General features: G+C 40.8%; 2 protein-coding genes and 1 long non-coding RNA gene across 5 annotated transcripts; 2 read left to right on the top strand and 1 right to left on the bottom strand.

Annotated features, from left to right (window-relative positions):
• Window positions 1–35852: 35852 nt before the first annotated feature.
• LOC145459278 (uncharacterized) lies at window positions 35853–43012 on the top strand. Of its 3 annotated transcripts, none has more exons than XM_080337930.1 (5): window positions 35853–36979; window positions 37043–37081; window positions 37148–37183; window positions 37248–37284; window positions 37349–41959. In XM_080337930.1, exon 1 carries the CDS (start codon window positions 35853–35855, stop codon window positions 36741–36743), a length of 891 nt encoding a protein of 296 aa, XP_080194056.1. In that variant the 3' UTR covers window positions 36744–36979; window positions 37043–37081; window positions 37148–37183; window positions 37248–37284; window positions 37349–41959. The 3 variants fall into 3 exon arrangements, 1 of the variants encoding a protein (XP_080194056.1); XR_013921330.1 differs by adding an exon at window positions 42238–43012 and having other exon boundaries at window positions 36771–36979; window positions 37248–42146; XR_013921329.1 differs by adding an exon at window positions 42238–43012 and having other exon boundaries at window positions 36771–37081; window positions 37349–42146.
• Window positions 43013–50590: 7578 nt separating this feature from the next.
• LOC145459279 (uncharacterized) lies at window positions 50591–51046 on the bottom strand. The gene is made up of 2 exons (XR_013921331.1): window positions 50869–51046; window positions 50591–50745 (listed from the first exon to the last, which is right to left on the bottom strand). It is a non-coding gene; the product is annotated as an uncharacterized LOC145459279 (long non-coding RNA).
• Window positions 51047–51114: 68 nt separating this feature from the next.
• Window positions 51115–56012, top strand: LOC145459276 (uncharacterized). Its single transcript, XM_080337929.1, has 5 exons — window positions 51115–51407; window positions 52095–52150; window positions 53355–53514; window positions 54221–54466; window positions 54990–56012. Exons 1-5 carry the CDS (start codon window positions 51173–51175, stop codon window positions 55955–55957), a joined length of 1665 nt encoding a protein of 554 aa, XP_080194055.1. The 5' UTR covers window positions 51115–51172; the 3' UTR covers window positions 55958–56012.
• The last annotated feature ends 7874 nt before the right edge of the window (window positions 56013–63886 follow it).

Raw genomic sequence — 63886 nt, 5'->3', positions numbered from 1 at the left:
AGATAATATTGAAAATAGAATAATAATATAGTACAATATCAGAGTTCTGCTCTTTCAGATTAGGAGATAATATTGAAAACAGAATAATAATATAGTAAAATATATGAGTTCTGCTCTTTTGCCGCCCTCCCTTGTTACTCCCTTGATACTCGCAGACCGATATCTCACTCTTATAATAGGCCTAGGCCTTGGATATTGTTTCACCAACCTTACTTTTACTTTCGGTCAACAAGGAAAGCAGTTGGAAAGCACCGTTATCGCGAAGCTTTTGGATTTTACTCCGTGTCAAGCTTGTTTCATCGTTACTTATCATCACACCTATGTGAAACCGGAGTCTCATGAGACGAGATGATTTTATGCTTGCAACCCATTATACACGGATATCAACGTAGCTTAACGAAATTCTACGCTGATTAGCAAAGCAAATTAGAAAATCATTTGACCACTTTGCCCGCGGTATGCAATTTCTGAGATATGCCACCAAGAAACACGCGCTTGCTACGCGAGAATTAGTTTACATTACACTCGTAAAGACGCAGCAATTATACGTTCAACTCAAACTCAGGAACGGTATTTTATAACTCACTGAAGCAGTTACATTATATTAACTAGGGATGGTGTGAACCTCTTAAAGGTTCAGGTTCGTGTGAACGCGAACCTTTTTGAAAGGTTCTGTGTGAACACGAACGTGAACCTCATGACGTCACGTGACGTCATATTGCTAATTTCAACCCTATCTTTCAATGAAGTGATAGCCTACTAATGTACACGATACCTAGTGACGACTCGGGCCACATAATGCCACAATGCCGAAGTACAAATTGGTGTTTTAAACGTCGCTGAGGCCGGAGATAATTAAGTGTGCTGATCCGGGAGAATGCTAATCGTGTGATTAAATACTGCTAATCGCGACGCATGAAGGTGAAGAGGGTTACGCGCGATGGTTAGTCGCGGTGTCCCGAGTTTTCAATCAATTGGCGTCATCTGTTGCATCATAATGCGAAAATGCGTTATATATTGGCTGCTAGTTGGTGAATAAAACTAGAGATCCCACAATCTCCATAATGAAACAGCAGCCTGCTGACGACGATACTGCCACTGTAATAGGTAGAATTATCATCATCGCGAAATGAAAGTCGTGTCCAATTCGTACGGTACCGCTAAGAAACGGATATCGCTTTGCAATGGTGGGTAGTCCTACATAATTCGGTGATTGTTGTTTAGTGAAGCCATAACCTAGGGGACAATCGGCACGGTAATTATCGGGAATAATTAGACGTAGGAATGGTACGCAGTTTCTATACATAACTAGAAATCTATAGTTATTCCAGTTTGTTAAATCATGAGATTAACACTAACTTTATGCGCCGCGATCAACCGGTTTCCTTAATCCTGGGTTGATAAATCCTGACGAACGCGCTAATTGACTTTATTGCTAATCCGACTTTATTATCTTCGACCTAAATGTATCAACTGAGGCAATTAAAGGATATAATACTCCCATAAAATCAATATTTTCCGTCGCTTTGCCAACAATTTCGACGAGGACTTACCAGGGAACATAAACTTACGCCTTGACGGTCGAGACCAGACCGGACAATGTATTCGGCGCCTGAGTATCGCTACATTGATATTGAGCTGAGTGTAAAATAGGTTTCTATACTTGCAACAAATATTACCCCATTAAGAAGTTATACACTATACAGCAGTGGCCAACACTTCAATCGCACGGATTTGGTTTTAATGATGCAGTAAAGATACGAAGTCAAGATTGACCCCGTACGCCTGCTAGATTTTTTTCATCAGAAAACGATATCAATTTCATTGATTGGTTGAATAAGCATCATTCGCTGACTACGTATTTTGGTCGTGATGTTTTTGATTGCGGGTAAAACTCACAACAGAGAGTCACAGACGGAAACCTGGATATTTCGAGCAAACTTTTGTAACAAAGCAAGTAAAACATTTGAGATGGTCAAGGTGCATGCTCGTTTAGTGTTGATTTTTAATGCTGCCAGCGCCATGCATGGAGTGGCCCGCAGTTGAAATGCAATAAATATGAACCAAAGATGATGTAATGAAGTGAAAATTGTAATATATGAAAAGGGTTCACAGTGTAGAACCTACCAAGGTTCTGTTGTGAACGCGAACCTCTAAATTTCCGAGGTTCACACACAGAACGCGAACGTGAACCTCGCGTTCACACCATCCCTAATATTAACCATTACACATTACTCAATTAACCCCACTTGACCCAATAGGAAACGGAATCGGGTGAGTCACATAACTTTCCAATAATTATTCCGATATGCTTCTGTGACTTTTGTGCTTTCAATCATTTAAAAATAAATATATGGATAAATAGAGCTTGTGTGCCTGTCCTGTAAATATTGTTATTGAAACTGCGCTCTAGTGCAAAATAACTCTAATCGTGGAATGATAGCATCGAGGGGGTGGAAATGATACGCTTTTGCTAATCGTGTTACTATCAATCGTCTGATAACTATTAAATAATGAAAACCATTAACGTTTTAAAACGGACAACCGGTATACTCGCTTCGGCCGTTCCGGTGGAACAAAAAAGTCCATGGGAAACTATTAATTTCAAATTATCGTTGTAAATCATATTGTCGATAGGTAGAGTATAGGTGAGCGTTTTGCTAAGAATACACCTTGCAAATATAGGGCAGCTTAAGTGCGAAGGGAAGATTATAGTTTATTGAACGGGTTTTAGGGCTGTTCAACAGTCTGTCGGACGTACTATTTGTGTATTTCGTGGCGATGGGATGAGATCGGCGTCCATTGTTGCCCGCAGAATGTACATAACGCAAATCTACGAGCCCCTAGAGAAACTTTCACTTCCCTATACCGCCTCTGCAATCATGAAGAGATACAAAAGTGTGAAAAACGAACTAAATATTATACCACTATGCGATGGTTATATTACAGTACTGAAGGCTGCAATTTACTTAACGGAATATAGTACAGGGGTCGGCAAACCCCGGCACGCGTGCCATTTGTTGCACGCGAGATGATTTTTCATGGCACGCCAAATGATTTGACGCAAACTATTATAACCATGTTTTTGCAAAAAATGAAACAGAGGACTTCAATATCTACAAAGCTCGTAGGCGATCCAAAATTATTTTGTAAACAACATAAATTGGATTTTTTGGGTAGATTTTACTGATCTTGAATTTTTTCCGCGCTTTCCGCGATTTAGTGGGCTTGGTGTTTTGATTATAATGTGGAAACCCCCAATAAATAATTATGTATATAGAAAATGTTTTTAAAAGCTATGCATAATGTACAGAAATGAGTCGACCGTATTAGCAGTTATGAAAGAACGACTGGTGGCAAGCGGCTGGAGTAACGACAATCTTTACCTTATAGGGTTACCTCATTTTGGGAAACTGAAGAGAGGATACTTTTCAAAAATTTCCAGTTTTATATGACCGTTTATGATTCACAGTGAGCCGACAACGGGCCATCTATTACGATAAGCCTATAAATTAGGATACAAGCTGTATAATGCTAAATGATAAGCTCACCGACAGTGCAAACATCTATACAATAAAACGAAATCCAGGTGGCAATTTTGACAATTTTTTTTATCTAACGCTCAAAATTTTGACTTATTTTTAGGGATGGTGTGAACCTCTGAAAGGTTCAGGTTCGTGTGAACGCGAACCGTTTTGAAAGGTTCTGTGTGAACGCGAACGTGAACCTCATGACGTCATGTGACGTCATATTGCTAATTCCAACCCTTCATGTCAGTGAAGTGACAGCCTATGCCCTATATTAATGTACATTGTACAAACACGATACCTAGATACGTTCTAAACATCACCAAATCTATCAACTGGGGCAATGGAATGATACAATAATCTCATAAAATCAATAACTTCCGTCACTTCGCCAACAATTTCGACGAGGACTTGCCTAGGAATATAAGCTTACGCGATAACGGTCTAGGCCGGACCGGACAATGTATTCAGAGTCTGAGTATAATTGCTACGTTAATATTGAGCAGAGTGTAAAACGGGTTTCTGTACTTGCTACCGATATTATTACACTTTAACAAGTTATACAGCAGGAGCCAACACCCTAATCGCACGGATTCGATTTGCATTATACAATAAACATATGACCCATTAAGACTGCTAGATTTTTTACATCAGACAACGATATCAATTCTATTGATTGGTTGAACAAGCATCATTCGCTGACTGCCTAGTGCCTACATGTAGTGTATTTCGCTTTTAATGTTGTGTGATTGCGGTTCAAGCTCACATCAGAGAGTCACTAAATATTCTCAAACAGAAAGCTGGATATTTCGAGCAAACTTTTGTAACAAAGCAAGCGAAATGTTTGAGATTGTCAAGGTGCATGCACGTTTGATGTTGATTTTTTTATGCTGTCAGCGCCTTGCATAGAGTGTCCCGCAGTTGAAATGCAATAAATTTCAACCAAAGATGATATATTGAAGTGAAAATTGTAATACATGAAAAAGGTTCACAGTGCAGAACCTACCAAGGTTCGTTTGTGAACGTGAACCTCTAAATTTCCGAGGTTCACACACAGAACGCGAACGTGAACCTCGCGTTCACACCATCCCTACTTATTTTGACATCTCAAATAAAAAATCGCCCTACTCGTAAGGCTATAAGCTATAACCACTGTTGTATCTTATAAAAAAAATGACTAGCTACGTATTGGTCCGGCGCGTGTGTCTATAATGATTCAATATGATATCGGACAAATTATTCCGAGGTCAATAATATTATTGAATACCAAATGGGCGTCGCGAAGACGGGTAATTACGACTTATTTTCTATTTACGTATGTCAATGGTGGATTAGAAATCACCTAAAATTTCTTAGGTGGCCTCGCCTTAATATAACGAAAAAATCACTGTGTATCCAAGGCTTCATTCAGTGACATCGATCATCCAAAAAATATTCTAATTACGCAAATCACATCCATGAATTGAAGTCTCGAGACGCGGACTCTTGACATGCATAAGAGAACTACGATGTTTCAATGTCATTGGTACCGCATGTTTTTTTTGTATTCATGGTGTTTGTCGACCACTATGGTCATTTACTTTTTTGTAAGACACCGCTTACGCGGATGAGGTGGCGAGGAGGATCCGAGATAAACCTCCAACAGTTAGGTATGGAATTCTGAAGTCCACATCGGTCGGACTCGAACCCGCACCCATTGGTGTTGCAGCCACGGATTATATACACCACTGCGCTATCTCGCAACCACTGCATGTTATTAATGTATAACGTGAATCCAGTCATTTGTGATTGAAGATTCTTCCATTGAGATTTTGACGCAAGAAGTATAACCACAGGCGCCAAAACCCGAAAAAATATCAGAAAAAGGAAATATACTCCGTGTGTCGTGCTGTCTGTTTTGTTGAATACAAACAACCTCCTATCTGTCTGTCACACCGCATTGTGTATCGCATTGTACGTCGTGTGCGTCGCAGATGAAGATATGCCTATGATTTTTGCGAAAACCACATTTCAAACATTCCATACCATGCACTCGCGGTATGAAAGCGGTACTGTATTGTAATTTCAGATGTCATTTTTCGTGTGTGGTAAATCGTGGCTAAAAAAAACAACAAACGCATGTTTTAAACAAGGACATGGTTAACTGGCAACGATCTTGCATGCTGCAGTTGATTGCGACCCCGCACGACTTTAAATAATTCGTGATGAGCATGAGGAGCCTCCGGAGGAACATAATTAAACACCTTTGACGAGTTCCAGTTCGAACGCACTGGCTCGTTCGATTGTTTCTTCTAGACATAAACGTTCTCCTTCGATGCAAACGTATTTGGACGACTTCGTATCGCGCAATATTCTCGATTCACGTTTCTTGTCTTCGACCACTTCGAACAAAATAGCGTCACGGTATTTCGGCGTGAGTCGTAATCTTTTACGTCCGCTTTGCTCTTCAGTGATGAAACGAAATGTCCCTTGTTTTTCTACTGCCAACATGAAATTGTTTCTGTTGCCATTCACGTTTTCCTTTATCCAAACGGCTTGGTCGATTTTCATCTCCATTTTGATTCTCCTGTGCCCCGTGCTTGGCTCGGCGGATAGCGCCGGATTTAGTGCACAGCGAATCTTTAATCCGTCACGTTTGCACTGTTGCAGCGGCTCAGGGGCACCAAAATCACGGCTGACCATCTCGTATTCACAAACGATATAAAAAGTCTACGTCTGATGTAAGGATATGCTGGAGGGTAACACATTGCACGTATATAAGATCTTTTACAGGAGCGAAACTATTTTTGAATTGCTGTGCAATGCAGTGCTTCCCAACCAGTGGGACGCGACCCCTTGGTGGGTGGCGAAGCATTTCTCAGTGTTACATTTCTCTATTCGATATGTCATAGAGATCGCCACCAAGTTTATCTTGCCATTCACCCGCCACTATATACCGTTGTGAGTCCGACTTCTAAACTTAAGCTGTAACTAAAGACAAAGCTCGGAACTGTCTGAAAACGGACACTCCTTATGTTATACGGTGCATTTTATCTACATATTGTTTATTGCAGATCTGCATATTTATACCAAATTGCCCTGGCAATGACGTGCAATGTGAAATAAAACGGTCATCGGTTATCTCTCAACGGGCAAGTACAAACACTCCACTGGCGTATCGGCTACCAACATATCGATATGTCCCGCGGTCTCTGTTGGTTCGGAGAGAACTTCGTTGAATCATAGCCAATCCGTTTCTGACAATATGATGACTAGGAGGCTTGAACAAAATGAGATCTCTTTATTTAAATAACACGTTTGGTCGCAGCCTTTCCGGTCGGCCTTTTTCATTTTTGGCTGGAGCCGGATCAGTACTTTTTCTTGACACGGCCGGAGCCGGATCGGAGCCGGACCAGAGAATTGAAAAACCGGATCGGGGTCGGACCAGAGAATTTGTCGATCCGCTCGGCACCATTGTATATAGGCCCATTCCCCGGAGTACATATGGCTTGCATTTTCATTGCGGGACAAGGCAACACTTACCTTATATAGTTGAAATCTTCACAATTCCTGCCTAATTTCTGATAAATTTCCAAAACGCCAATTACATTTGACGATAAATGTTTAAAACGGGGCGTGTAAGCTATATGTTTGGACAGCCCTTGCACCCGATAGGATAGAGTCTCCTGCACCCATGCGGTGTCAGGAAGTTGACAGGGAAATACAAACATTTAACTTGTACGCATGATATTGGTTGAAGAGAAATTTATCGTTTTGAATCCAGTGCCTTTGTGACGGTGGGGTGGCGAGAGATTTAAACAAAATGACATGGAAGAGGTCTATGGGATTATAGTGGCGATCATTCTGCAGTACCGGTATGACGTGGAATTGGAATTCGAGCGACACATATCTGGAGTAATCCCTTGCAGCACCGTAACTGCCGCACCCCAAACCCCCCAATTGGGGGGGAGGCGAGCTCGAAGGGGGCCCAAAATTATTTCGTGAGTTAGCATAAATCATAGAGTATTTTTCAAAACGTTATGCAATTTTTTCAAAATTTTTTCGCGCTGCGCGCGAATTCAAGTAGCCATTTGTCTTAAATATTGGGTATAGGGCCCTTACCGCGCCACGACCCACCAAGACATACAATCAAGTTTTAGGCCATATAACATGCGACTCCAAGAAGTGTGCCAGAACGATCGGCAGCGAGAAAACCTTGGCCGAAAAGGTCTATGCCCTTATGCTGACCGAAGACTTCGTTATATATACAAAATACATATAGGTTTAATTGTCCATAGGCGCCTAAATGACTGGCGCCGAATGTTTCTGTCTTTGCAATCTGAACCTCCCAAGACAAATACCATCCCGCTGAAAAAAAAATTCATGCCAGTGAAGAAATACCAATTTGAAATCGTGTGCGTCTCTTAGTTTAGAAGCCTTCGTTAGGGCGATTCTATATTTTTTGATATAGCGGACTGGAAGTCACGAAATAACAGCATGGAACGAAGTCATATCAACGGGTCCGCCCGCCCGAAGATGTTTAATTATTATTTACGGGCCCTCCCGTTTTCAAGACACTTCACTCATCTCTACCGTTAAATCTAATCACGGGAGTAGAGAGGACAATAAATTGATAGCATAATATATATGCAATCGCCGATCTGATTTACCGATTTTATCATAAATTATCGAACATTTTCGCGCTTCGCGCTGGCTCACAATACAGTACAGATGATTTCGTGACAAACGCGAACAACGTGATGGAGAAATCGTTTCATCACCCTATGGGATCCCAAGACCCACGTTATTGGGGGCCTGACTAGGTGCTGTTTCGTTCCTGCCAACGGGTATACGCCCGAAGATGTTTAATTATTATTGAGTGGTCCTACCTTTTCAAACACACCTCACTCAGCTCTACCGGCAAATTTGATTACGTGAGCAGAGAGAAGCTAAAAATATATACAATATATATATATACAGTATATATTTACAATATATATGCAATTCCCGATCATACTAACCGATTCGGTCATGAATTCTAGAAATTCCCCGCGCTACGCGCGCTTAGGCGACAAAAGCTGATTAACTAAACAAACTCCCAACGAAAATGATAAATAGCGGTAAACAGGGTATCGCCGAAGGGGGGTTTCGCCCCCCAGAAGTTCGGTCTATAACCCTATGGGGGGCCCAAGACCAAAGTTTTTTTGGGGGGGGGGGCTGATGAAGTGCTGTTACGGCCCTCATCCCTTGCTATAACAATTTTTGACCGACATCCCATCCGCCTATACGCACTGTGACGTGTTTTATACCTTTCAAGTCGTAAAGCTACTCAATCGCTGCTGTTCTGATAACGCAGAAATAAAATGACCCGCTTCATTACGGTAATATTATGCCGGCATTTATGATAAACGATGATAAATCTCTCAAAATATTTAATGACATCTCGATATCGACCGTATTAAACTTTGCAGGAATGCCAAGTACTATGTCGAATCTTTGCAGTGAATTATTAATATTTAAACTTCCCAGAAAATTTTGATAACGAGCACATTCTCAAAACTATAGAGAAACATTGACGTGAACATTCAGTCGTTGTGTCAATAGCGAGTTCGGATGAAAGTGCAAGACTAAGACGTACCACAAAAAACAATCTGTGTATTCTGCAGCAGCGAATCGCGAATTATTTTTCCATATACTATCCAAACAATGAGTACGTACCTACTTCGATTCACTCGCGTTCATAACAGATAAATTCGTATCACATTTCTACCAGCCTTCCGGCTGACTTTGCTTGTTTACCTTAGCAAGGGGTCAGGGACGTTTAACATTTTTGTTCAAGCGAACGCTACTATCTACGGACACCTAATTGCGTTGACGTGAAAGTCATTTTTGATTTTTCAAAGTTACAGTAATTGTCTCAACGTATATAGGCGGCGAACGGACGACCCTGTCAATAGAAATTATATTACAACTACAGACGTAACTGTTTAGAATTTAATACTCGTGCGCGAGCTCCAAGCTCGTGCGGGAGGGGGCGAGATAAATCGAAATAGCGAAAGCACCCTAAGGAATAGGGATGTGGTGGGCCATGCGTAATTCCTTATACAGCAGATCAAAAGCTGACAAGGAATTTTGAGAAATAGTTCATGCCGTTTCAAAATGCTCGCAGGCAATCAGAAGCCCCTTTCGTATCGAATAAAACGGGTTTCGACATCGCGGTGATATGTTCGGGCGATGCGTTACAATTATTTGCTCAAACCGTTTTGGACCGATTTGATGCATGTGGTATATGTATGTGGTTTCTATTTTTGTAAAAGGGTTATTGAATATCTGACCATGCGCAGAAATCGAATAAATTCCTATTCGCATTCATAAATATAGCTCTAACCGGCGCGGCAATGGCAGTTAACTTACCCAACGAATACTGAAGGTCGTCCGTAAAGGGTATACCAACAGCATGAAAATTATGAACATCGTAACATTCATTACCGTGGTGCAAATGACCTGTATAGGCGATAAGCGCCAAAAGATTGTTCAACAAACAACAACTCCACGAATAACTTAAAACACGGTATAATATGCCAATCGCCTCGAACGCCTTGTTTCCGCCACTGTGATCGACTGATCGTGTGCTCGTGTACAACATATTCTGATATCCAAATCTAACAAAATATCTTTACTTTTTTAGAAGTATAATCCGGACAAGTTCTATCATCCACGCATTACCATAAATTACTTTGCACGGTCCCCTTTATCATCAACTTTTACTTCCGATGCATCGCATATCCACCCCAAACACTGATGTCGGAGAAATGTTGCAGCGCGACCGGGATACGTGTAATTACTAAACAATCATGGAAATTAAACTGTGATCGTTGCGTTCTCTGAAGGCCAGATGCCCTCATCGAATGCGTCATATATAAATTACGCACTGTAAAGGTTTACGACTCCTGTCTGATCTAAGCCAATCGTAACGATTATATAGCATTTGTTTATACCAGGGATCCCCCAAACCGACTGTCAGACCAGTAGTCTCCCTCCAGCCCTGAATTAAGATGAGGAGATAATATTGAAAATAGAATAATAATATAGTAAAATATCAGAGCTCTGCTCTTTTGCCGCCCTCCCTTGTTACTCCCTTGATACTCGCGGACCAATATCTCACTCTTATAACAGGCCTAGGCCTTGGATATTGTTTCACGAACCTTACTTTTACTTTCGGTCAACAAGGAAAGCAGTTGGAAAGCACCGTTATCGCGAAGCTTTTGGATTATACTTCGTGTCCTTCAGGGAGTCAAGCTTGTTTCATCGTTACTTATCAGTATCATCACGCCTATGTGAAACCGGAGTCTCATGAGACGAGATGATTTTATGCTTACAACCCATTATACACGGATATCAACGTAGCTTAGCGAAATTCTACCCACATGATCAAAGCAAATTAAAAAATCATTCTACCACTTTGCCCGTGGTGTGCAATTTCTAAGATATGCCACCAAGAAACACGCGCTCACCACACGAGAATTAGTTTACATTACACTCGTAAAGACGCAGCAATTATACGTTCAACTCAAACTCAAGAACGGTATTTTATAACTCACTGAAGCAGTTACATTAGACTAACCATTATACATTACTCACTCAACCCCACTTGACCCAATGGCAAACGGAATCGGGTGAGTCACATAACTTTCCAATAACTATTCCAATATGCTTCTGGGCTTTTGTGCTTTAAATCATTTAAAAATAAATATATAGATAAATAGAGCTTGTGTGCCTGTCCTGTAAATATTGTTATTGAAACCGGCACTCTAGTGCAAAATAACTCTAATCGTAGAATGATGGCATCGAGGGGGTGGAAATGATACGCTTTTATTAATCGTGGTGCTATCTATCGTCTGATAACTATTAAATAATGAAAACCATTATCGTTTTGAAACGGACAACTGGTATTACTTGCTTCGGCCGTTCTGATGGAATAAAAGTCCATGGGAAACTATTAATTTCAAATTATCGTTGTAAATCATATTGTCGATAGGTAGAGTATATGGTGAGCGTTTTTTTAAGAATACACCTTGCAAATATAAGGCAGCTTATAAGTGCGAATGGAAGATTATAGTGTATCTTACAGTACAGTACAGTACAGTGGTTATATTACAGTATACTGAAGGCTGCAATTTACTTAACGGAATAGTACAGGGGTCGGCAAACCCCGGCACTCGTGCCATTTGTGGCACGCGAGATGATTTTTCATGGCACGCCAAATGATTTGACGCAAACTAATATCACCATGTTTTTTTCAAAAAATGAAACAGAAGACTTCAATATGTACAAAGCTCGTAGGCGATTCAAAATTATATTGTAAACAGCATAAAATGGAGTCTGTTAGGGCAGATTTTACTGATCTTGAAATTTTTTTCCGGGCTCTCCGCGATTTATTGGGCTTGGTGTGTTGATTATAATGTGGAAACCCCCAATAAATAAATATGTATATAGAAAATGTTTTTAAAAGCTATGCATAATGTACAGAAATGAGTCAACCGTATTAGCAGTTATGAAAGAACGACTGGTGGCAAGCGGCTGGAGTAACGACAATCGTTACCCTAAAGGGTTACCTCATTTTGGGAAACTGAAAAGAGGATACTTTTCAAAAATTTCCAGGCTAACAATACCGGAGTAAGATCCGGCAAAATTGGTAAAGTTGTTGCGACTATGTAATTGGTTGAGTAATGAAAAAATCAACTTTCTGGCTCAACTCCCGAAAGTCTGGCCGGACTGTCACTTGAGTACTGATTTACTATATCTCAGTTGAATTTTACCATACATTTAACCAAAATTATCAAACAAGAGGACGAATACTCAAAAAAGAGGACATATGGGCGTCCTTCGAGGACACAGAAGATCTATCATTGCGCGACTGAAAATCAATTATGTAGCCTAAATACTACGTACATGTAAGCGATAGGTCGGGCGCGGAAGCGGCAAAAATTTATTTCCTTCGCGACCAAGAATAATTCAACAATCACGGGCGTAACGGATACCGCTGCCAGCAGCAGAAAAACGGTTGGTGGTATTCCTTGCATGAAACGGTAAATGTTAATAAATTGAATGTTTGGCACGCGAGCTGGTGAAAATTTGACAATTTTTGACATTTCGCACGCTGCATGCAAAAGGTTGCCGGGCCCTGGAATAGTATATAGCCTATACCAGACTTGGACAACTAGAAAATTCTCAGCTTTTCCTAATTGGATTAAAATTAGAATAACAGCTACAATTTTTCCAAATTAGATTATAATTAGAATTACTGAATTCGTGAAAACTTGGCCATTGAATCAACTTCCGTTAATATCATATCATGGTTCATTCTTGTGATGATGAGAATAGCGAATGTTTGTGCAAACAGGGTACGCTGTTCATGTACAGTGCACAGCAAGCATGGCTCGTTTCGCGCTATACAGTTCTCCTGCAGCATTTACAGGAAACTGTTATGTTCTTGATCTTGTTTGAACAATAACTCATACGACGAGGTTTCACTATGAAATCAGTATATTATACAACAGAATAACTTCAAGACAGGCGACACGATCCGGAGTTCAGTTAAACGAAAGACCAGTAGACAAAGAACACAGGTTATAAATACGAAGCACGACACACGAGGAAATAATGATTGGCGGTAATTACTAATCCTAGACAAATAAGAAACAAACGATACCAACGTAAAATGCACGAACATAACAGAAACCAGAAATTAGATTGGAATAAATTAGAGCAGTGCATTTCAACCTTTTTAAGCACCATCCACACTTTTTTCGCAAATAAAATTTCATCCACACAAACCAAACGAAAATGTTTATACAAGAAAAAAATAAAGATGTGCAACAAGTAAGCAGCAAGAAGCAAGCTAGCGCTTAGGCCATGAAGTTTCTCATTAAAAAGACAACTCTTTTTCATCGTTTTGATTCTAACTGTAGTGCACTAAAGCCAATTCAGATGTTGGATTTTGTTCAGGAACATGAAGTTCTTGGATGGCCAGGTCTTTATCAGAACTATCCAGCACTCGTATTAAAAATGAAACGTATTTTCCACGAGTGAAAAATGCTTGCTGGCAGAAATCATTTTTACCAATATGACACAAAGGTCCCGAAGGCTGTAGTTTGTCGAAGGGGTACACACCCACATCTTTGTCGTAATACATCTGCCTGCTGGCTTGGAAAATCAGCTTCAAAACTATCAAGGAGAGTGGGCACATAAGAGCTATAGCCACAAGTTTTATCACCACCGATATTTTTGGCAACGCACTTTACACAGCCGTGTCTAGGCCAAAACGTCATGTATTCATGTGTCCCGGGCGGAAGGGGTATGCCGCGAAATACACCGGTCGCGTATAGTCCCGCATCCCTTTTTTGTAAGACACCCCTTGCGCGGATGAGGTGGCGAGGAGGAGCCTGGATAAACCTCCAACACTTAGGTAGAGGAATTCTGAAGTCGACCTCGGTCGGACTCGAACCCGCATTCATTGGTGTTGCAGCCGCAGATTACCGCTATACGCTATCTCGCAACCAACGCATGTTATTAATGTATAACGTGAATCCAGACAATTGTAGATTGAAGATTTTTCCATTGAGATTTTGACGCAAGGAAGTATAACCACAAGTGCCAAAAGCCGAAAAAATAACAGAAAAAGGAAACATAAAGAAGCGCAGGTTATTTCGCGCTCGGTCGTTGAGTGACTCGCATCGTTGTCGAAAAATCGGGTTTCGTTCTTCTATTTTCCAACAGTTCGTAGAGCCGTATCTACACACGGCGTACTGAAATTTATTGGTAGGAAAATATCCCGCATGTGGTGAATTGAGGAGTTGTGTAACACGCGAAGATATTCTTTACTTCTTCGGATAATATTCCCAATTTTCTAATTTTCAACTGAGCAATGAAATTATATTGGCATCGCATATAATAAAGGATTTTCCAGGGCGGAATTTTTTGTTTTATTTCTAGGATTGGTATCGCTGGCCCCGGATCTATACTCTCCATTATACATACACCCAGCAGTTCTAAATTCGATTTGTGTGCTTTCATGAATCGCTGAACCTGAAGACGTATACCCAAGGAAATGGACGGTGATGGATACCATACCCTGCGACTCTTATGAGTCGTTAGGATAGTGGCTTCAATCACCTCAAGAGTGGGGATTTTCGAAATCCTTTCATGACGCAAGATGATCTAATTATGGATAAAATTAAAGAGAATATGGGACAGGCCGAGCAGGTGTGGCTCTATGCAACGCAGTCTGTCGTGGAGTCTGTTTTGTTGAATACAAACAACTTCCTATCTGTCTGTCACACCGCATTGTGTATTGTGTATCGTATTGTATTTCGTGTGCGTCTTGAGCAGATGAAGATATGCCTACGATTTTGCGAAAACCACATTTCAAGCATTCCATACCGTGCACTCGCGCGAACAACTGCATTGTAATTTCAGATGTTATTTTTCGTTTGTAGTAAATCATGGCTAAAAAACAACAAAAGCATGTTTTAAACAAGGGTGTGGTTAACTGGCAACGATCTGCATGCTGCGGTTGATTACGACCCTGCACGACTTGAAATGATTGATTATCAGTATGAGGAACATAATTAAACACCTTTAACGAGTTCCAGTTCAAACGCACTGGCTCGTTCGATTGTTTCGTCGAGACATAAACGTTCTCCTTCGATGCAAACATATTTCGACGACATCGTATCGCGCAATATTCTCGATTCACGTTTCTTGTCTTCGACCAATTCGAACAAAATAGCGTCGCGGTGTCTCGGCGTGAGTCGTAATCTTTTACGTCCGCTTTGCTCTTCAGTGATGAAACGAAATGTTCCTTGTTTTTCTACTGCCAACATGAAATTGTTTCTGTTGCCATCCACGTTTTCCTTTATCCAAACGGCTTGATCGATTTTCATCTCCATTTTGATTCTCCTGCGCCCCGTGCTTGGCTCGACGGATAGTGCCGGATTTCGTGCACAGCGAATTTTGAAGCCGTCACGTTTGCACTGTTGCAACGGCTCAGGGGCACCAAGATCCCGGCTTACCATCTCGTATTCACAAACGATATAAAAAGCCTACGTCTGATGTAAGGATATGCGGAGGGTAACATTGCACGCATATAAGATCTTTTACAGGAGCAAAACTATTTTTGAATTGCTGTGTAATGCAGTGCTTCCCGACCAGTGAGACGCGACCTCTATTGGTGGGTGGCGAAGCATTTCTCAATGTTACAGTTCTCTATTCAATATGTCATAGAGATCGCCACCAAATTTATCTTGCCATTCACCCGACACTATATACCTTTGCGAGTCCGACTTCTAAACTGTAGCTGTAACTAAATCCAAAGCTCGGAAGAGTCTGAAAACGGACGCTCCTAATGTCATACGGTGTTTTCTATCTAGATATTGTTTATTGCAGATCTGCATAGTCATACCAAATTGCCCCGGTAATAACGTGCAATGTGAAATAAAACGGTCATCGGTTATCTCTCAACGAGGAAGTACAAACACTCCACTGGCGTATCGGCTACCAACATATCGATATGTCCCGCGACCCGCGGTCGCACTCTCGGTTGGTTCGGAGAGAACTTCGTTGAATCATAGCCAATCCGTTTCTGACAATAAGATGACTAAGAGGTTTGAACAAAATCAGATCTCTTTATTTAAATAACACATTTGATCGCAGTCTTTCCGGCCGGCCTTTTTAATTTTTGGCCGGAGCCGGATCAGAGCCGGATCAGTACTTTTTCTTGACACGGCCGGAGCCGGATCGGAGCCGGACCAGAGAATTGAAAAACCGGATCGGATTCGGACCAGAGAATTTGTCGATCCGCTCGGCACTATTGTATATAGGCCCATTCTCCGGAGTACATATTGCTTGCATTTTCATTGCGGGACAAGGCAACACTGACCCTATATATAGTTGAAATCTTCACAATTCTTGCCTAATTTCTGATAAATTTCCAAAACGCCAGTTACATTTGACGATATCTGTTTAAAACGGGGCGTGTAGGCTATGTTTGGACCGCCCTCGCACCCGATAGGATAGAGTCTCCTGCACCCATGCGGTGTCAGGAGACTCGGTCATGTTTGAGATTGTCATGTGTTGTAAACGTTATAATAGTGGATATCAACCTTTTTGTTTTCGCGGACCCCTTTCGGACCGTCACGGACCTAACTTTTACTTAATATTTAGCTCTATTATTGTGCAACCGTCATCTGTCCTGTGCAAATATCAACTGTAGGCTAGTGATAAATAGCAACAAATAACCATTCTTGAAAATAACATCATATATCCTATACTATTTATGTTGAAAATATGAATAGCCAACTTATATTATTTCAAAGCGAATTCTGTAGCTAAATTTCTTTAAATACGCGGTCATTTGATATGAACGAGTGTCGAACATCCATTTTCACAAATATAGAGGGCGCCGAATGTAATAATAACGCGCAACGCTTCCGACGACACTTTTGGGTATGATCGCAACATGTATGACATCAAAATTGGGAAGCAGACGTCCAATTTTGTCATTTCTATCTAGCAGCTCATCTTGAAGTTATTCTGGAATAGCGGTTATGTATAACAAAGGAGAAAATGGATTTTAGCAAACAATTTTGCAAAACCCCAACAAAACATATCTAAACAGCAATATGTTTGTATCAGTAGGCTATTGGCAGTTTGGAAATTAAAATGAGCTTGCACGCTAGAATATTTCATATCAGACGGACATTCTGTTTATGTAAGTGACGTAGTTTTAACAGTTATGAAGCGAAACTGCCTTGTGATTTCTCTAATTTAAATTAGGTTATCAACCATTTTGGATGCTTCATGGACCCTCTGAAAATGCTTCGCGGACCCTGGTTGAGAACCACTGCGATATACGATCTGTTAGGTTAGAATCGTCGCCAACTGAAGTTGACAAGGAAATACAAACATTTAACTTGTACGCATGATATCGGTTGGAGAGAAATTTATCGTTTTGAATCCAGTGCCTTGGTGACACTGGGTTGGCGAGAGATTTAAACAAAATGACATGGAAGAGATCTATGATATTAAAGTGGCGATCATTCTGCAGTACCGGTATGACGTGGGATTGGAATTTGAGCGACACATATCTGGAGTAAGGTTGGGACTTCGGGATCGAATTTGAAATCCCGGGATCGGGATTTCCCGGGATTTTCGCTTCTCAATCCCGGGATTTCCCGGGATTAGCAAAATTGTAAAATACGCATAATGCAAGCTACATAAACAACATTTATTCCTTATAATATTGATTCCCAACCGCAGCTCCAAGGTAGCCTTCTTGCGGCTCTGAGTGACCTCTAAATATGCCACAAAATATAATGGACGACAGTTGTTGTTTGTTTCTATATATAGTTATAGGCAATTTTTGTATGTGAATGCTGAAATGAGGAATACTAGATATCTCTAAAGCCGTCCAAAGCCGATTCTGAAAACAGAGAAACAGAATTCTCGCGGACTAGCGTCAAACGCACGGAGGAATACCAGTCAGACAACGACATATCTTGAGTTCTGCTGCTCGTAGACCTTTCTATATCGTATTTTTGAAGAGTAAATTACGACACAATTTCACTAACATTAAAATAGCGGCTCATAGTCAAGTAGAAATTGCAATAAGTCCAATATTTTTCATAGAATAATCCTCCGCAAACTTGTGTGTCAAGTGCTGGAATGTATGAAGAGTTATCTCATAACAACAAAATAGTATGTTGAGTAATGATATGCATTTTCAATTTATTTCAATGTATAGCACTTGTCAATCTGCGTCTACCAATGCTAGAATAACAGATATACAATCTGTAGAAGTCTATGCGCATGTGCGTGCTTTTGAGTTTGCTAGATGCTGAGATTTAGAGGTAGGTTATCTGATACCTTTAGAATCAGTATATAGTCTAATCGGTTTTTTTAATGCGGCTCGCTGCGTATTCTATGAAGTTTGAAATGCGGCTCCGGCATTCAAATTGGTTAGGAACCACTGATAAAGAGTATCATCGCTTAGACGGTTTCGTAATTTGTTGGCGAAATATCCTTAAAATATGGGCGGGGGCGCCAGACGTAGGCCATTGTCGAAAAGGGGCGCTGCAGGGACGTAAGGTTAAGAAACAATGTTTTAGACAACCTGTCTAGTTTTTGACACTGCTTTATTACCAAAAAATGACACATGACGCTACGTAAGCCTTGGTAGATGCTGTTCACAAATCCCGGGATTTCATTGGGGCTAATCCCGGGATCGGGATTGCTTCAAATCCCGGGATCCCGGGATCGGGATTTCTCGGGTTCACAACGCTAATCTGGAGTAATCCCTTGCTATAACAATCTTTGACCGACATCCCATCCGCCTACGCAGTGTGACGTATTATATACCTTTCAAGTCGTAAAGCTACTCAATCGCTGCTGTTCTGATAACGCAGAGATAAAATGACCCGCTTCATTATAGTAATATTATGCCAGCATTTATGATAAACGCCAACAAAGACTTGCCGAACCTAAATCTCTCAAAATATTTAATGACATCTCGATATCGACCGTATCAAACTTTGCAGGAATGCCAAGTACTACGTCGAATCTTTGCAGTCAATTAATAATATTTAAACTTCCCAGAAAATTTTAATAACGAGCACATTCTCAAAACTATATAGAAACATTGACGTGAACATTCAGTCGTTGTGTCAATAGCGAGTTCGGATGAAAGTGCAAGACTAAGACGCACCACAAAAAACAATCTGTGTATTCTGCAGCAGCGAATCACGAATTATTTTTCCATACACTATCCAAACAATGAGTACGTACCTACTTAGATTTACTCGCGTTCATAACAGATAAATTCGTATCACATTTCTACCAGCCTTCAGGCTGTCTTTGCTTGTTTACCTTAGCAAGGGGTCAGGAACGTTTAACATTTTTGGTCAAGCGAATTCTAATATCTACGGACACCCAATTGCGTTTACGTGAAAGTCGTTTTTAAATTTTCAAAGTTACAATAATTGCCTCAACGTATATAGGCGACGGACGGACGACCCTGTCAATAGAAATTATATTACAACTGAAGACGTAACTGTTTAGAATTTAATACTCGTGCGCGAGTTCCAAGTTCGTACGGCCGCGGGCGAGATGAATTGAAATAGCGAAAGCACCTTAAGGAATAGGGACGGGGTGGGCCTATTTATACATTGTAATGCAGAAATTTTTTTCACCCATGCGTAATTCAACGATGTACACAATGCGCACTGTTCTGCGTATGTATTTGTTAAATATTTCACTTATAGGTGTTCCTCATGCAGCAGAGCAAAGGCTGATAAGGAATTTTGCGAAATAGTTCGTGCCGTTTCAAAAGGCTCACAGGCAACAGAAGCCCCTTTCGTACATCGAATAAAACGGGTTTCGACATCGCGGTGATATGTTTGGGCGACACGTTGCAATTATTTGCTCAACCCGTTTTGGACCGATTTGATGCATGTGGTATATTGTTTCTATTTTTGTAAAGTGTTATTGAATATTTGACCATCCGCAGAAATCGAATAAATTCCGATTCCCATTTATAAATACAACTCTAACCTGCGTGACAATGGCAGTTAACTTACCCAACGAATACTGAAGGTCGTCCTTAAAGGATACCAAAAGCATGAAAATCCTGAACATCATAACATTCATTACCGTGGCGCAAATGACCTGTATAGGCGATATGCGCTATAAGATCTTTCAATAAGCAACAACCCCACGAATAGCTTGAAACACTGTATAATATGCCAAACGCCGCAAACGACTTGTTTCCGCCACCATGATCGACGGATCGTGTGCTCTGTGCACTGTGCAACATATTCTTATAACCAAATCTAACAAAACGTCTTCACTTTTTTAGAATTATATTCCGGACAAGTTCAAATATCCACGTATTACCATAAATTACTTTGCACGGTACACTTTGAAAGTGTCACTTTCTCATCGACTTTTAATTCCGCTGCATCGCATATCTACGCCAAACACTGATGTCGCAGAAATGTTACAGCGCGACCGGAATACGTGTAATTACTAAACAATCATGAAAATTAAACTGTGATCGTTGCGTTCTCTGAAGGCCAGATGCCCTCATCGAATGCGTCATATATAGATTACGCCAGGGGTCACCAACCTTTTTGCAACCGAGGGCTACTTTTGCGTAACGATTGAAGCGGCGGGCTACTATTTACTCCCGCCGTTTACCCGTACCACACTGTATTTCCGCTTTGATATTCATAACACTGGGCAGGACTGGACAGTGGACATCATGTTATCTGTTTCTATAGCAGTCGATGGGAAGCCTGACATTGTATGATATCAACTAGTGCGCTGTACTCTGACACTGCAATTCTGAGTGAGTGTTCCAGATGTGCATTGATTAAGCGTGTTTTGTGTTTGTTTTTGATGAAGTTCATGTCCGAAAAGGCTGATTCAGAACGATAAGTTGAACCATAGACGCTTGCAACCTTCATAGCTGCTGCGCATACACCACTGTACTTTACCGTGTCAACAAGGCACCAAACGTTTGCTGCAGACTGAGGTGGGGTCATTTTGCAGTGTTACAATTTCAATCTCTAACTGACAAGATTTCATTATATCGGACAGCGGCAACGATTACATAAAGTTAGAAACCTGGTATACTAAACTGCGTTGAGTGTAACAGAAACAAGCTGTGTCAAAAGATGCAATACGTAATGGGTATACAGATATTCAAAATCTGCTAGTACTTCACGGCCATCTAACTCCGAATAGTAATATTGTTCACTACTTTGGCATTGTTCTGGACGTCGAGCTATCATAACGGAACCCCCCGCCATTTCAAGAAGATCGTGAATGGCATTCCGTCATGTCGCCTGTAAAGGCAATGCGGCGTATCTTCAATTTCTGCCGGTGATTCTATCACATACATCTATATATTACTAATTGTAATTGAGGATATTTTTAAGTGTTTATATATGTAAGTTACATGTTAGTGTATTTGAAACAAGAATAGCTGAATCAATCAATCTATATATTTAAAAGATCACTGGTAATAATCTGACGAATAGTAAATGCAGCTATTCCACCTTTTTTAGAACGGGCTCGCGGGCTACTCATCTAGTCCTCGCGGGCTACCTGGTGCCCGCGGGCACCGGGTTGGTGACCCCTGGATTACGCGCTGTAAAGGTTTACTACTCCTGCCTGATCTAAGCCAATCATAATGATTATATAGCATTTGTAATACCAGTTATCCCCCAAACCGCCTGTCAGACCAGTAGTCTCCCACCAGCCCTGAATTAAGATGAGGAGATAATATTGAAAATAGAATAATAATATAGTACAATATCAGAGTTCTGCTCTTTTGCCGCCCTTCGCTTGTTACTCCTTTGATATTCGCATTCCGCATATCTCGCTCTTATAATAGGCCTAGGCCCTGGATAGCTTTCGGTCAACATGGAAAGCAGTTGGAAAGCACCCTTATCGCGAAGCTTTTGGATTCTACTTCATGTCCTTTAGGGAGTCAAGCTTGTTTCATCGTTACTTATCATCACGTCTACGTGAAACCGGAGTCTCATGAGACGAGATGATTGTGTGCTTACAAACCATTATACACGGATAAAAACGTAGCTTAGCGAAATTCTACGCAAATTAGCAATGCAAATTAGAAAATCATTTTACTATTTTCCCGCGGAAAGCAATTTCTGTGATATGCCACTAAGAAACACGCGCTTACCACACGAGAAATAGCTTACATCACGCTTTTAAAGACGCAGCAATTATACGTTCAACTCAAGCTCAAGAACGCTATTCTATAACTCACTGAAGCAGTTACATTATATTACCCATTACACATTACTCACTCAACCCCACTTGACCCAATAGGAAACGGAATCGGGTGAGCCACATAACTTTCCAATAATTATTCCGATATGCTTCTGTGACTTTTTTGCTTTCAATCATTTAAAAATAAATATATGGATAAATAGAGCTTGTGTGCCTGTCCTGTAAATATTGTTATTGAAACTGGCGCTCTAGTGCAAAATAACTCTAATCGTGGAATTATAGCATCGAGGGGGTGGAAATGATACGCTTTTGTTAATCGTGGTACTATCTATCGTCTGATAACTATTAAGTAATGAAAACCATTATCGTTTTAAAATGGACAACCGGTATTACTCTTTTCGGCCGTTCCGATGGAATAAAAAAGTCCATCGGAAACTATTAATTTGAAATTATCGTTGTAAATCATATTGTCGATAGGTAGAGTAGGTGAGCGTTTTGCTAAGAATACACCTTGCAAATATAAGGCAGCTTAAGTGCGAATGGAAGATTATAGTGTATTGAACGGGTTTTAGGGCTGTTCAACAGTCTGTCGGACGTACTATTTGTGTATTTGATGGCGATGGGATGAGATCGGCGTCCATTGTTGCCCGCAGAATGTACATAACGCAAATCTACCGGCCCCTAGAGAAACTCTCACTTCCCTATACCACCTCTGCAATCATGAAGAGATACAAAAGTGGGAAAAACGAACTAAATATTATACCACTATGCGATGATTATATTATAGTACTCAAGGCTGCAATTTACTCAACGGAATAGTACAGGGGTCGGCAAACCCCGGCACGCGAGCCATTTGTGGCACGCGAGATGATTTTTCATGGCACGCCAAATGATTTGACGCAAAATATTATAACCATGTTTTTGCAAAAAAATGAAACAGAAGACTTCAATGCGTACAAAGCTCGTAGGCGATCTAAAATATTTTGTAAACAACATAAAATAGAGTCTTTTAGGGCAGATTATACTGATCTTGAAATTCCTTTCCGCGCTTTCCGCGATTTATTGGGCTTGGTGTAATGATTATAATGTGGGAACCCCCAATAAATAAATATGTATATAGAAAATGTTTTAAAAGCTATGCATAATGTACAGAAATGATTCGACCGTATTAGCAGTTATGAAAGAACGACTGGTCGCCAGCGGTTCCAATATATCTGGAGCAACGACAGTCTTTACCTCGGGTTACCTCATTTTGGGAATCTGAAAAGAGGATACGTTTAAAAAAATTTCCAGACTAACAATACCGGAGTGAAATCCGGCAAAATTGGTGAAGTTGTTGCGACTTTGAAATTGGTTGATTAATGAAAAATTTAAAAAAAATCAACTCTCTGGCTCAACTCCCGAAAGTCTGGCCGGACCGTCACTTGAGTACTGATTTCCTATATCTCAGTTGAATTTTACCATACATTTAACCAACATTATCAAATAAGCTTGGACAAATTTATAAAAAAGAGGACATATGGGCGTCCTCCGAGGACACAGAAGATCTATCATTGCGCGACTGAAAATAGATTATGTAAATATTACGTACATGTAAGCGACAGGTCGGGTGCGCAAGCGGCAAAAATGTATTCCCTTCGCGACCAAGAATAATTCAACAACACTGGCGTAACGGATATCGTTAGTAGTTAGTATGATCGCTGGCGAACTAGCGTTGTGGGGCCCGCTCGACCGGTGCCTCGAAACTCGTGTTGGCACATCGTACTTTCAGACCCCCCTATCGCTCAACCGGTGCCATTGTGTCTTATGGGTGCGCTCGCATGTCGTACTTTCAGGTATAGACATCTCTCGCATGCGTATTGAAAACTCGTGTTTGCAAGTCGTACTTTCAGGTATAGGCTGCGTTGACATGTCGTACTTTCGGGTATAGGCATCTCTCGAGCGGTGTCTTATGGCTGCGTTGGCAAGTCGTACTTTCGGGTATATAGTGGGGCGGTTTAGCCCAAATATTCAAAAGAATTGTGCATTTTGTGATACAAGCAGCAAATTTGGCACACATGTGTATTAATTTGGATTTGAATAAAATAATATTTACGGTAAGCACAACTATAATAAATAAACAAAGAATCGGTCACCGTAAATACTATTTTATTCAAATCCACATTTTTCGACGGCAATAACTCCGCTTGCACTGGTTGGAATTGAACCAAATTTGGTGAGCATCGTTTCCATAGACAGCCTAACACTTTAATGGGGTGAACTGAAAATTTTCAAATTTTTTATTATTTATTTTTATATAATAAATAGAAACTTTCTTCTCCTGTAGCAAAGCGGTTACTGGTTGGAATTGAACCAAATTTTGTGTGTAGGCTTAAATTAGGTAACCTAAAAATTTTATCAAGTAGCCAGTACGATTTGAGAAAAAAAGTCATTTTTGAAGAGCCCTAATGACCATATAGTAGTCGACAAACACCATGAATAGAACAAACAAACATACCCCTACACTAACGCAACCTAACGGTATCTTACGGTGTTTTCCATGGAAATCAATGTTGGATAAATCTTATCATGAATTCAAACCAATTTGTGGAATACAAATATCGGTACATTTTCATGAGCAAGTCTTCTTGTAGTAACGATTTTTGCGTGCCTCGTTTATTGGCTATAGTGCGCCACACATAGTGACCCCGGATATGAACAAACTATGCTGCACAGGAAATCCCACGAAGGGCGAATAAATTTTGTTTTTTCAAGAAATTCATCGATTATTACATACATATTGACAGACCACTCTGGTGCCGTGGTGACCCAAAATTATATCCTTCGCGACCCATACTTTAATAACCCCTGCCTTAAAGGGAGAAAAATTGCACTACAGTAACTTGCAAATGAGAGTCTGTTATGATAATATTTGCTACTATATTCGTGCCTCGTGCTATTCGAACCGTTATTACGAGATTATGATGATGGTTGAAAGAATGAAAGCGGAAAATAAATTTTACGTTATTTCCCCCGCATATCGCAGACTACGACGTGATGATTCAGTGCATATCTGTCACTACCGTGGCACACCACACCGATAAGGTGATAAGCGCCACTATGCCTCATTTTCACAATTAATAATTAATAAAAAAACTAACTGCAACACATAATGACCTAGCGGTGACCTACAATAAGCTTTTATCCTCAACCAGCTCGCACGAGATCCCAGCCTGGTTCACACAAGGGAGCACCTATCTTATTCCAAAAAATGAAAACACCAGGGACCCCAAGAACTACAGGCCGATAACATGCCTGTCAACCATAAACAAAACACTGACCAAAATCCTGGCAAAACGAAGCTACAAACACCTAGAAAACCTTCTTCCGCCTGAGCAGAAAGGATGCAAGGAAGGCGCCCTTGGCTGTAAGGACCACCTGCTCCTTGACAAAACCATTCTTGATAACTGCAAGAGGAGACACACTAACCTCAGCATGACATGGATAGACTACAAAAAAGCTTTCGATTCAGTCCCTCACACATGGATACTGAAAACAATGCGTATGTACAAAATGAAGCCGATCATCAGATTTATTGAAAATTCAATGAAAAATTGGCATACCAAACTGTTGATCAAACATGACCAAGGTGAAACAGACACCTGTACAATTCAGATACGAAATGGTATCTTTCAAGACGACTCATTCTCACCACTTCTATTCTGCCTCAGCTTAGCTCCACTCAGTGAGTTGCTGAGAAAAAATGAAACAGGATACGTGATGAAAAAAGCAGCAAACTCTGAAGGTCAAAAGATACATCACCTTTTGTTCATGGATGATCTGAAACCGTATGCAAAATCAGATGCTGACCTGAATAACCAAATGAAAATTGTTCATGAGTTTTCGGAAGATATAAAAATGAAATTTGGCTTGGATAAATGCTCAAAACTTACCATACGACGTGGAAGAGCCACCAGCACTGGCGACATGAACTTCAAAATGGGTGAAACCATAACAGAATTGAATGCCGAAGATCACTATAAATATCTAGGGATCTGTGAAGCGACAACATTAAACATGCTGCAATGAAATCAAGTCTAAAAAAAGAATACATTAGCAGGCTCAAGTCAATTCTCAAAACTGAACTCAATTCCAAAAACAAAATCAATGCCATAAACAGTCTTGCAGTGCCTGTCTTGAGATATAGCTTTGGTGTGGTGAACTGGCGCGAAGATGAAATTAAAAAATTGGACACAAAGACGAGAAAACTGATGACAATGCACCACATGCATCACCCAAAATCTGATACACAAAGACTGTACATCCCCAGAAAAAAGGTGGTCGAGGACTACAAGAAATTGAACAAACTTTCAAAACAGAAATCATCGGCTTGTCACAGTACATCAACAACAGCGATAACATTTACTGCTAACTCATTGCACAGGAAGACGAACAGCGCAAAACAAAATCTCTGAGCTATCGTCACGGCAAGTACGTCAGAGAAGTCAACATGGAAACAGCTAACCTGTACACTGCAGAAAACACTATTGCTAAACCCACAACGATAGCAAAAGCAGCACGAGTTCAATACAAAAATGCAACGCTCAAAATGAGAGAAACGATATGGGAGTCGATGCCTCTTCATGGACAGCACAAGAATTTAACTTCACAGCCCCATGTAGACGAGCTTTCATGGACCTGGCTATCCAGCTCTGGCCTGAAACCGGCAAGCGAAGGATTCATTTTCGCAGCACAAGACCAATCGCTTCCTACAAAATACTATCGCAAAAGAATTCTGAAGCAAAACACGGACGGCAAATGCAGAATGTGCCACAACAAAAATGAAACTGTAGCACAGGGGCGGGCAACATCTCCAGTTGGCGGGCCGGATATAGGAAAATCAAGTAGTTGGCGGGCCGGATTGCTGGATCGATACATTATTCGCCCATTTATCCACATATGCAAGGAATAAATCGTATTTAATGAATGTATTTTAACAACATAGTAGGGTTAACATACGTCCTCTTTTTTGACTTTTTTTGAAAGTGTCCTCCGAGGACGCAATCTTTGTTAAGAATTTGGGTTAAACATAGGCAAAATGCGACTGAGATACAATAAATCAGCACTGAAATAACGCTCCGGCGGCTCTTTCGGGAGCTGAGCCGGGAAGCTGACTTTTTTTAGTCAATCAGCGGATAATGTGAAAGAAAAATTGTAATTTGGGGTTTGAGCCGGAAAGTTGAACTTTTTTTATTAGTCAACCGATCACGAAGTGGAAAAAATTAACCATTTTTAGGATTCTCCTCCGATATTGCAGATCTGAAAATTTTGAAAAATTAGCCTCTTTTCAGATTTCCAAAATATGATAACCCTAAACAACAGCAATGTCATTTCAAAGCCAATTCTCGTCGATATTGACGAAAACAATGGTGTGATTTGAGAACAGCATTGTCATACAGGCGCCGCCATGTCTGCTTCTCTCTGATCCATCAAAACACAGTGCAAGATTTCAAGGCGTTCGATAAGCCCGGTACCCAAAATTTACCAAGATATTAATTTATTAGGGTTGGGTACGTGGCGCGATTGCGTAGTGGCATAATCCACAGCTACAACGCCAATGGGTTGTGAGTTCGAGTTCGATCGAGGTCGACTCCAGAATTCCTGCCTAAGTGTTGGAGGTATATCTAGGCTTCTCCTCGCCATCTCATCTGTGTAAGCGGTGTCTCCTAAAAGCCCAGAAGTGGGCCGTGCTACAAGTCGGCGGTTACGGAATCAAAAATAAGAAGAATATCGGCCTGGTGTAAATGATCATTGTAGTCGACAAACACCATGATTACCATAAACAAAATATTAGGGTTGAGTAGATCGTAAATGCCGATAAGGCATGTCTTCTCGCTTCGACGAACTTATGCGTAAGCTCCACTCTCGCACGCTGTACACAAACGTAATAACATGCAGTCACTAAAATTTGACGTAGGCCTAGTAAGCAAGTATATCGACCGCGGGCGACATTATGATGTAAGACGGGAATCTGTCCGCGGGCCGGACAAAATCCCGTCACGGGCCGGATCCGGCCCGCGGGCCGTATGTTGCCCGCCCCTGCTGTAGCACATCTCATGTCCGGCTGTGGTGCACTTGCAGCTACCGAATACACATGGAGACACAATAGGATTGGTCACTACATTCATCTTGAATTATGCAAACATATTAACATCACCACTTCGACAAAAAATTGGTACGATTACAGCCCAGCACCAGTGACAGAAAACGAACAAGTAAAAATTCTGTGGGATGAACCAGTTATAACTGACCGCGAAATCAGAAGCAACCGCCCGGATATAATCGTCAAACTAAAAAAGAAAAGAGAATGCTTATTCATTGAACTGGGCCCCAGAGTGGAATCGGTGGCAACCAATGATATATATACAATGATTGGAAACTGCCACGCCCCCTAACGCTGTAAGGTTTACTCCCGCCGAAATCAGCGTGTGCGCGGATAAGGTTGACTACATACACTTCATTGAGTAATGTTGGCCGTGGTGGAGTACTGCTATCACCTTTGCTGGCAGTTATTCCACTGTCTTTTCGTTTGTTGGTTGATTGTTAACAGGTTTTGCGAGCATAGCGAGACAGTACTGCATACTAAGGTCTAATCAAACTTCCGCCAATGCGCAATATTCAGGTACTGACTAGCTGCTTAGGTTTTTGGACCTGTGGATGAGCGTAAAAAAGCTTGGAAAATTAGGTCAGATTGAGATTCGAACATTTGTAAGCATCAATTACGCCATCTGATATCTTGAAAGCGAAACTGATTAAGATGCTTTTGTGAGTAATCTTATTGCTGGTGGGTGGCCAACCTGAAAATTCGATGAGACCCATTTAACAGAAAGCAATTTTATTGAAGGCTACTATAATATTTATAACTCTTTTTTCTCACTAATAGTTGATTGATGAATAGTTGGTTGCGTCAGATGTGAGATAGTGTTGCATACCAGGGTGTGCTAAAACCTCTGCCAATGCGCATTTGTTTAAAGTTCAAGCAAAACGTTTTTGCACTGGCGCCAAATATGAATGGGCGGAAAACCTTGAGAAATTTATAAGGAGCATGCGTCAAGATCGTGGCTGGATCAATTGTACAAAAAAAGACGATTTAAAGATTTGCGAACTTCATTCGCGTCATCTGATTTGATGAAAGGTGAGGAAATGATTCTATACTGTAGCCTACTCTTCATCATTGCATAAGCACTACAGAGTGGTGGGCTACCTTGACTATATATTTTGATTCCCATGGTAGTTGACTGGTAAGCTGATGAAACGAGTTTCGTTTTAATGTCCAATGCATTTGCTCTTGCGTGTAGGACACAAATCGATCAATTTGCAAATTGGAGCAATTCCAACCTTAAATTTGCCTGTAAATTGGCTAGATTGTGTTCTCATGACTTTATAGCTGTGTCGAAAACTTCATCGCGAATATTTCAGCAATGCTGTTCACGGTGATGTTTCACGTGTCTAACTACTTCTGATATTTTGCATTTTCAGTGAAACAGAATATTGTATTCAGTACAACGAAAGACGGAATGGTAGGATTCGTTGATCTTGGGGAGTCGAGACCTGTAGATGATGATGAACCAGCTACACACGCTCTTCAAGTTTATGCCAGTGGCCTGGTAACGTCTGTTTCCAAACCCTTGGCATACTGCGCAACAAAGTCGGTGGCTTCATTTCGACTTTCGAGTAGGCCTATATTCTGGAAATGTGTCGGCATCTTGGAGGATTGTGGATTTCAGGTAGCTGCGTTTGTTGCTGATGGACTCAGTGCAAATCGCAAGATGTTCCAAGAGCGTACGCAACAACCTCTACGCCAGCCGCACTGGTGGTACGAAACTTCTCAACAAGGATGGTAAATTTATTCGATGGCGGCATTTTACGGCTGTTTGAACTGACGGAATTGAGATGCGGCAACTTGACGGATGCACATTTTCGTATGCAAAGCTTGGCAAAGATGCGGGAGATTTTTGCAGCTCAGCTTCTGTCTAATAGTGTTGCGCGTATTATGCGAGCAGGAGAGGTGACGCTAAAGAAGCTTCTGCATGGTTTGCAGGTATTTACAAGTGGTTCGACATTATGAATACATCAACCAAGTTCAGCTACAACGCCGACTTGAAGCCATATTGCAGTCCAGACGATTCACGCTTGGACTGGCTGGAAAATGATTTCTTGCCTAAAACGCGAAAATGGATGGATTCTTGTGCTGAAGGAACAGCAACTTGGAAAACTAAAAAATTCTTGGGTTTCGATAACCATTTATGCATTTAATAACCATGGACAGGTACGGTCAAATAGCCGAATCCTTATTCTGCACTACTGATATTAATGAATTTGGTGACACCTTGATATCATATAAAATTACGGAAAAAGAATGTTCCCCATCCTACCAATGATTCGGGCAAGACCAAGCAAAGATGGACAAACAGCTAAACAAGGCAGATTTCATCAAGAGTAGATACGGCATCGTTCGGGTCGTATTTGGCCATTCTTGAGCTAACGAAAGCGAGTGTACTGCTTCATTATTAAGGACATCATTCAAATACTTTTACCAAGTTGAAGATGACAAAAATTGATATCTAGCACTATTATTGCTTAACAAATCACGCATAAACTGTTTTTGTTGTCCACATGGTTATTTTTGCATTGGTCTAGTTCTGTACAGTTGCATATTAATGTTACTTTTTTCAAATGCCTGCATCATTATTTCGGTCATATACACATGAATTAGGGATTTGTGGATTAAATTATGTATTCGTAAATGTTCTATCTGTGAAGTGTATGTATCTTCCTCAATGGAATCCAGAAAATTCAATTCTGTATTGTAAGGCATCGAGATTTTGTGGAATGATCATGGATAGGTGACTTTTTTCAGAGGTGGGTGATGTATGCAGCGTTGCTACTGAAGTAGTGGAAGTATTGCTACAATGATTTACTAAGGTTCAAATAGAAGTAGCGAAAATATAAATGTGTATAGTACTTTTGAAAAGTTCTAAAAGTAGATTTGGTTGTTCGCTCGGAGTCAGTTGGAAATAGTCACTTTTGAAATTGCAGGGTTAAGCTTAGTGACTGCCGCAAAATGGCCATTGAATATGTGCGTGCTATTTTCAAAAACCTTCAAAACTCAGGAGATCTAGATATCCCCAGAGAAAAACAAGTGATGTTTTTGTTTGGTGAGGAGTATGAAAACACAATCACCCGCGGAAGTAGGCAAACCTACTCGAGTACTCAAAATAACTAGAATTACTCCTTTAAAAACTGCGTCTGCTTGATATTTAATTATATATGATGTTATTGATGTAGGAATATGATGGAAAAGCGACACCTCAAGTTGGAATGAAGGTTGTGTCACTTGCAACAAAGGTTGAACGTCCGCGACTGTGTGAACATAAGCCTCGTTGGTCGTCACAAGGCTACATCACGGGGATTGCGTATAATTGCGAGTCGTCAATGTGTGAATTGGATTTACGATACGCGCATGACGCGCGAAATTTATCTTGTGAACTAGGTGTACGACTGTACGAAGTACGTGAATCAACGTTTGTATGGCAGCGGTCCGCTAGCATAATCAGAAGAAAAATGCCAGACGCGAGAAAGAAATGCGCTTTTAAAGCTATTCAACACGTTAACGCTAATTGCCACTGATAAATATACCCAATGAATTATATATCATCGCTAGTTCCTCAAAGACGTATTGCTGAGGAAGCCTTTGTTTACAGCACAACTGTGTATGCGATGAAGCGTGACCAGGAACACGCTGAAACGCAGAGCTCACGGTAGTTTCCAATCATTCTATATATATCATTGGTGGCAACGGCACGCACAACGTCACGCGAGCATTTATATCTGATCACGCCGATTAATGAATTATGCTGACGTCACAAAGCGATACCAGAATCCAAATCCATAATAAAGCGCTTGCGCTTTACAATGAACGCAAGTAAGCGTGGCATTTGCGCAACAGCGAATATACGGCGTAACCCTAATCCGGCATATACCAGGTCTATTTTAGCACATTGTGTCGTTTAGTAAGTAATTCAGTATTGAAGCAGAGTGAAAAATATTTCCGTCACGCAGGTGAAATTTTCCAATCACGCGAGAAATTCGTTTGCCACGCACAACATGTTGTCGAAAACAACCACCGATTCCAGTCTGACGCAGCTGATCACAACCTACTGCAAAAAGAATCAGAAAAACACTCCAAATACGCAGACCTCAAAATGGAATGCGAGAAAATGTGGCGATGCAAAATGAACATTGTACCGATAGTCATTGGCGCTACAGGGGTCGTGAGCAAAAAAACTCATGAGACATATCCAACAAATTCCGGGTAACGTTCGATTCGACATGATCCAAAAGATCACATTATTGGGCACTGTGCACATTCTTCGGAAGGCCTTGAATCAGTGTTGGGATGACTCGAGTCATGACTTGACTCGAGTCAGACTCGAGTCAACTTTTTCGCATGACTTGACTTGACTCGAGTCAGTTTGCAAAAATGACTTGACTTGACTTGACTCGGCGCTTCAGAAATGAGGATTGACTCGTGACTCGGAGCAAAATTTACGAGTCAATTTCAAGTCATCTAGTAAACGGTGTCAATTAAATCGCTGCATCTCTTTGATGTTTGGATTGTTCGCGATACGCCTGTGTGACTTGTGAGAGCAACCAGATTCACAGATTGTACTTTTCACTGATCCTCCATTGTTACATCACGAATATATTGACCGAAAACGAAATGATCGCAGCTTACGTTTATGTACTATAGCTGTAGAATAATCTAATAACTACGTATCTCTGTTTGTTAGACGGCTCAGTGCTTACATCGCGAATTACCCAGCTTAGCCAACCTTCTAGTATGATTTGAATCGAATGAATATAGTTTATGCGTTTATAATCTCACGGATGTGTTGATGGGTAGTGTATTGTACCATATCAATTTGTTTCAACATCTCGGCGCTTCGTATTCGATCCTCCATTTTAGCAGCTCTAAGAGTTCGTGAGTGATACAACGCCTTTTTGCACGTATATTCAACTTGATACTCGTTATCTGATTCAAGAGATATCACCAACCAATCTGTCATTCACACAGCTAGCAGAATGTAATGACTTTGAATCATCACTCATACTTGGAAAATTCAATTTGACTTGAATTGTGACTTGACTCGTGACTTGACTTGACTTGACTCGACTTGAGTAGTATAGTAGATCGCTCGTGAGGTGGGTGGGGTTCTTATGGGCCCGCTGGTGACTCGCCGCGAAACTCGTGTTGGTGATTCGCCCTTTTCGACCCCCCCTATCGCTGGTGAGTCGCCATGTGTTCTTATGGGTGCGGTCGTGATTCGCCCTTTCAGGTATAGGCTGCGTCGGTGACTCGCCGCGAAAACTCGTGTTGGTGACTCGCCTTTTTTACTATAGGCGGTGGCGGTGATTCGCCTGTCATGTATTCTTACGCGGTCTCTGGTGACTCGCCATGTGTTCTTACGGGTGCGGCCGTGAATCGCCCTTTCGGGTATAGTCAACTCTCGCGCTGTGTTGAGTATGTATCAAGTAAATAGTCACGTGATTGATTCTTAGATAATGTGTATATTACAAATTATTAAATATGACCGATTCGAGTTAATCCCAACGTTTACGGTGAGTGCGACAATGATATATCGTTATTCTTATGGCGGGGGTGGCAAGCGGTTCTTTTGTCTTATGGCGGGGGTGGCAAGCGGCTATTGTGTCTTGTGGTCGCACGGTAACCCTTTTCAGTATAGGGATCGGTCGCATGCTAACGTTGTGGGTATAGACCGCGGCGGTGTGGTGTTGAATATGTATCAGATAAATAGTCATGTGAATGAACCTTTGTTAATGTGTATATCGTAAATTATTATATATGATGTCGTAGTCTAGTCGTGACAAATGACCGATCGTGTTCTAAGTCTTTCCTCGCTATTGATCCCTACGTAACCTGAATAGTACTTTCAGATCGGATTATTCGCACCTTCCGTACCGCTGTTTCGCACCTACAGAATAGCCTGCTGTTCACAGTCTCGACTTCACCGCGATAGCACAATTTTCGCGCCTCGATCAGTAAAACGACACCGCGCTAACCCAGTTGTCGAATCACATAGGTCAAACATTTCTTGTGAATGGAAATATTGTATTACAGGGTACAAATACGCAAACTATTCTTTCAATTCAACAAGTCTAGTTAACTGATCGATTCTCAATCTGTCGACACAGTTTTTAACACGAGTGAGTTGATATTTCTTCCCGGATACGAGCGAGGCTTTGTTCCATTGATCCAAAACCACCTCGCCAGTATCATCCTTCAATGTAAAACTGTATAATTTCAACTCCTTTCCGGTGTCAGAATTGACCACCTTCTCCTCTCGAGAAACACACGTAGCGGCGATCGAGACGTATTCATCTTTATTCCCGTATACCGATTCACAGGTCAATAATGGGTATTCTTCAGTCGTATGTCTCGATTTTCCATGCAGGGTTACTGACGAAGCCCGTCCCAGTAATACAGCAGGTTTTCCAGTAAATTTGTCAATTTGGACCCAACCGGATTTGACCATAAGTTTTTTTCGTTTGTTGAATGCTTTCTCAATGACCCCGAACAATTCACGATTGAAACACGTGAAAGATATCTCTTCATTATTACCGTCGATGAATATACCTTTGAGATATTGACAAACGCCGCCTCTTTTGGGTGATGAAACGAATTTGACGCCGACGTGAAAATTTGAAATTGCTCCGACTTGCATGCTGGTGACGCTGTTCGATGCCATATCGTTTGGTAAAGTGAGAGTCATCAACAAATCAATCGTCATTTATAGAATTAACCACGTGTTATAAAACAGGTTAACAGCCTTTGTATAACGCTGATGATCCGTGCGAATAGACTTGGTTTGAAGTAGACTTTACAGGAATTCTGTAGGAAATTACACCATTCACAAGTGGTAAATGACACGAATGAATTTTCTTCTTACCCAGTCACTTATCAATGTACTGTAGTGAGTATTCAAGCTGTCTGTTGTTAAATCTCTGTACACCGCGATGTTATGAATGTCGCTTTTCATCGCTGCAATGCTTATGACACTAAAAACACCATTCCAGTCGACGCCGTATAACCGAATCGAGTTAACCAAGGCAGTGAAATCACACTTTCGAACACGGTTCACGTTTTCTCCATGTACATAGAAATCTAGCACTCTGTGGATTAATTTTTCCGTTTCGCTCAAGGTGGGGGTTGTTAAGTTATGATAATACCGAAGGTAATTCTCAATAATCACACTAGTTGTCATAACGAGTAACTATCAACTGAAAAAGTAAACCATGACACCGCGAGGTGTTAAAATGGTGAAATATACCGCTCGATCACCTAGAAAGTAAGGGGTCTGTGTAAGCGTGTGAAAATTAAATCTATAAATAGACACCACCTCGACCCGGTAGTTATACTTCACTGTCGCAGACCTAAACATCGACTGGAGCAGTTAGATCGATTATTATACAATGACCGAGGCTCAGATAGATAATCTTGATAAATTTGGTTATGAACCAAACGCATTTGAATCGCAATTTGAAGAGAATGCCGATATATTTGACGCGATTAATCCTGGTGATCTGATGACGCCTGATTTAAGGGTTGAAGCCACAGAACGCGACTCTACGACAACGATCGAAATGCGACCAAACCATGCAGATATAGCGCACCAGGCGTGGCTGAAGTCGGGTCAACTAGCTAGAGAAAGCGTGATTAATGATCTCACGAACTTGGTGACGACACCGTGTGTACCGATCGATGAGGCGACCGTTAACCTCGAATCACTGAGTACCGAGAAGCCGTCGACTTCTGGGGTGACGCTACCACGCTCTGCTGAGTCGCTATCGGTGGTTGATACTCCTAAATCTGTATCAAACAGGAAGCTGGCTCGAAAAAGAACCATATCGACAACTGTGGGGGTAGGCATACCGCCAGCTAAACAGCTTTGTAATGATAAATTGAAAAATTCGAGTCGTACTGAACCCAGACAGAAGGCTGGCAAGAAACCTGCGAAGTCTAAAACCGTGAGTGACGACGATTTTCGCGACGATGTGAAGGGTAAGAAGAAGCAGAAGCAGGAAGAAAAACTATGTCAATACACAGTTGACAAGATGATCACCCACCTCCAAACTATTGACGTTGTTAAACCGCATTTAGGTTCAATACTATGCTATGTTGACTCGTTGATAGAGAAAAAAAATTTGACAGTCACAAAGCTCATGACTGACATCAAACGATTGCTTGCTGTCAAGGGTCAGCGCTGGAGTCTCGATGAGATTCAACCTGAATTAAATACCGCAACCGATGAGTACTTGCATCGACTTCTAGAAATTAGAACGAAATTGAAGTATAATTTGTGATTGTGCTGTATGATTTTCATTGTTGTGCGTGTGTATTCTCAATTTCTGTTTACCGCTTCAGATTTTACATTAGAGCCATAAATCATAGCTTCTGAAATTCAACCACTAGTGGCGCTGGCGCTCGTGTAATCTCGAATCAGCGGTTTAGGTCTTTCTCTCCGGGCGTCGAGCAGCGAACAACGTGGTTGGCTGTCTGGATATATTCGATCGCGGATTGCTGGATAAGGAGTTAATTAGTAAGTTATTCGGTACGATTACTTTGATTTATGAATATAATATGTTATTCGTTTATCCTACAGACAAAACAAGCGTCAGAATTGAAGCAAAGAATTGCATAGGTGAGTTATTAACTTATTACTGTTTAGAACTAGTGAACATGATGTAATTCTCTATGTTGTTGACAGACAGAGCAAACTCAAGTTGAACGCACGAGTCTACTGGTAAGTTATCCGCTATAACACAACGTTAGTGGACATAGATTGATGTGTTGCTTGTTTTATTAAGCATAAAGAATCGAAGACACCGGCAAAGAAACTAGATTGTAAGTAAGACTAGTTTAATGTTCCCCAAGTGCTGAATTTGACCGCGTGTTATTAATTTTACAGATGAGTCGACGCAGACGGAATCGTGTTCGCGAAGAACCGAATGCACCACCAGAGATTGGGGACGAACGCCAAGAAGTTGTAAATCAGAACTGGCAAGCGATAAAATCGTATGTAGTGAAAAAGACTGGTCATGTGTATAATATTCGAGTCATCGGTCGGGAGCTAGCGGATGTTTTCCGTGATATACAAGCTATATTTTTCTCAGAGTCGACTCGTTTCAAAATCAATTTCGCGTATGCATTTATTTTGTACCACGTCGAGACTCTAAGATTTCGCTATTTTCATGCATCGGCGAATGTTGATAGTGTACTAGAAACACCAACAGCGATTTCAACACTAGCTAAATTCAATGAATTTGTTGAATCTATTCGCTTGGAAACGGCGCTCGATTTATTACGAAATTCTCGATCAAACACAAAGTCACTGCCGGTCTGTCTGACTAATGTACAGTTTTATGTATATCCTACCGACGGTATGTTGATTGGTTGTGCTGGCATTAAGCTACCGATATGGCTTGCGAAATCGAAATGTGTCTTGACAATGCTGCGTCGAAAAAATAAGGAACTGTACAAGGATAATCTGTGTGCTTTTCGCTGTATCGCGCACTCACTAGGAAAAGATACAAAAGATTTGGCTCAACAATTTACTTCGACATATGGTATTAATGTAGAATCTGGTGTGACTCTTGACATGCTGGATGATATCGAGGATTTGTTTAATGCGGCCATATTTGTCTACACAAAAACTGAGGGTAAAGCTGTCGCAATCCGCCGTAGTACGTTTGAAGCGAAACCTGTGTACTTACATTTAGAAAGCAGTCATTTCTGTCTAATTACCGATATATTCCGTTACGCTGAGAGCTATCAATGTGATGTTTGCGAAAGATTTTTCAATTTGCAGTATGAATTGACCAGACATAAATGTTCAACAGAACCCGTTGAAGTGTTTCCCGGCGGTGTTTATTCACCTCCGCTGAATATATTTGAAAAACTTGATCTAGAAGGGGTGTTTGTTCCTCACCGGCTTCGTTATTTCAAATACCGTATCGCGTTCGACATAGAGAGTATGTTTGAGAAGTGTGAGATTCCAGATTCCTCCAAAACTTCATGGGAGTGTAAACATATCCCTATTTCTGTTAGTATATCTTCTAATGTGGAAGGGTTCTTGGAACCGTATGTAATTATCTCGAACGGTGACCCAAACGACTTGTGTGCGGAAATGGTTGATCATTTTCATGATATTCAAAGTGAGTCATTCAGGCTGTTACAGATGGAATATCAACACTACTTGGACATGCTCGAATCTAAAATTACCGAAATGAAAGCACTCGATCCTCCCGAGAAAAAAATACCTCTTGAACGTTTACAAGAGGAGTTTATGCGATATTTAAAACAAATCCCTGTTTTATCGTTCAATGGCGGTCGATATGACTTGAACTGTCTAAAAGAGTACTTGATGGGTTTACTCGTTGATGAAAATCTGAGTGTATTGAAACGGGGTAACAACTTCCTCTCTTTGACAACCAACAGACTCAAATTTTTGGATATTGTAAATTACTTGGCACCGGGGTTCTCGTACGATGTTTATTTGAAAGCCTTCAAATGTAGCGCCGCTAAAGGTCATTTTCCGTACGAGTTTCTGACTAGTTTGGAAAAGCTAGACTATACGAGTCTACCTAGCCACAGCGACTTTTACAGCTCGCTAAAAGGTCGTAATATATCCACAGCTGAATATGAAAACTGTTTGAAGGTTTGGAATGATAACAAAATGACCACTTTACGTGATTATCTCAAATGGTACAACGCAATCGATACTCATTACTTCATTGAGGGGTTAGAAAAACAATTTCAATCTTTCAAAAGTCAATTCAGTGTGGATATATTCAAGGAAGCTGTCTCCCTACCCGGGGTTGTATCGAGGCATCTTTTCAATAGCATTCCGCGTGATTTCACCTTGTTCAATGATAAGCATCAGGATCTGGTTTCACTATTCAGAGACAATTTAGTGGGCGGACCGTCAGTCATTTTCCATCGATATCAAAAACAGGGTGAAACTCGAATCAAAGAATTTTTTTATAAGGAAAACGCTCAGATTACCCAACATGTAACAGGGCTGGACAGCAACTCGTTATACCTTTTTGCTTTGAGTGAACCTAGTCCAACTGGTTTCCCGGTACATTGGCAACCACTCGATGTTGAGTGTACTAAATTCAGACCTGTAAAGACCGCACCGAAATGGGGGGAGACAGCAGCTCAATGGTTAAACTGGTATTCGTATATTCACAATGTACATGTCCACCATGCTTTTAATGGACCTGAAATCCGCGTAGGAGCTCGTAATTATCCGGCTGATGGGTTCTATCGTAATTCGACTGGTCAAGGGGTAATCTTGTCTTTTCTTGGGTGTCATTTTCATGCACATCAATGCAGATTTGGCTGTGATGACATGGAGCGTCGAGACCGAACTAAACGTGTTCATGATTATTACAAAAGCCTCAATTACCAAGTCATATGTAAATGGGAATGCGACTGGCGCACGGAAAAGCAGGAAAATCCTGATATTGTGCGATATCTTAATGGTATTCAACCACAATTGACTCGAACCAAATCTGTCACCGCGCATAAATTGATGGAGATGGTAATGACCGGTACATTCTTTGGATGTTTATCAGTCGATATTTTTACGCCAACGCATTTGCAAAGGAAGTTTGTTGAACTATGCCCGATATTCAAAAATACGATGGTGTCTCGCGAGCATTTGACAGGTCACATGAAACAGTTCGCCATTGATCGTAAATTACTCACCAAACCCACGCGCATGTTAGTTGCTTCATACTGGGGTAAGAAAATCTTGTTGACCTCTGACTTAATCAAGTGGTATGTAGAGCACGGGTTGATTATATCAAAAATTCATGAGGCTGTCGAATTCACAAAAAAGACATGTTTTGACACCTTCGCGAAAAATGTCTCAGACTGTCGACGTGCTGGGGACCGTGACCCTAGCCTAGAGATCATTGCCCTGACGCAAAAATTAGCCGGAAATAGCAGCTATGGCCGCGTCTTGATGAATCCACGTAAATTCAAACGAACCTCCTTCTGTGATAAAAGTGAATTGGACGCCAACGTGAAGGATCGTTTTTTTGTGAAATATGATGAATTGCACGCTGATCTATTTGAAATAACGAAGCGGCCTAAAACGATCAAGTGGGGTAACTGTATTCAAGTGGGATTCTGGGTGTATAACAATGCTAAGCTCAAGATGCTGTCGTTTTTTTATGACTGCTTGTGTAAATATTTCCGTGACGAGTGCTTCATGCTATTAATGATGGACACAGACTCCCTCTATCTCTCGCATTCAGCCTCATTCGACGATATCCTTATCCCCGAGAAAAGAGATGAATTTTATCTCAATTACGAGAACTGGTTTCCACGCTATTTTTGTGATGAGCACCGAAGTGTATTTTTGGCTGATCCGGTTTCTTTTGACCGATCGCGACAGTGTTGCAAAGACACGTATGCGTATTACCTTCGTCAACCAGGTTTGATGAAAGTGGAGTATGAAGGCGGTACATCTTTCTGCGGACTCCAATCCAAAAATTACTTTTGTGATGGGCCAAAGAAAAAATTAGCTTCCAAAGGCCTCCAGAAATCCAACCAAATCGATTTCGAAACTTTTCTGGGTGTCTTGACATCTAAGGAAGCTACGGGGGGAGTGAACAAGGGGTTTCGGTGCAGAGATGGGGGTGTCTATACGTACAAACAACAGCGTAAAACATTTTCCTATTTCTATGCCAAACGCCGCGTGCTTGAGGATGGCGTGTCAACCCTACCATTGAATGTTTAATACCATTGTGATGTAATTGTATATTTTGTGTGTTATTGTATTTTATCTGTGTCTTCTGTGTGTCTGCTATTATTATGATTTACTTGTACTTTTTATGTGCTAATCTGTCATTTGTTTTCCAGATGGATAATGCTATTTCATATATTGAGTCAGTAATGTCAGAATTGGATTTAAATAGTTTGCACAAAGAGACACTTGAACTGGAGCAGGAATTAACACAGCTCTCGATTCACGGCACCGACGACAACTCACAAGACCGCACGATACCCGATCGATCCAAGGCGCGCCGTCAGGAACTAGACGAGAAATGGACCCGTGTCCGAAGTGTCTGCATAGAAGCGCTACTTCAACTACAATTTCCTGATCGAAAGACGCCGAGTGATAACCACAGCCTATTCAACAGGGCAAAGCTGACAAATTATGTGGTCTTGGGGAAAAATTGTTCGTGGATACCGCTTTTCGGTTACGAAGAGAGACAAGCCTACTTGAGAACTCGCAAGCGACGTCGAAAATTCCAATTTTTCCTTGATCAACATCGAGTCGCAAACAGTTTGAAACGACCTCGTTCTGACTCTGAAAGTAGCGATGCTACAACCGATGATTTTTGCAAACATGATTCCCTTGGTCGTTGTGAACATAATCTTGTGGTGAACACTGATAGTTTTAGGTGAAACTTTGTTTACAATCTGTGGGTGTTTTCGAAATGTCAACTTGTAACTAAAACGTTTTAGTAACAATATTTCCTGAAATCTGTGTCTTGTTTTACAGATGGCTAGTGATTACATAATATCTGTTCTGGAACAAGCAGGCCTGACTCGGTTACACGAAAAGACACTTGTGCAACGCCGTGATCATGTACACTTCGTGGAGCTGTATTTGAATCGAGAGATATCACATGAATTATACGAACAACGCGTGTCGAGACAACATAAAGATTTGAAAGAGTGTTCCAAGGGTGAGGTCTATAGTTGTAACGATGTTAGCTTTTGAAGCGCTGTGAATCCCCTCGTATTATGAATCCTCTTAAGTGATTTATTATTTTGCAGATTGGGATCAGCTGCTTGACGACCTGAATAAAGCGTTCGTAACACTACAACTTCCACTGACGAAATTACGAGGGACAGATGAAGATTTCATAACCCGTGGAAAATTGTTAAATCGGACTCTACTGGGTTTATATATTCCACTAGAACAAGATGACTACAACAGTGGATATTCCCAACCTTGTTGATATATAAACAAATGCACTTTATCGAGTTTTCAATAAACAACAAATGATGGAATTGATCCACCCATTCGCGTGTATTGTGAGTGGTCCTTCAAGAAGTGGGAAGACTACTTTTGTTGCAAAGCTGATTAGACATGCGACATCAATGATTAAACCTAGTGTATCCAGGGTCGTATATTGTTACAATAATTATCAGGAGGTTTTCAAGACGACGCATAATGTAGAATTCCACGCGGGTCTAGATATTTTAGAAGAGTTGAAGGTTTGCTCTGAAGACACCTTGATTATAGTGGATGATTTCATGACTGAGACAGCGAAAATTGCAGACTACTTTACAAGATTTTCTCATCATTCGGCAAAGTCAATTTGCTATATCACACAGAACCTGTACCACAAGGGTAAAGGAGCACGTGACTTGAGTCTCTCGAGCTCGTATATGGTGATTTTTAAGAATCCGCGCGACCAACAGCAGATCAGTTTTCTTGGTCGACAAATGTACCCAAACTCTAGATTTTTAACAGAGGCTTATCGTGACGCTGCTAGACGACCTCATGGTTATTTATTTCTTGATGTCACGCAAGAAGCGCCTGAAAATCGACGAGTTATGACCAATATATTTCCTGGTGAAACCATGGTGGTTTATAGCCCGCTGGTATAAATAGCCAAGCACAGAGACGACTTTAAACTCAAAATGACGAAGGTGCCAGCTCGGACACGGCGGCATATACCCACACTAGAGTTCCTACATAAAAGTAAACCCGATATACGCAAGCAAATTATATCGGGAGCCAGCAAAGAATTGATCGAGTGTATATGCGATTGTACAAAGAACATTTTAAACGGTAACATCCCTCTTTCAAAGTATAAAAGAAAGCGACTATCAGCTCATAAATGTAGTTTACGTCGACTTGTCAGGAAAGACATCCCCATTCGACATAAAAAACGTATGGTTAACCAGCATGGGGGTATGTTTATGACTCTATTATCAAGCATCCTACCCATCGTCACTGGTTTACTCGGTAATCTTTTCAAAAAATGACTTCTTTTAAAAAAATCTTCATAAATCCGAGCCCGATCAACGGAGCTGACGTTCAGAAATTGAATTTGGATATCGACAAATGTATGAGCGACATATTACAGATGAACATACCCCAGGAACGAAAATTAGCCTTATATAACGACGCACTAAATCGTTATCAAACAAAACACGACACACTGAATCAACCGATGAAAATCGATATATCAGAACAAAGGAATCTATTTTCGGCTAGTGAGTTGGACGCACTGCGACGCCTGATCAAGGGTGAACCATCAAGGATTCCTATACCATCACCGAGTAGCCAACGAAGCAAAGTAAAGACTCAGCATGCCGCGACGAAAAGCGGTCGTACACCCAAGACCCCGAGACGATACGGATGGGAGCCATACTAAGTATTTTACGCCAGGGCTACCTGGTAGTTATCGCGGTGCATACGTATTCTCTAGAGGGCGGAATAGAGCCAAAGTCAAGGAGTTTCTTTCGAGCAAGGACGCGTACACAAAACATTTTCCCTACCGAAAGAAATTTAAGAGACCTAGAGTGATTACGTCCGGTCTCGGTGTTCAGTATCAAACCGATCTCATGCATATGCAAAATCTTTCAAAAGAAAACGATAATTTTAAATATGTGTTGGTGACGATCGATTGTTTCAGCCGATTTTTATATCTGTATCCACTCAAAAACAAAACCTCGCAAGGTATTATTCGCGGATTCAAGGAAATATTTAAGGATCGTATACCTCATGTTATTCAAAGTGATCAAGGTTCTGAGTTTACTAATCGTGCGTTTCAGACTTTCTTAAAAGAGAACAATGTGCGACATTTTCATACAAATAGTGAACTGAAAGCATCGATATGCGAGCGTGTTATTCGTACTGTGAAGCAAGTGTTATACCGTTATTTCACGCATAATAAGACTTTGAATTATGTCAGTGTCCTGTCTGAGATATGCCGGGGGTATAACACTACTTTTCACGTTGCTATAGGGTGTCCTCCAGCGGATGTTGATTATTCAAATCAAGAACAAATTTTCCATAGGTTATACGGTGACATGACCCCTAAAAAACCCAAACTAACTATCGGCACACCGGTCAGGATTTCGAAATCACGTGGTAATTTTGTAAAAAGTGCCTTGGCGAGTTGGACCGAAGAAATCTTTTTCGTATCTCAATGTCGTAAAGGTGACCCTCCTACTTATCAATTGAAAGACTACCACGGTGAAGTTATAGACGGTCGCTTTCAGCGTGAAGAGTTACAACCAATAACTAAAAATAATAATATTTACAATATCGAGAAAATCCTGTCTACTCGCAGGAAAGGAAAGAAAACGCAATATTTTGTAAAATGGTTGGGTTACCCATCTACATTTAATTCCTGGGTCTCGGATTTGTATAAATAGACGCTGAAAATGTTGTTCAACCAAACTATGGATTCTGATTCCGGCTCATCTCGCATGGGTCAAGTCTCGAACAGTCTGAAAAACCAGATTGTGTTTATTGTACAGATTTGTATGTTAGTGTGTGTAATCGTGTTTTCATTATATCAAATTTCTGTCGGGGTGGATCGTGAGATATATTTAACGCTATTGTCTTCTTCACTTGGGTATTTATTACCGAATCCATCGCCTCACCGTATATGTTGAAAGAAACAATAAAATGTTGTTGACTCTACCTTCGAATGCGAGTTTGGATAAATTCCCGAATACTAGCACAGATTTTCAAACGGAACTTTACAAAGAATTAGAAATGAATCGCCATGAGCTGGGATTATGCGAGCTGACCTTCCCCCATGATTTTCAACCGCGAATTGAAGTGACAGCGAAAAGTATAGGTTTTGGATTTGTCGATGCAAATGGATACACCGAACGGTATTATATTCCCGAAGGCTCGTATTACAACATCGGTGAAATGTTAGAATCGTACGAGAAATATTACATGGGGGATATTTTCATTTTACCAGGATTCGGAGACTTTAGAATCACATTCAGAAGATTAGTCACGAGTAAAAAAAGACCCAAGCGGGGTGTACCCATAAATACCGACACCGCAGACTCTAGCGCCAGACACGTACCCCGTACCACACATGATTCACCCGAACCTTACGGACTGATACCACTTGGTTCTGTGTTGGATACAATAACATTTAGACGCGTTGTATCTCGTCGCCGCGGAGTGATAGAATTTATATTTACACCTGCGGTAAAGTTGGAACGGATTGATAAGGTTTATGTGTATTGTGATCTGATACAACCAAGACCGCACGGTAACAAACTGCAACAACTTTTACGGGTGGTTACTGTAACCGCTAAACCGAATGAAAACCAAATCAACATATTCCCAAAACCATACTTCTTTGCTTTAGCGAGAAACAATTTTAGAACGATACGAATTTATCTACGTGACGCAGCTGGCAACCCTATTAAATTTCGAAAAGCCCCAGTGACAGTAACCCTACGCTTCCGTCGTAGAGCTGTTGATTCAATATGAGTTACATCACGTTGTCTGGCACCAAAGGCGAATTCTCGGTCGTGTTACCGAATGAAATTATTTGTAATGAGCTTGCGTTGGTGGATATGAGTTTTGTCAGTGAATCTCTTGATCGAATTATAATCAATCGTGATCAAGCACTCTGGGAGCTACATAATGAGAAAGATCGAATAGTAGAAGCGTACCTAACACCACTTGGGAATTATGCAAACAACCTCGAGTTGACGCGAAGAATATTATCTGAAAGTTTCAAACACTGTTTCACCGAAAGAATCAACGATGAACTTTTCCGAATTCGTTACTCGAAACGTATCACACTCCACCCCACGGATATATTCACGAATTATTTCAGTGTAGTTGATCAAGTGTCGACACCCGTATGTAATGTCACGTCGATCAAACCTAAACCAACTCAACCCCACATCAGATATCTTTTTGTGTATATCAATGTACTACGACATCATCCGGTGGGTGATTACATGAGTCAATTGCTTCGTGTGATCCAAGTAAATAACGAGACGTGTATGAGACAAGAAGTTGTATATGAAAAACCGTTTTATTTCCCAGTGTCGATTAACCACGCCCGCGATATAAAAATCACCATCCAGGACCAATACGGTCAGTTAGTACATGATATAGAGACCACATTGACACTCCACGCACGATGAAAATAGTGACGTTAACCACCTCTATGCTTGGTGCTGATTTTGAGCACAGACTACTCACCATCAACAACATCCCGACGAGATATTGTGAATTAGCCCTCATGGAGATCGATTTCACTTTAACCGAACCGGCGATTGGTCAATATTTGTTTGTGTATTGCGATATTATTCACCCTCACTTACTTGGAGATACGTTAGCGCGTTTATTACGAGTTATACCGATGACACCTGGTGATGTCACGCATAATTGGGTAGCGACAAATCCGTATTATTTCCCTGTTTCAAAAGATGTTGTAGATTCTGTATGTCTTTACCTCAGGGATGAGTTTGGCGAACCTATAAATATAATAAGTCGTTCATTGCAAGCTACATTTAACATTAGGAAGCGATTATGAAAGTTGTTTTCACGTGTGATCATCATTCTGTCCATCGTCATTATAACCAGACAGGCGATGGTTATGGATATTTTAGTGGTGGAGTTCAAGCCGGTTCCGGTATCGGGAGTTTGTTTAAATCACTCGGTCGTTTAGTGACACCTATTGCGAAATACGCTGGCGGTCAATTGTTACGGACTGGAGGTGAAATAGCGAGAGATCTATTACGGGGTAACTCGATCAAGTCTAGTGTTGTCAAGAGAAGTAAACAAGCTGGCGGTCGAGTGATTGATAAAATTTTAACCCCAAAAGCTATAAAAAGGAAAAAAACAAAGTCAAAGAACACTTCATCCAAACGTCGACGTAAACAACAGGATATATTCGACTAAGAACTATGTTGATGCACGCGGGTTCCAGAGAATGTCATAACTCGGGATTAAACATATTTAGTATACCCCACACACAAACCAGTATTGAGGAATCGCAATATGTCGTCGTCAAACCCCATAGTTTAGGTAATGTCATGGAAGTGCAATTACCAAGGACGGATCGATATATGGATCTACAAAACACATTCTTGAGATTACGTTTGAAGCTCACTAAACGCGATGGAACTGATTTAGCAAACGATACACAAGTTGGTCTGGTCAATAACATGATGGATTCTCTTTTCAAACAAATCGATGTAACTATTTCAAATGAGGTTATCACAAATTCAGATAATTGTCATGCGTACAAAGCTTATATCTCGCGGTTGTTGAATGATACTCACGGCGCCTCGGAGAGTTTTGTACAAGGACAAGGTTTTTATAAAGATGTCGCTGGCTCTATGGATGTTCTTGGTGCAGCGAATACTGGATATGTTAAACGAAAAGACCTTACAAAAAACAGCACTCCGTTAGAGTTGATCGGAAAAATTCGAATGGGTCTTTTTGAACAGTCTAGATGTATGTTGGATAATGTCGACATGAAATTGAAATTTACACGTAACGAAGATAATTTCTGTCTGCTTGGTGACGCGGAAGATGTACAAATTGTTTTACTCGAAATGGAAGTGTATGTCAAACAGATGAAGATCGCTGAAAGTGTAAGCTTAGCACACAAGTCTGTACTACAGAAGAATACTGCCAAGTATCCCTGGATACGCTTGCAAATGTCGACTCATACATTCGCCGCGGGTTTATCAAAAATTGATAGAGAGTTAGTTAGTGGCACCATGCCAAAGAAGATCGTAATTGGTTTAGTCGAGACCACGACATTTAACGGTGTTCGAGCCAAAAATCCATTCAACTTTAAACACTTTGATGTTCAAAATCTTTCGTTAAGTGTGGATGGGCGTCAAATTAACGGACGCGAATTTCATTTCGATTTTGATAAACACGGTGGACTCGAAGGTTATATGACACTATTCTCGCAGACAGGTCGCTGGGAATCCGAGGCACCTTTAAATATTTCTCGCAAAGATTATGTCAATGGGTACACTCTTTTTGTGTTTGATTTGACACCTGATAATAGTTTGGGATGTTATCAACTTCATAAGACAGGAACTGTGCATCTGGTTTTGACTACGTCGAAGCCTTTACCAACGTCCGTAACCTTGTTATGTTTGAAGGAGTTTCAACATCTTCTACAGTTGAATCAAAAAAGACAAGTCGTCGAAATATGAATACGTCTGAGATCAACGATATTCTCTATAACCACCCTGACACACAAAGTCTATATCTAGGAACTTATCCAGTAGATCAATTACCAAAGAAACCAACTAGCGGAAAATTCGCTATCACCATTAATTACGACGAATCGAGTTTGCCTGGGTCTCACTGGGTGTGTATATACAGAGATGACGATACTCATTTTCATGATTCACTAGGTTTCGGACCACTAAAACCTCAGATAATCGAATTCCTGGAGCCGGATGAATTTTCCGTGACCGGGAAACAGCTACAGAGTAAAACTTCGGATGTGTGTGGAGATCATGCTATTGCATTCTTGATAAAAAGAGCTCAAGGATTTTCAGCCAAGGAATACTTGAATAATTTTGGTGATGATAAAAAAGCGAATGATACGATTGTGCGTGCTTTTGTGAAGAGTTTTATTTCAGAGTAATAAATGAATGTATAAATGTGTATACTTGTGATTCTTGTTGCGACTGTGAACAGCGGACTATTCTGTAGGTGCGAAACAGCGGTACGGAAGGTGCGAATAATCCGATCTGAAAGTACTATTCAGGTTACGTAGGGATCAATAGCGAGGAAAGACTTAGAACACGATCGGTCATTTGTCACGACTAGACTACGACATCATATATAATAATTTACGATATACACATTAACAAAGGTTCATTCACATGACTATTTATCTGATACATATTCAACACCACACCGCCGCGGTCTATACCCACAACGTTAGCATGCGACCGATCCCTATACTGAAAAGGGTTACCGTGCGACCACAAGACACAATAGCCGCTTGCCACCCCCGCCATAAGACAAAAGAACCGCTTGCCACCCCCGCCATAAGAATAACGATATATCATTGTCGCACTCACCGTAAACGTTGGGATTAACTCGAATCGGTCATATTTAATAATTTGTAATATACACATTATCTAAGAATCAATCACGTGACTATTTACTTGATACATACTCAACACAGCGCGAGAGTTGACTATACCCGAAAGGGCGATTCACGGCCGCACCCGTAAGAACACATGGCGAGTCACCAGAGACCGCGTAAGAATACATGACAGGCGAATCACCGCCACCGCCTATAGTAAAAAAGGCGAGTCACCAACACGAGTTTTCGCGGCGAGTCACCGACGCAGCCTATACCTGAAAGGGCGAATCACGACCGCACCCATAAGAACACATGGCGACTCACCAGCGATAGGGGGGGTCGAAAAGGGCGAATCACCAACACGAGTTTCGCGGCGAGTCACCAGCGGGCCCATAAGAACCCCACCCACCTCACGAGCGATCTACTATACTACTGACTTGACTCAAGTCACCTCCAAAAAACGAGTGACTTGACTTGACTCGAGTCACCTTCGAAAATCAATTGACTTGACTTGACTCGAGTCAAAATGTGCAATGACTCGAGATGACTCGTGACTCGAAGGTAGTGACTTGATCCCAACACTGCCTTGAATGCACCACTGGATTAAAATTACACTTGTGAATCACAGCATAATTTCTGTAATTTCGATTCTTCATCTTCAATCATCTCTACCTCTGCTCTGTAACCCTTGCCGATTCTTCATCTGCTGCAATTCTGTAATCTGACTTCTCCATGTATTGCATAGGAATAACAATTTGAATGTATTACTGAAATTTTAAAAATTTACTCCAATCTCGCCATTTTCCTTTGGGGGCAGGTTGCTCCCCGGATTATGTGTGTATCTACCAGTTTTACTGTGAATAAAGAATATAATAATAATAATACCCCTTTCGCACAAGACTTATCATGACGTAATAATGTAAGATCTTAATTCACTATACATGGCTGGTGCGAGACTAAGCCATTAAGAAGCTACAATTGGTTGTGGGTCGTAAGTCAAACAATTTTTTTAAAAATGAGTCGCAATGACAACATTTAGGGAGATACTGCACTTAAATTCCCAGTAAGTTTATTTGAATCATTCCACGTCAGAAAAAGTAACAATTATTTACGGTTTTCATCCGCACTCATCCGAATTTCCACCCGCACTCGTCCACACCGATTTTGTCATCCGCGCTAGTACGTGCCATCCACAGATTGAAAAGCACTGAATTAGAGCATAAAAATATTTCACAAATTAGATTAGAATTAGATTACCGGCATTTCGCTCTAATTAATTTAATTAGACAGCTAGAATTATCTAGTTATCCAATTTAGGCCTAGGTCATACCGTATATCTATGTCGTCGCACTTCTTTCAATGGCCACGCACATATAGATATATCATTACACGCGCATAACAGACTCTGGCACAACCAAAACAGTTTCGAATATCAGCTTCATCATCTTTGATCGTACTGTTGTATTTGTAGAGCAGAGTTGTATATGAAGAAATCAAAAACGTCAAAAATCCCGATTATATTTATATCTCCATTGTTACGTCACAGAGCCAGATGCACACTTTTGAAAATGAAGTGTAAACGTATTTTGATATGGCGGCGCAAGATTTAGGGTGGTTTGGCACGTCCTTTAGCGATGGCCCCAGACCCCTTTCGATGCGACGCCTTGTTCAGTGTCGCATTGCTCCTGGCTTTCGGAAGTTTACCAGCGGCACTATTCGCTGTCATGTTGCCGGACTGGATACTAGTCACAGGAAAGAATGGACGATCCGATACCCTCTGTGGCGGAAGTGCTTGCGCTGAAAATGACATCTCAGATATACAAGAAGATATCGAAAATGTGACTGCTGAGCTCGTTACTGCAGAAACAAGTTAGTTTGTATAATATGTTACGCAGAATAGCCGTAAATCGATATCAACACAATATGATTCAACTCCTTGCGCATAATTACATGTATTACGTAGGATTCATATCGGTTTCGCTACATGTTGACGTAAAATAGGCTCCTCATGTCATCCTATATTGTTTCGTTCTGATGTCGGTCGAAAAATTTCGCAGGTCAGCCATTGATAACGCACTTTTGATCTCATCTTTCAGGGCGGCGGGCGAAGTGAGGTCTCTAATCAACAGTTTTAGAAATCACGGCGACCGATAAGTAGTTTTCTTACGCCGTCACGCTTAAATTTCACGAAAATATTCTGTGGTATTGTTATGATTATTAGAATTCAAAGTGGCTGTTATTGTCGCTACACGGCTGTGTACATCACGTACAATGAGTTACTATTACCAATACTATCCTACATGAAGTCCATATGCTGAACAAACTTGCTTACGGAAGTATCGAATTTGGAGATTTGGTATGACAACTGATGCTCTGATAATGATATTCTCACTCTCTACATACGTATAATTGTTTATATACAACCTATGGCTGTCTTGAAAGTCAAAACGTATCATTGTTTCAAAAGTTCACGACAGAAAGTTGCCTATATGTAACCGTTAATATCCATTGGTAACAACGTTATCGAATCGAAGTTGAATCGCATTCATTTTACAGGGTACATAAGTCCAGCAAGTACCATACAGTGGGATGCTACAAACAGCACGATGCAGGTGAATGTGATTAGGTATAAAACCAATGCTGTGGATATATGTGGTATAACGATATAACTATGCATGTTATATTATTTAGCACATCTGTTCAAGGGGAAATATAATTTTGCGATATATATTTTGAGAACTGTTGGAGCACGGTAATACGATCAGCACCACCGTCAAATCATAAATTGTACAAGTATTCAATTCTTCATATATACGTATAATTTCGAGCGATCATTTGAATCTTGCCCAATATTTTGCAATTCATCATCGAAATTGAATACCCACCTACTCTCATCCGAAATTTCCAGATGCATCTATAAGCAACGAATGTAAATTGACTGATTTTGTCACAAATAAGGTAGGCTACTCCAGTGGTTCCCAACGTGGGCGATATATGGATTTTAAGAAACAAGGGGGCGAATATACCAAAGTGGGCGACTGGGGGGCGATAGGGGGCGAAAATGTTAGAACGTCTGGTGAGATTTATTTAATCCACACGGTCAATAAATGCACATGAAGACGGCTTATTCTGCATATGACGCGAAAAAAGGTCAACGCAACGAAACTAGACGCGGAATCCGGTTTCCCGAGCACCTACCACCTCGGAAAATGGCCTTTTAATGGTAAATTCACCAGCGATCAGAGTTAGATGTAGAAATATTCCGATGAATGGCCTCTTTTTCGGATCCGTAAATATGGGGGGAGCGAAAATTTGTGTCGAGATTGATAAGGGGGCGATGAGTCGAAAAAGGTTGGGCTACTCTCTCAAAACTGTATTCTATGGTAATCGTACAAGTATCCACAGCAATATATTCAATATTCGCGAGATTATATTTTCATCTCTCCAAGACATATACACACAATGTACAATGCGATGTACATGACACACACGCGATATAATGAACAGATAGGAGGATGCCGAACAACCATTTGCGGTCTCTTAGACTGACATCCACCTCGACCTACTGCCCGATGCTATTTTCTTTCTTTCTTCATCGGGTCTTTTTTACTGTTTTTTTGTCGCCGTAAGAACAGCGACACGGGGGAAAAGGAGCCCAGAACAAGCAATTACCAGTGTTATCCAGAAAACGACTGAATGAGAACTAAAACATAAAAGTTGAGGAAGTTTGCAAGTAAACAAAATAACCTAATACACTACCCTCAAATAGTTGAAGTACTTTCCAACTGATCTCGTTGATAACTCTTAAAAGTTCAGGTTGCGCCGAGGAATGCATATGAAGCAGAAGCTAGTCATCAGCGGGCACCAAAATGGAAACCCGTTTTGCTCTCGGATTTCAGTTACGTTTGTACCAGGAACTCCACTTATAAGCTCCTCCAATGCAAACCTTTGTCTGCTGTGGAAACCTCTCTCAACTGTGAGTAAATACAAACTGCAAGAAATGTAGCTTTGCCCTAAAGAACTGTTAAGTAGAAGTGGAAGTGTTTTAAAACATGCCCACTCCAGTATAAGTAGTACACAGGAGGCCAGACCTACTTGAGTACTACGAAAAAGTAGAAGTTGTTCATTACTGACCAGTGACCACTCCTACTGATTATACGTCCCTGAGAAATCGTCATTGGTGCATTTTGATACGAATAGCCAATTTAAGAATACTCTATACTTCTCATGGATAGATCTTGTTTGCACTTACGGCTAACAATTCTGCTCGGGCCAATATCCACTCCGGCTCCATGCACCACACTATTGGGTTGATTGTTGAGTATATATTATATCTCTATGCGTAATAGCCTACATTCTACTTATGGAATTGTAATGACAGTTGCTTTGTTGTTGTGTTCGTTTGTGGTATTTATGGTTTTTGTCGACTACTACGGTCATTGGGTATTTACACCAGGCCAATTCTCTTCATTATTATTCCGTATCTGCCAACTTGAAGCACGGCCCACTTGTAGGTTTTAATAAGACACCGCTTACACGGATTATATGACGAGGAGGAGCCCAGATAAACCTCCACCAACATGTAAATAAGAATCGATCGGACTCGAACCCGCAACCCATTGGTGCTGCAGCTGTGGTTTATACCACTACGCTACCTAGTTGTGCTTTATAATCTGTTTTAGTGAGTTCAAGTTGTACGACCCTGGCTAATCGAACTGACGTCCGACCCACGTTTGAAGATTATCTCGAGTGCGACGCGCTAGTTCTTGGAATCGAAATGCACAACCTCGCACAGAGCGCCTTTCCCGCGATAATATCATCTGCTGTCATCTGTCTCATATGCGCAATATCTATCAACACGATTGCTATAATCGACAAAGGGTATCCAGCAATTAAGTTTGTCCTCGGACTGCTCATGCTGGGATCCGGTAAGTGGAATCATTTATATTACGAACTGATGAGTTTTATCACCCGTTTTGTAGTTCCGAGTATACCCTTGTTCTGTATGCAGATTTGGACAATCAGAATTCGAGTTATAGCTACAGATTTTTTTCCAAATTAGATTAGAATTATAGCTACACAGGATTTCCAAATTAGATTAGAAATAAAATTACTAGATTCGCGAAAACTTGGAAATTGAAAGTTTAGTTCATACCAAATCAGAATTCGATCTCGTATAGGCATGAGAATGGCAAAAGTCTATACAGCTATCTTGGCTCGCTTCGCACTATACAGTTTTCTTGTAATCGCATTTTCAGGGAAACCATAAATTACAATAGAATTAAAATTAGAGAATAGGAACATTTCACAAATTAGATTATTATTATATGACCCGCATTTCGCTCTAATCAGTCTGATTAGACAACTAGAATCATCTAGCTGTCCAAGTCGTTCTGTATAATCAGTCTCTAGCTTTATCCAAATTCAACATAATTCCTATTCATTTTCCAGCTGTGATTCAAATCACAGTGCTGCTGGGCTTGCGTTATCTCGTCGCGACAATATCAACATCCGTGACGTCAGAAGCCAGTCACGGCGCGGCCGCATATTTTTCCACGACTTGCTGCATACTGAACGTATTCGCCGCCGTGTTGCTCTTCGTTTCGTCGTTCACGGAGGCACCTAAACCCGGCGAGCCGCCCAAATCCAATGTAGACGTGCCGTTTCGAGACACTGCCAAAACCGATATGTCGGATGCATTCTCGCTAGAAGACGCGCAAGAGCAAGAATTCATCAAGATTCAGGATGACGAATCGGAGGAATGGGGTTTCTTTCCCAAAGATAACGACATGGCCAAAGAAGTTAGATTCCGATTAATCTCAGATTCAACGATGGCGCAATCGAAGCATGATGAAGCAAAGGAGTATATCCGAAGCGATTATACGGTGCCTCAATCCAACGAGGCCAAGATCGAACAGTCCGCGACGTTATCTAGATTTATCTCTCAGGAGTTTGTGATAGAACCATCCAACACGTTCGAAATCGCAGAAGAACGGGAACCGAAATTCGAAAATACAGTGAAACGGGTAGCTTTTGTGCTGCCGGATGAATCGAACGTTTCTAAAGAAGGAAACCATGAAAATTATGGTAGACAGGCGACTTCTACACAAGAATGTTCCGAGAGACAAGTCGTTAATCTAATGGACGATGTTATGGAAGGTAGAAGCACAAGAGAGATCAGACTCCACGAAACTACTACTGAAGGGAATACAGAAGAGCTCCCATCTAACGTCGAAATCAACCAAAATTCACACTCTCCCAAACTTCATAATATACAGTCGGAAACAAGGGACGCAGCCATTTCCCATGAATCCAGTACGGGCGACAACATTGATGACTTAAATCTGAATGGAAGAACTTCTCCGTATAGTAATATTGCAAATGATTACGACGACGAGGGTTCCTCCGTTGACGGATAATTTAGCGTAGAACTGTTGTCAACTCAAACCAGCCATTATAAATTCGTTAGATTTGCGTGCGATTCGTAGGCGTAGAGTTGATTGTTAGGGGGGAGAACAGATAGCTCGAGTGATAGCTTTCATAATAAAAGTCTGATTACCCTGCCGTTTTTGATCCAGGATTTATCGAAATCGGGAGCAAGTGGCCTAATTAATTCCGACGACAACGACACGCAGAGAGAACTCAATAATATACATCATTCATATCCAGGGCCGTAACAGCTAGCACTTCGTCAGGTCCCCCCCAAAACGTTGGTTTTGGGCCCCCCTATAGGGTGGTAAACCGGACCCAGACCCCCCTCCGACTATACTCTGTTTACATTGGATATACGCTATTTCGTCATTGGCTGTCCGTTTAGTGCAGTGGTTCTTAACCTTTTGTCCTCCAGCGCCCCCTTTCAAAAATTATTGTACTCCAGCGCCCCCCCCCACCTCATATTGTAAGGAATGTAATAAAGACAATGAGTAAGAGGGAGGGCCGTAACAGCACTTCGTCAACCCCCTAAAAACGATTGCCTTGCGCACTAGGGCTCTTCAAAAATGACTTTTTTTCTCAAATCGTACTGGCTACTTGATAAAATTGTTAGGTTACCTAATTTAAGCCTACACACAAAATTTGGTTCAATTCCAGCCAGTAACCGCTTTGCTACAGGAGAATAAATTTTCTATCTATTATACAAAAATAAATAATAAAAAATGTGAAAATTTTCTGTTCACCCCATGAAAGTGTTAGGCTGTCTATAGAAACGATGCTCACCAAATTTGGTTCAATTCCAACCAGCGGAAGCGGAGTTATTGCCGTCGAAAAATTTGGATTTGAATAAAATAGTATTTACGGTGACCGATTCTTTGTTTATTTATTATAGTTGTGCTCACCGTAAATACTATTTTATTCAAATCCAAATTTTTCGACGGCAATAACTCCGCTTCCACTGGTTGGAATTGAACCAAATTTGGTGAGCATCGTTTCTATAGACAGCCTAATACTTTCATTGGGTGAACAAAAAACTTTCAAATTTTTTATTATTTATTTTTATATAGTAAATAGAAACTTACTTCTCCTGTAGCAAAGCGGTTACTGGCTGGAATTGAACCAAATTTTGTGCGTAGGCTTAAATTAGGTAACCTAACAATTTTATCAAGTAGCCAGTACGATTTGAGAAAAAAAGTCATTTTTGAAGAGCTCTATTGCGCACCCATACGTGATAAACCAAACTTCTGAGGACTTCGCCCACAAGAAACCCGTAGCGTGATTTCGATGGTCAGCAAAGTGTGTGTGGCCTGGTCGCCCTAGGTACCAAAATTTTCTATAACGCATGAATGAATAGGTGGTAGTTACATATATAAGCCGCTATAAATTTTTTATCCTCTCAGCCCATGAAATCAGATTTACCAGTATCGCCGAGTGAGCTGTTGTATGGGAAAATAAAGGGCACGTAATTAATAATTGAACATATTCGGGCGTTCCCGCAGGTACAATTAATTCGTTACCAGGGACGTAACAGCACTTTGTCAGCCCCCCTAAAAAAACGTTGGTCTTGGGCCCCTATCGGGTGATAAACCAATCTTACGGGGGGGGGCTTCGCCCCCAGACCCCCATTCTGCTAGCCGCTATTTGCTGATACTAGTCATCTACATTGGGTGTCCACTGTCAATTTACTGAGCCAGCTATTCTCATCTAGACGCGCGAAGCGCGAAAAGTTTCAATAATTAATGATTGAATTGGTCAATATAATCGGGAATTGCATGTATATTGATATTAATTTTTATGCTCTTTCTTCTCACGTAAACAGATTTACCGGTAGAGCTGAGTGATGTGTGATTGAAAAGGTAGGACCCCTCAATAAGAATTATACATCTTCGGGCGTATATACCCGTAGGCAGGAACGAAACGGCACTTCGCCAGGCCCGCCGAAAAAACTTGGGTCTTGAGCTCCCATAGGGTGATAAACCGACCGCCCCCATCACGTTGTTCGCTTTTGCCACGAAATCAGCTGTACTGTTTAGCGAGCCAGTGCGAAGCGCGAAAACTTTCGATAATTCATGATAAAATCGGTCAGTAAGATCGGGAATTGCATATATATTGCTATCAATTCCTTGTCCTCTCTGCTCACGTTACCAGATTTACCGGTAGAGCTGAGTGAGGTGCAATGTTGCCTCTAAGCTGCGCACGTGCGCAGTGCTGACACGGTCTCTGCGGACAGAAAATCTACGTTGCGCAAAACAAATCCGAAGTTATGACCTTTTTTTAGTCGTTACGCACTGTTGTCCAAGGGTATGCGCAGTGAGTTGTTGAGTGTGCGCAGACTCATCAAAACGTAGAGCGAACATTGTGAGGTGTCCTCGAAACTGTAGGGCTAATAACTAATAATTAAACATATTCGGGCGGGCGAACCCGTTGGTATGACTTCGTTGCATGATGTTATTTCGTGGCCTCCTGTCTGCTATATCAAAAAATATAGAATCGCCCAACAGGGATATCGCCCAACAGGAATATCTAGTTTTAGATATCCCTGTCGCCCAATCGTACTAAACTAAAAGACGCAGACCATTTCAAATTGGTATTTCTTCACTGGCATATAATTTTTCCCCGCCAGATGGAATTCCTCTTCTGGGGTTCCGATTGCCAAGACATGAACATTCGGTGCCAGTCATTTAGGCGCCCATGGACAATTAAACCTATACGTCTTTTGTAGGCTATATAACGAAGTTTTCGGTGTTAATTGCTCTGAATCCTCATTAAAGATGTGTCCTTCCACCACATCATCTACGGCGAAGCCATTTTTCTCCAGCGCCCCCCATACCGCCCCCCTGAGCCCAGCGCCCCCCATTTTGCCCCCTGAGCGTTTCCGCCCCCTTTAAAATCGCCAGCGCCCCTTGGGGGGCGATGGAGGGAAGGTTAAGAACCACTGGTTTAGTGGGTCTGATTTGCTTGCCTAATCGCGCGAAGCACGAGATATTTGTATAATTCATGACTGAATCGGTCAATATGACGCTGTTTATACATTGGGTGTCCGATTAGTGAGTCATATTTACCTGCTTAATCGCGCGAAGCGCGAGAAATTTCTATAATTCATGACTGAATCGGTCAATATGATCGGTATTGCTTGTATATTGCTATCAATTTTTATCCTCTCTCTGCTTCCGTAATCTGATTTACCGGTAGAGCTGAGTAGGTGTGCTTGAAAAGGTAGGACCCCTCAATAATAAATGAACATTTCCGGGTGAATACCCGTTGGCAGGAACCACAGCACTTCGTCAGGATCCAAAAAAACTTGAGTCTTGGGCTTCCATAGGGTGATAAACCGACCCCCTTCCAATCACGTTAGTAGTATATACGATCGCTCGCGAACTAGCGTTGGTTCTTATGGGTGGGGTGGTGACGCGCCTGAAAACCGGGGGTGGTGATGCGCCTTTTTAGACCCCCCTCTCGGCGGTGATGCGCCATGTGTTCTTATGGATGCGGTCGTGATTCGTACTTTCGGGTATAGGCTGCGGCGGTGAGGTGCCTGAAAACCGGGGGTGGTGACTCGCCTTTTTTGCTATAGGCGGTGGCGGTGATTCGCCTGTCGTGTATTCTTACGGGATCTGTGGTGATTCGCCATGTGTTCTTATGGGTGCGCTCGCATGTCGCACTTTCGGGTATAGGCATCTCTCGCACATCGCATGGAAAACTCGTGGTGGCACATCGCCCTTTCGGGTATTGGCATCTCTCGCACGTCGTACTTTCGCATGTCGTGCTTTCGCGTATAGGTTGTGTTGGTGATTCGCCATGCGTTCTTATGGGTGTGGCGGTGATTCGTACTTTCGGGTATATACATCTCTCGACCGGTGTTGAATATGTATCAAGTAAATAGTCATGTGAATGAATCTTTGTTAATGTGTATATCGTGCCGCACAAACGGAAACGCGGCTTGTTGTGAGGATTAAGCAGTGCGACCTATATTTCGAATGACCTGTGTGTGGAATTGTTTCACGGCCAGCCGCGTGCTACTATCAATTATTACACTAATCCAGTCAGCACTATTACATTCAGGAGTATTCAGTATTCAGCAGCGACACGAAAAGCGATCAACAAATAACCGCGTTCACAAACTAACACTTCAAAAATGTGTGAAATAGTTTGCAAAACCCCGCGATCGCTGACAAGATAATGTCTCGGGCATAACCATTTTAGTGACTTGGTGTTAAAGACATACCGATCGCTCACAAGGTAATATTTCGGTAATTAGTTTGTCACAGAGCCGTCGCAGACGGTGATTCGAAAACCAACAATTTGACACTTTCTGGTGCTTGCTATATGTTTTGACACTTCGGAACGTGGTTGACTTTAGTTGTATAATAAGAATCATGTGAATATACAAGTAATGTGTCAATTTGTCAACTTGAAATGAAACTTACTGCACAAACCAAGTTGATTCGTATCTGAATGTGTTAATTCGGTACAATTCTAATTATTTTGAGAAATCTTTTGATTCGACCGTAACCGAATATTACTGACGCCGACTTTCAGCCGCATCGAATTATTCGCACATTCCGCGCCGCTGTTTTCGCACTTATAGAATCAATACAACTATAACTCTACAAGAATCAAGAATCACAAGTATGTGTATTATACAGTTATTGTCTTTATCAACACGAAATCAAACTCTTAACAAAATCACGCAACTAATCATTTGCCAGCTCTAACATTATCAAAAAATTCCAGTATTGTTGATTGAAAATCCTCGAGTCCTTATTATCAAAAACGTTATAGTACGGTGTCGGAATCCATTCACGGGGTGTACTAAAGCTAAATCCAGATAATCCAAAATGAAATATTTGGACTTTGACATAGTGTGAATTGAAATAGGATTGACAAACATGACTACCAACTTCCCCACAGTCCCGTTTCGATATTATACACACATTGATTTGAAACAAGTAATGAAACATCACAACTCTATTCACGGTCTGGCTTTCCGTTTGTCAAAGAGATATTTTTACATCTTACCATGCTCAATAGAATTATTCACAACATTACCAATTGTTAAAAATCTAGTTTTCAATTACTTGATTATATCACTGCAACTCATGAATTTGAATTAATTCATCCTGGTTGTATTCGTATGCTCGGTCTTTTTTTATTCGATTGTAAAGGTTGTTACTATTCTGAAGACAAAGTATTTACTAATCGGTGCATATACGTTTTGACTTGGACATATTATATTTTGAGTATACGAGATTTGAATGTCTGAACAATAACTGAGAAATAATTTATCACAATTAAATCCGTATATTACAGCGTAATAGATATTTGAATGTCAGCAACTCGGTAAGATCATAGTTACTACCACATTACCTAATTTACCCGACCAACTCGTCATGAGCATTCCCGAAATCAACACAAACATGACTACTGACTTGAGTTAACCACAAAACAGCATCAAGTTTTAAATCCACTTGTAGCTTACGGATTATTTGAATGCGGGTTATGTTTTGTTGTAATTGAGTGTTCGGAAATAGTATTACGTCTTGACATCTTACCATCTTACGATATTCAAAGAGTCAACCACGAAAACATTGTCAAGTAAATCCGTTACCCGACCAACTCAAACAGTATCAGTACGAAAAACAGCCAAACATACACGAGTCCATACAATCACTAAAACCTAAAATCCATAACAAGTTCGGTTGTATTCATATCCCTACACATCTTTTTTTTATTCAACTTGAAAAGTCGTTACTATTCTGTAAAATAGAGGAATTACTACGCGGTATATTCTGCAAGACAAACTAATTACTACTCGGTATATTTTGTAAGACAAAAGTAATTACTACTCGGTGCGCGCAACTTGAGATTAACATATGTTTTGAGTATACGAGATTTCAAAGTCCGAGCAACGTAGTTGAGAATTCATTTCTTACAATCGAACGCAGGTGTTATATTGAATATTATCATGATGTAATCATAAGGATTGATACTTTAGTTTGACATACGAGATTTTGTAATAGTCGATCATGACTTGATTATTGAATCATGACGTAATTACACCGGTGTTGGTTATTGTGATATCAACAAACTTTTCAGGGATATTTTTAATTAACGCATCGATTTGTAAAACGAGGACTTGCATGTGCGAAATGTTTTTGATCGGGAAATTAATCCAGGATCGTTCGAATCGTGTGATCAATATTTAATCCTTTCACACCCACCATTGTACGTGCTAAATGTAAAAAAAAAACATTGTGAAGTCTATAGATCTACACTTCAAGGTTTTGATCAGCACAGAAGCAATTGTAATATCTTTACCGATGCGTCCTATTCCACAGACTTGGTTAATACAAACTCATATCAATAATAAAATCACAGTATGTGCTACACTGAAATCTACAGAAAATGTCTTTGTATTGCTGCTCATAGTAGTGATATCGATTTTAACCTCCAGAATAATTTTCATCATCTAACCAAACTACTGAAATTCGTTGTCAATTTGTCTGATGTTCACTGAATGCATACTAGAACTATTTGCGCAACACACACGATCAGAGAAATTGGAAATTTTCCCATCGTCATTCGTCAAAGTGAATGTCGTCACAATACTCAATCACTAAAAAAACGATATACTTGTATGTGATTGAATCACCGGTAATTAACTAGCTAAATCAAACCCCTAAGAAATTTCACTCGCTCATTGGGTATGAAACAGCGTCGCTTAATCGGTCTATATCGTTTTTCTAAAGGTAAATCATATCCATCCAATAGAAAACAATTTTCACTCACTTGATTAATGAAACCGAGATCGACATTCGATATTTTGTTTGCGGGAAATACTTTGCAATAAACACACTGGAGTGTTTGAGCTTTAACATCGTCAAGCTGTCATTTGCATCGTTTAATTAACCGACATTTAGCGATTGGTGAACATACCAAACGATACACATCCATCTCCGAAATACTTCATTGATCGTAATTTGCATCATCGTGATAATCGAAGTACATTTCTTTCGAATTCGTTACAACCGGCGTTTCTACGACATGATAAATTTTTGACAAGTTATGCTTAGAAGATTGGTTGCATATCGCGAAAAAAATAATATACCACTCATATTGATACTGTTACTCCATCGATCGATATTTTCAAACGAGTAAAATTTATTACTTGAGTTTCTCCGCTTAATGTAAATGCAAACTCAGCCGTCTTTTAACAACACAAAGGCATTGATAAAAAGTAGACAATCAAACGCTACAAGTTTAACTTTTGTAGGTTGTGTATGATTACCCCACGCAACTCATTTCTTACCAAAAATAGATGAAATATATTCATGGTACACGAAAATACTCGACATTCCCATGCTACGAACCTGTACAATGATTGGTGACGCTTTCAAAACTGTTTCGATACCTCAAGGCCTTTGTTGTCTGAATGGATGTTCATGTATCTTAATAATCAAATAGTTCAACACAGAACTAGTACGAACAGAAACACCAGAGTTGTTTACACAAAAGTTTGTATGTGTACAGTATGTGAATACCATGTGCAAGTCCAGCACAATTGTGGTATCCACCCGAGTTTAGTTAACACAATTTACGACACCGAGGTCGCGTCATCTTTCGTAAAACAACAAACCAACCAAGCCTTCAGGATATGTCCATGTCATAGCAATAAATCAGCTACTCCAACAACAGAGTACATATGTTTTTAGTTACGGTGCTTACATCTTACACACAAATCAATCTACTTTGCTAACGAAAAGTGCTGAGTCATCACATGATTGCCCTCACAACAAAACAGCTAGAAGATATTATCATACAAAAATATTCCTAACCCTTTGCCCACCAGTGACAAATCATTCAACAAACATTTTTTGTGAGTCGAATTGTTGTTCAGTGTCAAGTCTACCTGTTGA

This window comes from Botryllus schlosseri, chromosome 16 (genome assembly GCF_051294905.1).
Source record: "Botryllus schlosseri isolate E-star chromosome 16, Bs_hap1, whole genome shotgun sequence".
NCBI lineage: Eukaryota > Metazoa > Chordata > Ascidiacea > Stolidobranchia > Styelidae > Botryllus > Botryllus schlosseri.
The sequence above is the reverse complement of the archived record's forward strand: the minus strand, read 5'-3'. Positions and strand labels throughout refer to the sequence as shown.

What these genes read in the sequence shown, in the direction of transcription:
- LOC145459278 (XM_080337930.1), top strand. Translation starts at nt 35,853, where the DNA reads ATGACCGAGGCTCAGATAGATAATCTTGATAAATTTGGTTATGAACCA.
- LOC145459276 (XM_080337929.1), top strand. Translation starts at nt 51,173, where the DNA reads ATGGCCCCAGACCCCTTTCGATGCGACGCCTTGTTCAGTGTCGCATTG. An exon ending in GCTCGTTACTGCAGAAACAA is followed by an intron (nt 51,408 to 52,094) that starts GTTAGTTTGTAT and finishes TTCATTTTACAG; the next exon opens with GGTACATAAGTCCAGCAAGT. An exon ending in TGTGGAAACCTCTCTCAACT is followed by an intron (nt 53,515 to 54,220) that starts GTGAGTAAATAC and finishes AATCTGTTTTAG; the next exon opens with TGAGTTCAAGTTGTACGACC.